The sequence below is a fragment of the Xenopus tropicalis genome, chromosome 9 (genome assembly GCF_000004195.4).
Source record: "Xenopus tropicalis strain Nigerian chromosome 9, UCB_Xtro_10.0, whole genome shotgun sequence".
In the NCBI taxonomy this organism is placed as follows: Eukaryota; Metazoa; Chordata; class Amphibia; order Anura; family Pipidae; genus Xenopus; species Xenopus tropicalis.
The window spans coordinates 86,220,155-86,281,102 of NC_030685.2; the positions used below are offsets into that span (position 1 = coordinate 86,220,155).

At 47.5% G+C, this 60,948-nt stretch overlaps 2 protein-coding genes across 4 annotated transcripts in view; one reads left to right on the top strand and one right to left on the bottom strand.

The window, feature by feature from the left end:
- The window catches only part of igfbp5 (insulin like growth factor binding protein 5), a 20,247-nt gene extending 10,208 nt beyond the window's left edge, over positions 1–10,039 (top strand). For 2 of the 3 annotated variants that reach the window (XM_031892647.1, XM_012970400.3), the window contains 3 exons: positions 3,890–4,086; positions 5,046–5,165; positions 5,308–10,039. In XM_031892647.1, coding sequence (XP_031748507.1) covers positions 3,890–4,086; positions 5,046–5,165; positions 5,308–5,439 — 449 coding nt within the window. In that variant the 3' untranslated portion in view covers positions 5,440–10,039. The remainder of the gene's footprint in view (positions 1–3,889; positions 4,087–5,045; positions 5,166–5,307) is intronic. The other variant, NM_001016042.2, reaches the window with a different exon arrangement.
- Positions 10,040–31,112: 21,073 nt separating this feature from the next.
- On the bottom strand, positions 31,113–60,748 carry igfbp2 (insulin like growth factor binding protein 2). Its single transcript, NM_001100237.1, is given in 4 exon segments — positions 31,113–31,602; positions 33,201–33,341; positions 34,483–34,676; positions 60,066–60,748. Coding segments are annotated over 4 exon segments (855 nt in total). The 5' UTR covers positions 60,424–60,748; the 3' UTR covers positions 31,113–31,440.
- Positions 60,749–60,948: the final 200 nt, after the last annotated feature.

The following is a 60,948-nucleotide window of genomic DNA, read 5'->3' on the forward strand; positions in this document are numbered from 1 at the left end:
CCCACGGGGAACCAATAATAATTATAGATTCAGCTCCTAATATTCTCATTAGACAAATATTTACACAAAAGTAGGAGTATGGCGCATTGAAAGGGCTGGCACAGCAAATGGAGCCAAATCCTTCATCAGGGATAGTTACCCTTTAAAAAACAGGGGGCCGGTGGAGGAATAAGGATAGAAGTAGCTATTGGGGGGCTAGGGGAGCAGCGCAGGGTGGCATGGGTGGCATGGGTGGCAATGACATGACCAGAGTGGGGTCAGAGCTGCCGGGGGAGACGGCGCTGCCAAGTGGCGGAGGTGGGAGAGACGGGAGCAGAACATGGCTAATGCCTCTGGATTAACCTCCAGCAGAAATAATCACAGTGCGGTGTCACCGGAGCCGAGATATAAGGTCATTCCGGGACAGTCATATTCATAGTGTGACATTAACTCCCTGCAGCCCAGTACTGCTCTCGGCATAGTAATCTCGGTCTCTTCGCTCTTGAAATGGTGTAGTACGTGTGTTGCAGGAGTCGGAACTGGCAGTGCAGGGAATATAAACAGACAGATACTGCTTTCACTAGCCATTCACAAATGTGGCTGCATGGCTTGGACTGGGGGCATCTCGAAGGCCTCACTCGCCAACTGGAGGATCATTGGAGGGTTCATTTGTTCATAGCTATGAGCATCTCGGCAGGTTTTATTGGCCAGTGATCTGAATGGTAAAGGGGAACTTAAACAACCATTCCAATAAGAATAGCCCCCTGAATGTGGGGAAACCCTAGGGGATAGCCTTCCTACCATGGGGGATAGCCTACCTACCATGGGGGATAGCCTTCCTACCATGGGGGATAGCCTTCCTACCATGGGGGATAGCCTTCCTACCATGGGGGATAGCCTTCCTACCATGGGGGATAGCCTTCCTACCATGGGGGATAGCCTTCCTACCATGGGGGATAGCCTTCCTACCATGGGGGATAGCCTTCCTACCATGGGGGATAGCCTTCCTACCATGGGGGATAGCCTTCCTACCATGGGGGATAGCCTTCCTACCATGGGGGATAGCCTACCTACCATGGGGGATAGCCTACCTACCATGGGGGATAGCCTTCCTACCATGGGGGATAGCCTTCCTACCATGGGGGATAGCCTTCCTACCATGGGGGATAGCCTTCCTACCATGGGGGATAGCCTTCCTACCATGGGGGATAGCCTTCCTACCATGGGGGATAGCCTTCCTACCATGGGGGATAGCCTTCCTACCATGGGGGATAGCCTTCTTACCATGGGGGATAGCCTTCTTACCATGGGGGATAGCCTTCCTACCATGGGGGATAGCCTCCCTACCATGGGGAATAGCCTTCTTACTATGGGGATAGATGTCATGCTGCTCGTCACAGGCAGTGACGGGGAACCATGTAGCCCTGCCCTATGGGGAGGAGGTCGGCTGACTCAGCAGGAGTGAGGGTTGGCTCGACCTGACCCGTAACTCTGTAACCGTGACCTGCACAGCTGTTAGTGGGGTCCCAAGGGGATCACTGCAGGATCCTTAAGGCATTTTACTGTTTAATTCTAATGGATTACAATGGAATCAATGTTCTTTACATGGTAAGCAAAATGCCTGCGCTTGTCCTTTAAACAAGAGAATGAAATAGAAGAATAAATGCCAGCTGGTGTTCATTTGCGGTGCTCTACTGCCCCCATCTGGCCTCTCACTGTTTCTCCATAGGGATCAGATCTGCTGCCCTTGGTAGAGTTTACAGCATGGGGAAACATCTGACTGTGCATTTAAACATATTTTGTTTTTCTTTATGATGGAAACACTTTAACAAATCCAAATGAGTGACGTCTGACCTTCTGTTCAAATTTGAGGATAAATCCATGTTATACATAGCAGGCCGGTCCCCTTTACTTTGCCGAATCCTGTCATTGCACGCTGTGGGGACTAAATATATCACATTACTCCCTGAAAAAAAATCTCATTATTTTCAGAGGAATAATGCTCACCGCCCTTGTCATGTTTTCACATGCTTGGATCATTCCCAGAATCCTTTGCAGTGGCACTGAGCTGGAACATGCTACACGGGGCACAATAGTGTGTGAGCTCCATTAGTTCTTTGTATATGGATATTAGCTCATGTCCTTGTCTGGGGGGGGGGGGCAGGGCCCCCGTGTTCATTCAGTGAATAGCTTATTGTGTGCCCAGAACATTCCGTCTCTGTATATTTGTATTTATACATATGGGTAGGGGGTGCCATAGTGTTTCCCTTAGACAGTACAGTATGGGGGTACAGCTTATTGTGTGCCCAGAACATTCCCTCTCTGTATATTTGTATTTATACATATGGGTAGGAGGTGCCATAGTGTTTCCCTTAGACAGTACAGTATGGGGGTACAGCTTATTGTGTGCCCAGAACATTCCCTCTCTGTATATTTGTATTTATACATATGGGTAGGAGGTGCCATAGTGTTTCCCTTAGACAGTACAGTATGGGGGTACAGCTTATTGTGTGCCCAGAACATTCCTTCTCTGTATATTTGTATTTATACATATGGGTAGGGGGTGCCATAGTGTTTCCCTTAGACAGTACAGTATGGGGGTACAGCTTATTGTGTGCCCAGAACATTCCTTCTCTGTATATTTGTATTTATACATATGGGTAGGGGGTGCCATAGTGTTTCCCTTAGACAGTACAGTATGGGGGTACAGCTTATTGTGTGCCCAGAACATTCCTTCTCTGTATATTTGTATTTATACATATGGGTAGGGGGTGCCATAGTGTTTCCCTTAGACAGTACAGTATGGGGGTACAGCTTATTGTGTGCCCAGAACATTCCCTCTCTGTATATTTGTATTTATACATATGGGTAGGGGGTGCCATAGTGTTTCCCTTAGACAGTACAGTATGGGGGTACAGCTTATTGTGTGCCCAGAACATTCCTTCTCTGTATATTTGTATTTATACATATGGGTAGGGGGTGCCATAGTGTTTCCCTTAGACAGTACAGTATGGGGGTACAGCTTATTGTGTGCCCAGAACATTCCTTCTCTGTATATTTGTATTTATACATATGGGTAGGGGGTGCCATAGTGTTTCCCTTAGACAGTACAGTATGGGGGTACAGCTTATTGTGTGCCCAGAACATTCCTTCTCTGGATATTTGTATTTATACATATGGGTAGGGGGTGCCAAGTTTTTAGACAGCCCTATGAAAGAATATAAGCATTGTGACTGACAGCCAGTTAGACAGTATATACATATAGCCTATGTTGGAGCTGCCAGTGTTTCTATTAAGCTAAGAGACATCGGATCTCCGGGGTATGTGTTTAGGATCAGTGGCGGAACAGTGGGGGGACACTATGTGCATTGAAGGACAATAGAAAGTAGAAATTTTATCCTCCCAGTAAAGGGCACAGAGTTCATTCTGGAAACTGGAGAAAATCTTGGGAATAACAAAGGCCTGCAGAAATCCCAAAAACCGTAGGCTTAGGATCAAATGGGTCGGAGATTATAAAGTCAGTGGCAATGACAGATTGTCTGGAACCAGGTGCTTCTTGTCTGTCATCAGATTCTGTCTCTCGGCAATTGCTCTGTTGCCTTAGGAGTGTTTCAAGGGATAATCCCATCTCCAAATTTCCATTTCAGAATCCTCGTTGCATTTTATTTGCACTTCGAAATAATTCCTGACAGTTCTAAAAAAAATAGTTTATAAATCTAGACATTTTGTTTTGCCTTCCTAAGCTTCCTTATGTCGGTTACTCTGTTATTTCATTATTTAGAATCTTATCCATAAAGCAGGGGGCTATTTTTTCTGAAACCCAAGTGAAACTTTTGTTTTTAGAACCAAACAAATAATTTTTATTTATGATAACTGTGGTCTTATAATGATTCAACTTTTTCTTGTGCAGATTCAATCGAAGAACCGACCACCTCAGAAACAGACGATCTGTATCCGTCCAAGCACCGTGGAAAGATGAGGCTTACAGACCAAAAAGCCATAGCCCTTAATACTTTCCGCCAAAAGAAACAGTCTCAGTCCAGGATTGTGTCTGTGGAAAAAGTCCAGTCTCCCTCGACTCCGGAACACAGTATTGAGATTGACATGGTAAATGGCCTCCAGAAATGTGTATTTGGGTAAACTGATTTGTTATTAGTATGTATCCAGCTGGTAATAGCCTCTGGGAAGGGACTGGGACTGTGGGATAGCGGGTATAGTAGGGAGAGATGGTGCCTATAGTAACAGTGGGGGGATAATAGCCTCTGGGAAGGGACTGGGGCTGTGGGATAGCAGGTATAGTAGGGAGAGATGGTGCCTATAGTAGCAGTGGGGGGATAATAGCCTCTGGGAAGGGACTGTGGCTGTGGGATAGCAGGTATAGTAGGGAGAGATGGTGCCTATAGTAGCAGTGGGGGGATAATAGCCTCTGGGAAGGGACTGGGGCTGTGGGATAGCAGGTATAGTAGGGAGAGATGGTGCCTATAGTAGCAGTGGGGGGATAATAGCCTCTGGGAAGGGACTGGGGCTGTGGGATAGCAGGTATAGTAGGGAGAGATGGTGCCTATAGTAGCAGTGGGGGGATAATAGCCTCTGGGAAGGGACTGGGGCTGTGGGATAGCAGGTATAGTAGGGAGAGATGGTGCCTATAGTAGCAGTGGGAGGATAATAGCCTCTGGGAAGGGACTGGGGCTGTGGGATAGCAGGTATAGTAGGGAGAGATGGTGCCTATAGTAGCAGTGGGGGGATAATAGTCTCTGGGAAGGGACTGGGGCTGTGAGATAGCAGGTATAGTAGGGAGAGATGGTGCCTATAGTAGCAGTGGGGGGATAATAGCCTCTGGGAAGGGACTGGGGCTGTGGGATAGCAGGTATAGTAGGGAGAGATGGTGCCTATAGTAGCAGTGGGGGGATAATAGCCTCTGGGAAGGGACTGGGACTGTGGGATAGCAGGTATAGTAGGGAGAGATGGTGCCTATAGTAGCAGTGGGAGGATAATAGCCTCTGGGAATCGTTGTTGCCCTACCATTGGTTACCATTTTCTAACCGAGTTATTCCCTGGAATTTCAGGGCCCATGCCGTCGACAAGTGGAGACCCTCATGCAGGAGATGAAGCTGTCCCATCGCGTTTACCCAAGAGCTTTTTACCTTCCTAACTGTGACAGAAAGGGGTTTTTCAAAAGAAAACAGGTAAGAAGCTGAATTGTTGGAGAAAAGGGGATCATTCCAAAAAACGGTTTCATTCGTTCTAGTCTTTGATTCGTGGGTGGCAGGTTGCGTCTCTTGAACTTTGAAGTGCAAAATGTGATTGTTGTATTTCCTTTTCCTGCAGTGCAAACCTTCCCGAGGCCGCAAGCGTGGGCTTTGCTGGTGCGTTGATAAATACGGCTTGAAGCTGCCCGGGATCGATTACGTCAATGGGGACCTGCAATGCCACAGCTTTGATAGCAGCAACACAGAATGATCCCCTCTCCGTCTCCGTATTTGTTCGACCCTGAAGATGATCACTTGTGCTTTTTATTTTTCTTGGGTGTCCTAAAGGATAATCTCTTGTTTTTTATTTTTTACATTTGTTTTCTTCCTCATCTCATTGGCAAAAAATGGTGGAACATTCCACAAAAAAGAGAATATGACTATCCAAGGGCAAGAATGTTTTTGAATGAATTCTGGAGGACACAGAGAAATAATATTTGCTTCTGTAGGAATCAAGGAGAAAGTGTCGGCTCAGGAGACCCCTCAACCTAAACCCACCCACCAGAAATGCACTGTTTCCCATTTCTCTCTTATTTTTTGTAATAATTCTAAAATGCCTTTATAGCTGAGAGGGGGGGAAATTTTTATAAGCTTGGTTTTTGTTCCTTACTGTTCCTGCTCTGCTATCGACAGACAATGGTTTGGGCAAATAACATTTCAAGGAAAGGAATAGGTCATGATGTGGTTTGCTTGGCCTTGGGCATAAGAGCCCGCGAAGTGGTCATTACGAACCCATTCAGGAGACCTGAGTGGATGTGGTTTGGCTGTTTAAAAAAAAAAAACCCAAACGAAGGGTTAGACACAAAAGAGGCAACGGACCTCTTTGCAGTTGGGATGGTTAAGGTTATTTTGGAGGCTCCCAAGGAGTGGAGCAGGTTCCCCGTGACCATAATAAGCAAAGAGAAGCTACAATACGAGCAAACGATGTGCGACGAGTCAGCTAATGATAATTAGTCTTCACGTATTGACCTTAGATTTAAGCTTTCCTTTAATGTTAGCAGTCGGTGATTGGCTATGGGTGCAGGGGACACCCGCGCATAGTATACACAGGCAGAAAGTTAAGCTTCTGTATCGCATTTTTGTGACTTGTCACGTTAGAAGTAGTGGCATCTATTTTGGTGACTGTACCCTGCCCCGTGGCATCTGGGGTTTCCTATAATATACCCAGTGACTTTGTTGGTTGCGAGATTTAATACAAATTAAATATTTAAATTAGTTGCCAGCCCTAGCACTCAGAAAGGAATCTTTCCCAATTGCTTTATCCCAAAGCAGTAAGCTCTATGTCTTATTTGCTGAAAAGCTGTGACTTAGCTTTTTTTGTTTTGTTTTTTTGATATTGCTTATTTACCATCATTTTACACATTGATTCTATTGAAATATTAATGTGACCCATTGCTGACCCTCTTATTGTTGCTGGATCTTGCCTTGCATTACATTTCAGTTTATGAACAGCTTCTCCAAAGCTAAAGGGGGATCCTCTCAACTGCAGTCCCTGGGTGGTGGGGGCGGGAGGTGACTCCATCAGATCTATGACTGTTCCCCATTGTGCTTGGTGCTGTTATCAACTTTATGACGTTTCAATGATTTTGTTGAAAAATATAAGCTACAAAAAAGGAAAAAATGGAATGCATATACTTTTTGGAAGGGATGTAAGGCGGCCGCCATGTTGCTGGTACCCATTGATGGCCCATTGTGGCACAAACAGCGAGATGACTCAAGCTTTGCCCGAAGGCTTCAGATACCACTCCTGATTTTTGAGTCTTACAAACCCCTTGCATTAGCTTCTTTGTATAGTCACGCTGAACTTCAGTAGGTCATGTTTTTGGATAAACGAGGAAATGGACGGATCCCTTCTTGACAAAGAGTCTGGGGGAAAAAAAAACATATATCAGACACCATAACAATGTATGCAGACAAATCCCCCTCGGAATTCTTCGGGGGCAGTTGGTTGACTCTTCGTGGCATCCAAACTAACAAAGCCAGGAAACGCAAATGGATTTGGTGATTACAAGCCTTGGTTATTCTATTGCAAATCAATGGTTCAGCGGAATGTTCCTTTTTTTTTTTTTTTAAACTCAAGTTCAGGACTTTAGAAGACCAACGGTGTGCAATAGGCCTGGAAGACGTTTTCTATAATCATTGGTTTTCACAGTGGACTAGAGAAGTTACCACTGCATCTGGATGCAGGACTGTGGACTCTTCTCCAATGAAGTGCGTTGAACGATGGATGGCATTATCTCCGTAGCTGCCTTTAATCTTCATACTGGAGACTAAAAATAAAAGCACGACAATGAGTTAACGTGGACTTAGCTGAATGGACACTGCCGTATTAGTCCTGCCATACAGAACTCTTCTATGTTTCTCTTCGACTGGCAGGCGTTCTCAGCTAAAAACGGTTCCAATAGCTGGAGCCGCACAATGGTATCCTGTTGGCTTGGAACGGTAGAGAGACTTTTATTTTATTTTTTTTTAACACCCTTTTGTTTTAAGTGTTACTTTTGTTTTGTGTGGCCTGTACGACTTGCATACAAATGTGTCAAGTAAATGATTTCTTTTGTAAGGTACTGATTCATTAGAGGCCTCGCTCCAGCTAAGCGCACACTGTTTCCTAACACTTCAGGAAAGAAAATATTTGCTTTGACCCATTCCTTATACTGGAGATCCCAACCCTCTCTACTTTATATATCCTGTGTATCGCTATCAATTACATTCCCTCAACTCACTATGAGCTCATATTGTGGGCCCGGAACATTCCTTCTCCGTATCTATACAGGGAGCTTCCATATTGTTTCCTTTGTACACATCAGTAGCAAGGAAATCAATTTTAGCAGCTCGTATACCGATAAAGAATGCTCTTTGGTGCCACTCGATGCTCATCCATTTTGGTTAGACGAGAAATGCAAATGTACAGTTAAGGAAAGTTCTGTCCAGTCTATTCATTATTTTCTTTCTATGCGAGAAGATAAATGGAGCATGAGGGCCTGTTTAAGATGGGGCCTAGTTTCCCCTTTAAAGGCCACTGTTTGACTTTAAATGCAACAAGCAGGTGAAAGAAAATGTCTACACAAGAGCAGGTCAGATTTTGGCGTTATGGCAAAACCCATGTTTAGCGTTTATCGATAAGGTAGACTCTTTGGAAAGAAGGAAATGGAAGGGGGCCCCACTGCTAAAGTGGAGGGAAATAATGACCATATTTGTCTACTTTTGTCTAAAAATCCTAATATAATCACAGCAGGAAGGTGGTATCAAGAGATTGGCAGGAGTAGTAGCCTTTACAAGTCCTTAAGGTGAACTGTTGGGGTATTGTCCACCGTACCTTGATGTCCAAAAGTTCTCCCACTCTGTACTAGAAAGAGAAAGCACTGTGGTTTTCCATAAAAGAAAATTCTCTTTGTCTAGTGCAGGGATCCCCAACCTTTCTTACTCGTGAGCCACAGTCAAATGTAGAAAGGCTTGGAGAGCAACACAAGCACCATAAAAGTTCACGGAGGAGCCAAATAAGGGCTGTGATGGAGTGCATAGAGGCTCCCTAATAACCAATCAGCTTACAGGGGCTTTATTTGGTAGTAAGTCTTGTTTTTATTCAACCAAAACTTGCCCCCAAGTCAGGAATTCAAAAATAACTGCCTGGTTTGGGGGCACTGAGAGCAACATCCAAGGGGTTGGGGACATGTTGCCCCCGAGCCACTGGTTGGGGATCACTGGTCTAGTGTAAGCGAGTAACAAGCAGATTACCATTTGTCAATGGCTGACCAGGTGTCGGCAGCAGATTGACATTGTGCTCTACCACTGCCTTTGTTCTATACTTTATAGGACCAGGTTGTTGTGAGACGAAACTCAAAGGCAAACGTACTCTGTATGTTAATAGGAATTGGTCAAAGCAAATTCAGGCCTTGGAGAACAAACCTGTAGTTGTTCTGCTCCGGTCTCACGTCCTTTAGAAGCTTCTTCAGCAGAAAGAACGTCTCCGACGAAGGAGATTTCATTTACTGGAAAAGCCGTCGCCTCTTATTTTCTTTCCTAGTGGGGGGAAACGGTGCCCAATTAAACCTACATATAAGCATCTAAAATATAACGTGCTCGTTAGCATTATTTTCCTACAAATGTCTATTGTGCTGATGGAGGGAACGCACAGAGCTGGGGGAAAAAATATTTGTGAAAGCAATTTTTTTGCTCAAACAGCAGTATCACCTGTTTTTGTTTTTATTTTATTTTTTTCTCATCATGATAATTTTTTTTAACCACTACATCAGGAGTAATTTTTGCACTATTTTTATTTTATTTTTTTTAATAATCTCCTTTCACATTTCCTCTGCCAGTGGACGAAGTCTAGAACCGGTTCACCGTACACTTTCCAAAGCACTCTTACAGTTACGCGCCACGGTTTTGTGCTCCAACCACCAGCATTCACAGTTGTAATAACGACCTTTTTTTTGCTCTCATGTAACCCGCACCTCTGTTATACAGACTGTTGTAGCGCATTAGTAGCCGAATCACCATTACACTACATCCGTACATCATATTAGCCGGTATACAAAACAACTTAATAACAGAATTTAAAGAAAATTTAAAAAAAAAAAAAAAGAAAAAAAAAACAATTTTGTGGAAACTACACACAACTGAAATTGTAATTGCTGTTTTATATTTTGTACTTAATAAAAAGGAAAAAAAAAAATAATCTCACATTTTATTACAAAAAAGTGAAGATTGCTGTATACTATTTATTCATCTTATAATTTATGTTACTCTTTGATCTTTGTCTGTTTGTCCTGACAAAGCATTTATTTAATAAAGTTATGTATTCAAAGGTTTTTTTTATAAGCAGTGATTTTAAATGGAATTTAACTTTATATGCAACTCGAGTGTTTTAGTTCCTGAATGGGTTTCCCTCGTCCCTGGCTGACATGATAATTATGGTACAGTCACTTATTTGTGTGTGTCTCCTACTCCCATCTTAGTTCTCCCCAATTCCCTGTTCTCCCCCCTACTCTATTTCTTAGCTTTTCCTCCTTTGTCTCTCTTCTCCCTGAACCCCCCTTCTCCTTTTCTCATCCCCTCTCCTTTCCTTTTCTATTCCCCTCCCAACTGTTTGGCCTTACTCCCCCACATTCTCCCTCTTCTATATTTCTCCCCCCATTTGTCTCTCTACTCCCGAAACCCCTTTCCCTTCCCCTCTCTCCTTCTGTCTCTCATCCCCTCTCATTTCCTTTTCTATTCCCCTCCCAACTGTTTGGCCTTACTCCCCGAACCCCCTTTCCCTTCCCCTCTCTCCTTCTGTCTCTCATTCCTTCTCCTTTCCTTTTATGCCCCCCCAACTGTTTGGCCTTACTCCCCCCCCATCCTCCCTCTTCTCTCCCCTTTTATATATCTCTTCTTCTCCCCATTTCTCTCTACTCCCTGAACCCCCTTCTCCTCTCTCCTTCTGTCTCTCATCCCCTCTTCTATTCTCCTCCCAACTGTTTGGCCTTACTCCGCCCCCATCCTCCCTCTTCTCTCCCCTTCTATATTTCCCCTCTCCCCTATTTGTCTCTCTACTCCCCGAACCCCCTCTCCCTTCTCCCCTCTCCTTCTGTCTCTCATCCCCTTTCCTTTTCTATTCCCCCCCCCCAACTGTTTGGCCTTACTCCCCCCCCATCCTCCCTCTTCTCCCCCCTTCTATATTTCCCCTCTCCCCCCATTTGTCTCTCTACTCCCCGAACCCCCTTCCCCTCTCTCCTTCTGTCTCTCATCCCCTCTCCTTTCCTTTTCTATTCCCCCCCCCCCCCCCCCCCAACTGTTTGGCCTTACTCCCCCCCCATCCTCCCTCTTCTCTCCCCTTCTATATTTCTCCTCTCCTTCCCATTTGTCTTTCTACTCTCCGAACCCCCTTTCCTTCTCTCTACCTTTGTCTCTTATCCCCTCTCATCTCATTTTGTATTCCCCACTGTTTAGCCGTACATACTCCATCTTTTCATCCCCTCATTAATTTCCTTAGCAGTTGTTTGTCTTTCTCTTGTCATCCCTGTATTCTCCCACTGGTTACACCCCTTCCCAGGCTTGCCTTTAGAATGCCTATATAGCTCCCCCAGAAGCAGGGCAAGACGGGTAACCACGGGTAAGACGTTTAATTTGGCCTTGCCCAGGGGCACACCCCCATGACTGGACACTGAGTGAAAGCCTAGCAATGGGCTGGGGTAAGGAGGGAGCCAGAGGGCTGCACGGGAAGTTATGCCAAATGGACTGGGTGGCTGTTCGGCCCACTGACACCTGCATTCACTGGGAAATGTTTTGGTATTTGGCTCTGAAGGGCGGGAGGATTGTTGTCATGGTTGGTCCTCCAGTAAATCCATTTTTTAGTCAGAAGAGCTGACCTGACTATTTAACCCAGTTTGCAGGGGCATCAGGTAATTGGACACTCCCCCCTCGCTCAAGAGATCAGAAGAGGTGGCGCCATTAGCAGGACACAGTGTGAGTTTTTATGACCTCCTGTGTGTATGGACTGAACCAATAATAAATGACCATAATTCCTTATAATAGATGATATAAAATTCACTGGTTATGTTTTTTCCCCCCACTGGTATAACTGGGTTGTAAGGTTTATGTTATAGTGTGATCTCCGCCTCATCTATGATGGTCGTGATGGCAACTCCTAAGGGGGAGATTTATCAACAATCGAGTTTGATTTTTTTATACGATTTTAGTTTTTAACTCGAATTAACAACTCGAACGTCTGGTACTTACTAGGTGCAAACAACTTGAAAACTGGAATGTAACCATTCGCCATCGAAAAGCTTCTATAGAAGTCAATAGGAGGTGTCCCAGGCAAAGTCACGCCGTATTTCCAAACTCAAGTTTTGGGAATTTGTTAGCTTTAGAGAGACAACTTCACAAACTCGAAAATTGTTAAATAGGCCCATAAGTCAGCCCTATGTGGGCTTTCACTCCCCCACACGGAATGGCTCTTATCAGTTTATACATGAGCCAGGGCTTAGAGCAGGGGCAGGGCAGCCCAGGTGTGAGCTCTTTACACACGGCTCTTTACCCAACTGCCACCTCCATAATGCCGGCACGGAATGTGACCAATGAATATGGTCTGAAACCGTCATGCCCGGGATCATTAAGACTCATAGGGGAATATTTATTTTAGAGTTCACCACAGGGGATCTTCCCTGTTAAGGAAATAGTAATGGTTGAGATGATGAATTTTGAAAACCTCATGCCCAAAGCATTCTGGATAAAAAATACCATACCTGAACTCTAATAAATTCCTCTCTCTACATACTATACTTCCTGCCGGAAATCCATCAGATAGAGTGAGGGAAAGAGCCCTGTGAGGTAACCAGGAAGTACTTACAGCCAATGAGAGAGTGAGGGAGAGGGCCCTGTGAGGTAACCAGGAAGTACTTACAGCCAATGAGAGAGTGAGGGAAAGAGCCCTGTGAGGTAACCAGGAAGTACTTACAGCCAATGAGAGAGTGAGGGAAAGAGCCCTGTGAGGTAACCAGAAAGTACTTACAGCCAATGAGAGAGTGAGGGAAATGGCCCTGTGAGGTAACCAGGAAGTACTTACAGCCAATGAGAGAGTGAGGGAAATGGCCCTGTGAGGTAACCAGGAAGTACTTACAGCCAATGAGATAGTGAAGGAAATGGCCCAGTGAGGTAACCAGGAAGTACTTACAGCCAATGAGAGAGTGAGGGAAATGGCCCTGTGAGGTAACCAGGAAGTACTTACAGCCAATGAGAGAGTGAGGGAAATGGCCCAGTGAGGTAACCAGGAAGTACTTACAGCCAATGAGAGAGTGAGGGAAATGGCCCTCTGAGGTAACCAGGAAGTACTTACAGCCAATGAGAGAGTGAGGGAAATGGCCCAGTGAGGTAACCAGGAAGTACTTACAGCCAATGAGAGAGTGAGGGAAATGGCCCTGTGAGGTAACCAGGAAGTACTTACAGCCAATGAGAGAGTGAGGGAAATGGCCCAGTGAGGTAACCAGGAAGTACTTACAGCCAATGAGATAGTGAGGGAAATGGCCCTGTGAGGTAACCAGGAAGTACTTACAGCCAATGAAAGAGTGAGGGAAATGGCCCAGTGAGGTAACCAGGAAGTACTTACAGCCAATGAGAGAGTGAGGGAAATGGCCCAGTGAGGTAACCAGGAAGTACTTACAGCCAATGAGAGAGTGAGGGAAATGGCCCAGTGAGGTAACCAGGAAGTACTAACAGCCAATGAGAGAGTGAGGGAAATGGCCCCAGTGAGGTAACCAGGAAGTACTTACAGCCAATGAGAGAGTGAGGGAGAGGGCCCTGTGAGGTAACCAGGAAGTACTTACAGCCAATGAGAGAGTGAGGGAAAGGGCCCTGTGAGGTAACCAGGAAGTACTTACAGCCAATGAGAGAGTGAGGGAAAGGGCCCAGTGAGGTAACCAGGAAGTACTTACAGCCAATGAGAGAGTGAGGGAAATGGCCCAGTGAGGTAACCAGGAAGTACTTACAGCCAATGAGAGAGTGAGGGAAATGGCCCTGTGAGGTAACCAGGAAGTACTTACAGCCAATGAGAGAGTGAGGGAAATGGCCCAGTGAGGTAACCAGGAAGTACTTACAGCCAATGAGAGAGTGAGGGAAATGGCCCAGTGAGGTAACCAGGAAGTACTTACAGCCAATGAGAGAGTGAGGGAAATGGCCCTGTGAGGTAACCAGGAAGTACTTACAGCCAATGAGAGAGTGAGGGAAATGGCCCTGTGAGGTAACAAGGAAGTACTTACAGCCAATGAGAGAGTGAGGGAAATGGCCCAGTGAGGTAACCAGGAAGTACTTACAGCCAATGAGAGAGTGAGGGAAAGGGCCCAGTGAGGTAACCAGGAAGTACTTACAGCCAATGAGAGAGTGAGGGAAAGGGCCCTGAGAGGTAACCAGGAAGTACTTACAGCCAATGAGAGAGTGAGGGAAATGGCCCAGTGAGGTAACCAGGAAGTACTTACAGCCAATGAGAGAGTGAGGGAGAGGGCCCTGTGAGGTAACCAGGAAGTACTTACAGCCAATGAGAGAGTGAGGGAAAGGGCCCAGTGAGGTAACCAGGAAGTACTTACAGCCAATGAGAGAGTGAGGGAAAGGGCCCTGAGAGGTAACCAGGAAGTACTTACAGCCAATGAGAGAGTGAGGGAAATGGCCCAGTGAGGTAACTAGGAAGTACTTACAGCCAATGAGAGAGTGAGGGAGAGGGCCCTGTGAGGTAACCAGGAAGTACTTACAGCCAATGAGAGAGTGAGGGAAAGGGCCCAGTGAGGTAACCAGGAAGTACTTACAGCCAATGAGAGAGTGAGGGAAATGGCCCTGTGAGGTAACCAGGAAGTACTTACAGCCAATGAGAGAGTGAGGGAAATGGCCCTGTGAGGTAACCAGGAAGTACTTACAGCCAATGAGAGAGTGAGGGAAATGGCCCAGTGAGGTAACCAGGAAGTACTTACAGCCAATGAGAGAGTGAGGGAAATGGCCCTGTGAGGTAACCAGGAAGTACTTACAGCCAATGAGAGAGTGAGGGAAATGGCCCAGTGAGGTAACCAGGAAGTACTTACAGCCAATGAGAGAGTGAGGGAAATGGCCCAGTGAGGTAACCAGGAAGTACTTACAGCCAATGAGAGAGTGAGGGAAATGGCCCAGTGAGGTAACCAGGAAGTACTTACAGCCAATGAGAGAGTGAGGGAAATGGCCCTGTGAGGTAACCAGGAAGTACTTACAGCCAATGAGAGAGTGAGGGAAATGGCCCTGTGAGGTAACCAGGAAGTACTTACAGCCAATGAGAGAGTGAGGGAAATGGCCCAGTGAGGTAACCAGGAAGTACTTACAGCCAATGAGAGAGTGAGGGAAATGGCCCTGTGAGGTAACCAGGAAGTACTTACAGCCAATGAGAGAGTGAGGGAAATGGCCCAGTGAGGTAACCAGGAAGTACTTACAGCCAATGAGAGAGTGAGGGAAATGGCCCAGTGAGGTAACCAGGAAGTACTTACAGCCAATGAGAGAGTGAGGGAAATGGCCCTGTGAGGTAACCAGGAAGTACTTACAGCCAATGAGAGAGTGAGGGAAATGGCCCAGTGAGGTAACCAGGAAGTACTTACAGCCAATGAGAGAGTGAGGGAAATGGCCCAGTGAGGTAACCAGGAAGTACTTACAGCCAATGAGAGAGTGAGGGAAATGGCCCAGTGAGGTAACCAGGAAGTACTTACAGCCAATGAGAGAGTGAGGGAAATGGCCCTGTGAGGTAACCAGGAAGTACTTACAGCCAATGAGAGAGTGAGGGAAATGGCCCAGTGAGGTAACCAGGAAGTACTTACAGCCAATGAGAGAGTGAGGGAAATGGCCCAGTGAGGTAACCAGGAAGTACTTACAGCCAATGAGAGAGTGAGGGAAATGGCCCAGTGAGGTAACCAGGAAGTACTTACAGCCAATGAGAGAGTGAGGGAAATGGCCCAGTGAGGTAACCAGGAAGTACTTACAGCCAATGAGAGAGTGAGGGAAATGGCCCAGTGAGGTAACCAGGAAGTACTTACAGCCAATGAGAGAGTGAGGGAAATGGCCCAGTGAGGTAACCAGGAAGTACTTACAGCCAATGAGAGAGTGAGGGAAATGGCCCAGTGAGGTAACCAGGAAGTACTTACAGCCAATGAGAGAGTGAGGGAAATGGCCCAGTGAGGTAACCAGGAAGTACTTACAGCCAATGAGAGAGTGAGGGAAATGGCCCTGAGAGGTAACCAGGAAGTACTTACAGCCAATGAGAGAGTGAGGGAAATGGCCCAGTGAGGTAACCAGGAAGTACTTACAGCCAATGAGAGAGTGAGGGAAATGGCCCAGTGAGGTAACCAGGAAGTACTTACAGCCAATGAGAGAGTGAGGGAAATGGCCCTGAGAGGTAACCAGGAAGTACTTACAGCCAATGAGAGAGTGAGGGAAATGGCCCTGAGAGGTAACCAGGAAGTACTTACAGCCAATGAGAGAGTGAGGGAAATGGCCCTGAGAGGTAACCAGGAAGTACTTACAGCCAATGAGAGAGTGAGGGAAATGGCCCTGAGAGGTAACCAGGAAGTACTTACAGCCAATGAGAGAGTGAGGGAAATGGCCCTGAGAGGTAACCAGGAAGTACTTACAGCCAATGAGAGAGTGAGGGAAATGGCCCTGAGAGGTAACCAGGAAGTACTTACAGCCAATGAGAGAGTGAGGGAAATGGCCCTGTGAGGTAACCAGGAAGTACTTACAGCCAATGAGAGAGTGAGGGAAATGGCCCAGTGAGGTAACCAGGAAGTACTTACAGCCAATGAGAGAGTGAGGAAAATGGCCCAGTGAGGTAACCAGGAAGTACTTACAGCCAATGAGAGAGTGAGGGAAATGGCCCAGTGAGGTAACCAGGAAGTACTTACAGCCAATGAGAGAGTGAGGGAAATGGCCCAGTGAGGTAACCAGGAAGTACTTACAGCCAATGAGAGAGTGAGGGAAATGGCCCTGAGAGGTAACCAGGAAGTACTTACAGCCAATGAGAGAGTGAGGGAAATGGCCCAGTGAGGTAACCAGGAAGTACTTACAGCCAATGAGAGAGTGAGGGAAATGGCCCAGTGAGGTAACCAGGAAGTACTTACAGCCAATGAGAGAGTGAGGGAAATGGCCCAGTGAGGTAACCAGGAAGTACTTACAGCCAATGAGAGAGTGAGGGAAATGGCCCAGTGAGGTAACCAGGAAGTACTTACAGCCAATGAGAGAGTGAGGGAAATGGCCCAGTGAGGTAACCAGGAAGTACTTACAGCCAATGAGAGAGTGAGGGAAATGGCCCTGAGAGGTAACCAGGAAGTACTTACAGCCAATGAGAGAGTGAGGGAAATGGCCCTGAGAGGTAACCAGGAAGTACTTACAGCCATGAGAGAGTGAGGGAAATGGCCAGTGAGGTAACCAGGAAGTACTTACAGCCAATGAGAGAGTGAGGGAAATGGCCCAGTGAGGTAACCAGGAAGTACTTACAGCCAATGAGAGAGTGAGGGGAAATGGCCCTGAGAGGTAACCAGGAAGTACTTACAGCCAATGAGAGAGTGAGGGAAATGGCCCAGTGAGGTAACCAGGAAGTACTTACAGCCAATGAGAGAGTGAGGGAAATGGCCCAGTGAGGTAACCAGGAAGTACTTACAGCCAATGAGAGAGTGAGGGAATGGCCCAGTGAGGTAACCAGGAAGTACTTACAGCCAATGAGAGAGTGAGGGAAATGGCCTGAGAGGTAACCAGGAAGTACTTACAGCCAATGAGAGAGTGAGGGAAATGGCCCAGTGAGGTAACCAGGAAGTACTTACAGCCAATGAGAGAGTGAGGGAATGGCCCAGTGAGGTAACCAGGAAGTACTTACAGCATGAGGTAACAGGAAGTTACAGCCAATGAGAGAGTGAGGGAAAATGGCCCATGTGAGGTAACCAGGAAGTACTTACAGCCAATGAGAGAGTGAGGGAAATGGCCCTGAGAGGTAACCAGGAAGTACTTACAGCCAATGAGAGAGTGAGGGAAATGGCCCTGAGAGGTAACCAGGAAGTACTTACAGCCAATGAGAGAGTGAGGGAAATGGCCCAGTGAGGTAACCAGGAAGTACTTACAGCCAATGAGAGAGTGAGGGAAATGGCCCTGAGAGGTAACCAGGAAGTACTTACAGCCAATGAGAGAGTGAGGGAAATGGCCCTGAGAGGTAACCAGGAAGTACTTACAGCCAATGAGAGAGTGAGGGAAATGGCCCAGTGAGGTAACCAGGAAGTACTTACAGCCCAATGAGAGAGTGAGGGAAATGGCCCTGAGAGGTAACCAGGAAGTACTTACAGCCAATGAGAGAGTGAGGGAAATGGCCCTGTGAGGTAACCAGGAAGTACTTACAGCCAATGAGAGAGTGAGGGAAGAGCCCTGTGAGGTAACCAGGAAGTACTTACAGCCAATGAGAGAGTGAGGGAAATGGCCCTGAGAGGTAACCAGGAAGTACTTACAGCCAATGAGAGAGTGAGGGAAATGGCCCTGAGAGGTAACCAGGAAGTACTTACAGCCAATGAGAGAGTGAGGGAAATGGCCCAGTGAGGTAACCAGGAAGTACTTACAGCCAATGAGAGAGTGAGGGAAATGGCCCAGTGAGGTAACCAGGAAGTACTTACAGCCAATGAGAGAGTGAGGGAAATGGCCCAGTGAAGGTAACCAGGAAGTACTTACAGGCCAATGAGAGAGTGAGGGAAATGGCCCTGTGAGGTAACCAGGAAGTACTTACAGCCAATGAGAGAGGAGTGAAGGGGAAATGGCCCAGTGAGGGTAACCAGGAAGTACTTACAGCCAATGAGAGAGTGAGGGGAAATGGCCCAGTGAGGTAACCAGGAAGTACTTACAGCCAATGAGAGAGTGAGGGAAATGGCCCAGTGAGGTAACCAGGAAGTACTTACAGCCAATGAGAGAGTGAGGGAAATGGCCCAGTGAGGTAACCAGGAAGTACTTACAGCCAATGAGAGAGTGAGGGAAATGGCCCCAGTGAGGTAACCAGGAAGTACTTACAGCCAATGAGAGAGTGAGGGAAATGGCCCTGTGAGGTAACCAGGAAGTACTTACAGCCAATGAGAGAGTGAGGGAAATGGCCCAGTGAGGTAACCAGGAAGTACTTACAGCCAATGAGAGAGTGAGGGAAATGGCCCAGTGAGGTAACCAGGAAGTACTTACAGCCAATGAGAGAGTGAGGGAAATGGCCCTGAGAGGTAACCAGGAAGTACTTACAGCCAATGAGAGAGTGAGGGAAATGGCCCAGTGAGGTAACCAGGAAGTACTTACAGCCAATGAGAGAGTGAGGGAAATGGCCCAGTGAGGTAACCAGGAAGTACTTACAGCCAATGAGAGAGTGAGGGAAATGGCCCTGAGAGGTAACCAGGAAGTACTTACAGCCAATGAGAGAGTGAGGGAAATGGCCCTGAGAGGTAACCAGGAAGTACTTACAGGCAATGAGAGAGTGAGGGAAATGGCCCTGAGAGGTAACCAGGAAGTACTTACAGCCAATGAGAGAGTGAGGGAAATGGCCCTGAGAGGTAACCAGGAAGTACTTACAGCCAATGAGAGAGTGAGGGAAATGGCCCTGAGAGGTAACCAGGAAGTACTTACAGCCAATGAGAGAGTGAGGGAAATGGCCCTGAGAGGTAACCAGGAAGTACTTACAGCCAATGAGAGAGTGAGGGAAATGGCCCTGTGAGGTAACCAGGAAGTACTTACAGCCAATGAGAGAGTGAGGGAAATGGCCCAGTGAGGTAACCAGGAAGTACTTACAGCCAATGAGAGAGTGAGGAAAATGGCCCAGTGAGGTAACCAGGACCAGGAAGTACTTACAGCCAATGAGAGAGTGAGGGAAATGGCCCAGTGAGGTAACCAGGAAGTACTTACAGCCAATGAGAGAGTGAGGGAAATGGCCCAGTGAGGTAACCAGGAAGTACTTACAGCCAATGAGAGAGTGAGGGAAATGGCCCTGAGAGGTAACCAGGAAGTACTTACAGCCAATGAGAGAGTGAGGGAAATGGCCCAGTGAGTAACCAGGAAGTACTTACAGCCAATGAGAGAGTGAGGGAAATGGCCCAGTGAGGTAACCAGGGAAGTACTTACAGCCAATGAGAGAGTGAGGGAAATGGCCCAGTGAGGTAACCAGGAAGTACTTACAGCCAATGAGAGAGTGAGGGAAATGGCCCAGTGAGGTAACCAGGAAGTACTTACAGCCAATGAGAGAGTGAGGGGAAATGGCCCAGTGAGGTAACCAGGAAGTACTTACAGCAATGGAGGTGAGGAAATGGCCCTGAGAGGTAACCAGGAAGTACTTACAGCCAATGAGAGAGTGAGGGAAATGGCCCTGAGAGGTAACCAGGAAGTACTTACAGCCAATGAGAGAGTGAGGGAAATGGCCCAGTGAGGTAACCAGGAAGTAACTTACAGCCAATGAGAGAGTGAGGGAAATGGCCCAGTGAGGTAACCAGGAAGTACTTACAGCCAATGAGAGAGTGAGGGAAATGGCCCTGAGAGGTAACCAGGAAGTTACTTACAGCCAATGAGAGAGTGAGGGAAATGGCCCAGTGAGGTAACCAGGAAGTACTTACAGCCAATGAGGAGTGAGGGAAATGGCCCAGTGAGGTAACCAGGAAGTACTTACAGCCAATGAGAGAGTGAGGGAAATGGCCCTGAGAGGTAACCAGGAAGTACTTACAGCCAATGAGAGAGTGAGGGAAATGGCCCAGTGAGGTAACCAGGAAGTACTTACAGCCAATGAGAGAGTGAGGGAAATGGCCCAGTGAGGTAACCAGGAAGTACTTACAGCCAATGAGAGAGTGAGGGAAATGGCCCAGTGAGGTAACCAGGAAGTACTTACAGCCAATGAGAGAGTGAGGGAAATGGCCCTGAGAGGTAACCAGGAAGTACTTACAGCCAATGAGAGAGTGAGGGAAATGGCCCAGTGAGGTAACCAGGAAGTACTTACAGCCAATGAGAGAGTGAGGGAAATGGCCCAGTGAGGTAACCAGGAAGTACTTACAGCCAATGAGAGAGTGAGGGAAATGGCCCAGTGAGGTAACCAGGAAGTACTTACAGCCAATGAGAGAGTGAGGGAAATGGCCCAGTGAGGTAACCAGGAAGTACTTACAGCCAATGAGAGAGTGAGGGAAATGGCCCAGTGAGGTAACCAGGAAGTACTTACAGCCAATGAGAGAGTGAGGGAAATGGCCCTGAGAGGTAACCAGGAAGTACTTACAGCCAATGAGAGAGTGAGGGGAAATGGCCCTGAGAGGTAACCAGGAGTACTTACAGCCAATGAGAGAGTGAGGGAAATGGCCCAGTGAGGGTAACCAGGAAGTACTTACAGCCAATGAGAGAGTGAGGGAAATGGCCCTGAGAGGTAACCAGGAAGTACTTACAGCCAATGAGAGAGTGAGGGAAAATGGGCCCTGAGAGGTAACCAGGAAGTACTTACAGCCAATGAGAGAGTGAGGGAAATGGCCCAGTGAGGTAACCAGGAAGTACTTACAGCCAATGAGAGAGTGAGGGAAATGGCCCAGTGAGGTAACCAGGAAGTACTTACAGCCAATGAGAGAGTGAGGGAAATGGCCCTGAGAGGTAACCAGGAAGTACTTACAGCCAATGAGAGAGTGAGGGAAATGGCCCTGTGAGGTAACCAGGAAGTACTTACAGCCAATGAGAGAGTGAGGGAAAGAGCCCTGTGAGGTAACCAGGAAGTACTTACAGCCAATGAGAGAGTGAGGGAAAGAGCCCTGTGAGGTAACCAGGAAGTACTTACAGCCAATGAGGCAGGTCAGTAATTCTCTTATATAAAGGTTGTGTACGTTTTGCTGTTTATCTGGGAGAGAATAGTAATTGTTATTACTTTGCTAAATGCCCCTGCTTTGAGTTTTTTCCTTCAGAGAATCCTCATATAAATCAACAGTGGCCGTGAGTATAAGGCAAAATGTCCCCCTCATATTACTGTTACAGGAACCAAATAATTAATTTTAAGCCCCACAATTAATAAATAAACTGACCCCAAATTACATCAGAAATGTGTGTGCAGAGCCAGGGCCTTAGGCCTATATGTTACCCCAATGTTTCTATATATCTGTAACCTTGTTATGGGCTAAGGGGGCCCAGCCTGAAGGCCAGTTAGGGGGGGATTTGGGGTGAGTGCTTATTTGTGCCCTGGGTACCCCTGGAACTATAGCAGGGTGACTGTTACCCCAATGTTTCTATATATCTGTAACCTTGTTATGGGCTAAGGGGGCCCAGCCTGAAGGCCAGTTAGGGGGGGATTTGGGGTGAGTGCTTATTTGTGCCCTGGGTACCCCTGGAACTATAGCGGGGTGACTGTTACCCCAATGTTTCTATATATCTGTAACCTTGTTATGAGCTAAGGGGGCCCAGCCTGAAGGCCAGTTAGGGGGGGATTTGGGGTGAGTGCTTATTTGTGCCCTGGGTACCCCTGGAACTATAGCGGGGTGACTGTTACCCCAATGTTTCTATATATCTGTAACCATGTTATGGGCTAAGGGGGCCCAGCCTGAAGGCCAGTTAGGGGGGGATTTGGGGTGAGTGCTTATTTGTGCCCTGGGTACCCCTGGAACTATAGCGGGGTGACTGTTACCCCAATGTTTCTATATATCTGTAACCTAGTTATGGGCTAAGGGGGCCCAGCCTGAAGGCCAGTTAGGGGGGATTTGGGGTGAGTGCTTATTTGTGCCCTGGGTACCCCTGGAACTATAGCAGGGTGACTGTTACCCCAATGTTTCTATATATCTGTAACCTTGTTATGGGCTAAGGGGGCCCAGCCTGAAGGCCAGTTAGGGGGGGATTTGGGGTGAGTGCTTATTTGTGCCCTGGGTACCCCTGGAACTATAGCGGGGTGACTGTTACCCCAATGTTTCTATATATCTGTAACCTTGTTATGGGCTAAGGGGGCCCAGCCTGAAGGCCAGTTAGGGGGGGATTTGGGGTGAGTGCTTATTTGTGCCCTGGGTACCCCTGGAACTATAGCAGGGTGACTGTTACCCCAATGTTTCTATATATCTGTAACCTTGTTATGGGCTAAGGGGGCCCAGCCTGAAGGCCATTTAGGGGGGATTTGGGGTGAGTGCTTATTTGTGCCCTGGGTACCCCTGGAACTATAGCGGGGTGACTGTTACCCCAATGTTTCTATATATCTGTAACCTTGTTATGGGCTAAGGGGGCCCAGCCTGAAGGCCAGTTAGGGGGGATTTGGGGTGAGTGCTTATTTGTGCCCTGGGTACCCTGGGAAGTAAACCTTCAGAATAGCCTGAATTACCTACAAGTTGCCACTAGATGTCCTCACAGAGTAGAAATAATGGGAGTATATACTGTATATTGTAACACAGTTGGGTCCTTCTCATTTCCTCCCACTTGATGTCAGTGTAACCTAATTAAACATAACTGATTTTTCAAAGTGACCATAAATTGATTTAGTGGGACGAGTTCTGCGCTGTTTTGCCTTAAGCACAGTCTCCTGCAAACTTCTCTCTGATTTGGGCTGCCCTTATGGAAATATAGTCAATATATTACAATATTATCTGCTTTCTCTAATCCTCAGAAGGGTGAGATTCTCCTTGCACCTTTTTTACATTAAAATCTCCTTATATGTGTAATATAGCAGCGGTGAGAAGGAGTAGAATGTAGGGAAGGCGATGATCCCATTCATAATTCCTCTCCTTTAAGTCAATGTAGAACGTTGTACAGACAGCGACATTGCTCTACACTTCCCATTGCCCAACGGACGCCCTTCAGTTTTACCTTTCACTTTTCACACATATAATGGCTGAATGGATAACCAGTTATGCATTAAGATGCATATTGCATAGCTCTAGGGAAACCAGTGTAGTCTGCAGCATGCATTGGCAGGCATTGATAATAGCCCTACTGTAATTGGCAGATGTCTGTGCAACTTTAAATGGTTAATAGGATTGCTATAAGTGTAGTGAGTAGAGTGCAATTAAATCACCATGTTTTTTTCCCACAATGCAGCATAATATGTGTGGCTGTAAATGACCCTTGCACAGCTTTGGCTCATCTCTACATTAATTGCCCTTAATTAATTTAATTTTTGCTCAGTGTGTCTGTGTGTAACCCCCCCCCCCCCCCCCTATCCCTTGGGCAGAGATGGTAGCAACTCTGAACCAAGTATTACAGGAATATATTTAAGGGTCAAACCAGTCTGCAGCCAACCAGAACATTCTCAGGGCCAGGCTAAGCTGTAGCCAATCATAACACTGAGGTTGGGGCTGTTTCGGCTGCTTTACTGCCCCATACGATATTACCCTATAGGGGTGGTTCACCTTCAGGTTAAATTTAGTACAGGTATAGGACCCATTATCCAATAAGGGGTAATTATATCTTAGTTGGGATCAAGTACAGGTACTGTTTTATTATTACAGAGAAAAGGGAATCATTTAACCATGAAATAAACCCAATAGGGCTGTTCTGCCCCAATAAGGGGTAATTATATCTTAGTTGGGATCAAGTACAGGTACTGTTTTATTATTACAGAGAAAAGGGAATCATTTAACCATGAAATAAACCCAATAGGGCTGTTCTGCCCCAATAAGGGGTAATTATATCTTAGTTGGGATCAAGTACAGGTACTGTTTTATTATTACAGAGAAAAGGGAATCATTTAACCATTAAATAAACCCAATAGGGCTGTTCTGCCCCCAATAAGGGGTAATTATATCTTAGTTGGGATCAAGTACAGGTACTGTTTTATTATTACAGAGAAAAGGGAATCATTTAACCATTAAATAAACCCAATAGGACTGTTCTGCCCCCAATACGGGGTAATTATATCTTAGTTGGGATCAAGTACAGGTACTGTTTTATTATTACAGAGAAAAGGGAATCATTTAACCATTAAATAAACCCAATAGGGCTGTTCTGCCCCCAATAAGGGGTAATTATATCTTAGTTGGGATCAAGTACAGGTACTGTTTTATTATTACAGAGAAAAGGGAATCATTTAACCATTAAATAAACCCAATAGGGCTGTTCTGCCCCAATAAGGGGTAATTATATCTTAGTTGGATCAAGTACAGGTACTGTTTTATTATTACAGAGAAGGACTTTCCATTATTCAGAGCTTTCTGGATAATGGGTTTCCAAATAAGGGATCCCATACCTGTATGTTATGGAATGGCCTATTTTTAGCAACTTTTCAGTTGGTCTTAAGTTTTTATTTTTTTCAAGTTTTGAAATGGGTTCACCTTTGAGTTACCTTTTAGTATGATGTAGAAAGTGATATTCTGAGTCAGTTTGCAATTGGCCTTAAGTTTTTATTATCTGTAGTTTTTTTTTTTTTTAGTTATTTCACTAAATTTCACTATTTTTGTTCAGCAGCTCTGCAGTTTGGGGTTTCGGCAGCTATCTGGTTGCTAGGGTCCAAATTACCTTAGCAACCAGGTAGCAGTTTGAATAACAATAAAATTGTAGCATCACAATGGTTTTAAATAATAAAAAATGAAGACCAATTGCAAATTGTGTCAGAATAGCATTCCCTACATCATGCTAAAAGTTCTTAGTGAATCAGTGGTTTCCTGCTTCAACTCCCAGCGTCCCACATAGTCAACTGAATGAATTCCCACAACTCCCAGCTTCCCATATAGTCAACTGAAGGAATCCCCACAACTCCCAGCGTCCCATATAGTCAACTGAAGGAATCCCCACAACTCCCAGCGTCCCATATAGTCAACTGAAGGAATCCCCACAACTCCCAGCATCCCATATAGTCAACTGAAGGAATCCCCACAACTCCCAGCGTCCCATATAGTCAACTGAAGGAATCCCCACAACTCCCAGCGTTCCATATAGTCAACTGAACGAATCCCCACAACTCCCAGCGTCCCATATAGTCAACTGAAGGAATCCCCACAACTCCCAGCATCCCATATAGTCAACTGAACGAATCCCTACAACTCCCAGCGTCCCATATAGTCAACTGAAGGAATCCCCACAACTCCCAGCGTCCCATATAGTCAACTGAACGAATCCCCACAACTCCCAGCGTCCCATATAGTCAACTGAAGGAATCCCCACAACTCCCAGCATCCCATATAGTCAACTGAAGGAATCCCCACAACTCCCAGCGTCCCATATAGTCAACTGAAGGAATCCCCACAACTCCCAGCATCCCATATAGTCAACTGAACGAATCCCCACAACTCCCAGCGTCCCACATAGTCAACTGAACGAATCCCCACAACTCCCAGCATCCCATATAGTCAACTGAACGAATCCCCACAACTCCCAGCGTCCCATATAGTCAACTGAACGAATCCCCACAACTCCCAGCGTCCCATATAGTCAACTGAACGAATCCCCACAACTCCCAGTGTCCCATATAGTCAACTGAACGAATCCCCACAACTCCCAGCGTCCCATATAGTCAACTGAAGGAATCCCCACAACTCCCAGCGTCCCATATAGTCAACTGAACGAATCCCCACAACTCCCAGCGTCCCATATAGTCAACTGAAGGAATCCCCACAACTCCCAGCGTCCCATATAGTCAACTGAACGAATCCCCACAACTCCCAGCGTCCCATATAGTCAACTGAAGGAATCCCCACAACTCCCAGCGTCCCATATAGTCAACTGAAGGAATCCCCACAACTCCCAGCGTCCCATATAGTCAACTGAAGGAATCCCCACAACTCCCAGCGTCCCATATAGTCAACTGAAGGAATCCCCACAACTCCCAGCGTCCCATATAGTCAACTGAAGGAATCCCCACAACTCCCAGCGTCCCATATAGTCAACTGAAGGAATCCCCACAACTCCCAGCGTCCCATATAGTCAACTGAACGAATCCCCACAACTCCCAGCTTCCCATATAGTCAACTGAAGGAATCCCCACAACTCCCAGCATCCCACATAGTCAACTGAACGAATCCCCACAACTCCCAGCGTCCCATATAGTCAACTGAACGAATCCCCACAACTCCCAGCGTCCCATATAGTCAACTGAAGGAATCCCCACAACTCCCAGCGTCCCATATAGTCAACTGAAGGAATCCCCACAACTCCCAGCGTCCCATATAGTCAACTGAACGAATCCCCACAACTCCCAGCGTCCCATATAGTCAACTGAACGAATCCCCACAACTCCCAGCGTCCCATATAGTCAACTGAACGAATCCCCACAACTCCCAGCGTCCCATATAGTCAACTGAAGGAATCCCCACAACTCCCAGCGTCCCACATAGTCAACTGAACGAATCCCCACAACTCCCAGCATCCCATATAGTCAACTGAACGAATCCCCACAACTCCCAGCGTCCCATATAGTCAACTGAACGAATCCCCACAACTCCCAGCATCCCATATAGTCAACTGAAGGAATCCCCACAACTCCCAGCGTCCCATATAGTCAACTGAACGAATCCCCACAACTCCCAGCGTCCCATATAGTCAACTGAAGGAATCCCCACAACTCCCAGCGTCCCATATAGTCAACTGAAGGAATCCCCACAACTCCCAGCGTCCCATATAGTCAACTGAATGAATCCCCACAACTCCCAGCGTCCCATATAGTCAACTGAACGAATCCCCACAACTCCCAGCGTCCCATATAGTCAACTGAACGAATCCCCACAACTCCCAGCGTCCCATATAGTCAACTGAACGAATCCCCACAACTCCCAGCGTCCCATATAGTCAACTGAACGAATCCCCACAACTCCCAGCGTCCCATATAGTCAACTGAAGGAATCCCCACAACTCCCAGCGTCCCATATAGTCAACTGAAGGAATCCCCACAACTCCCAGCGTCCCATATAGTCAACTGAAGGAATCCCCACAACTCCCAGCGTCCCATATAGTCAACTGAACGAATCCCCACAACTCCCAGCGTCCCATATAGTCAACTGAAGGAATCCCCACAACTCCCAGCGTCCCATATAGTCAACTGAAGGAATCCCCACAACTCCCAGCGTCCCATATAGTCAACTGAAGGAATCCCCACAACTCCCAGCGTCCCATATAGTCAACTGAACGAATCCCCACAACTCCCAGCGTCCCATATAGTCAACTGAAGGAATCCCCACAACTCCCAGCGTCCCATATAGTCAACTGAACGAATCCCCACAACTCCCAGCGTCCCATATAGTCAACTGAACGAATCCCCACAACTCCCAGCGTCCCATATAGTCAACTGAACGAATCCCCACAACTCCCAGCGTCCCATATAGTCAACTGAACGAATCCCCACAACTCCCAGCGTCCCATATAGTCAACCGAACGAATCCCCACAACTCCCAGCGCCCACGTCTGTCCCACTCCCCATAAAGATGCTTTACACTTGTCTTGAGATTTATTGACTTTATAGCAGGATACACAGTGTAATTATACATTGCTGCACAGCGCATTACAGTCAGAACCATCGTATTTACACCGCTTTTATCCCAAACTCTTATCCAACAATGGCTGCTTATAATCAGGCCGGGAGTTCTTGTCCCAATACATGTATTTGTTTGGTTATTACATATAGGTGCCCCCATGTTTTAGTTACCCACCTCGTCCCTTTAAAATTGGACACTTATAAAATCCACTTCTTCTGTGTCTAATTAGAAATATAGGCTCTGCAGACTACACTGGTCTCTGTGCAGTGAAGCAGCACGCCTGTAAATGATTTGCTAATTTGCCATCATGGTTTTTAGTCCAGACAATGTTTATTTCCTTGCGTTGGCTTTAGGCCAGGCTTGGATCTGTTCCCCACCTCTGTCGGTCTCATATGGAACATCCCTGACTGAGCAGAACCGGTTCTGCTTTGCTCTGTTGCTAATGAGCTGCTGCTGATAGTCTGACACCTAGTGGCCACTTTTCAGAATGCGCCACACATAACCATTCAAGAAAACCAGAGATCTGAATGGGAATAATTAAAAAAACACAAAGTATCCTGCAGACAAATAGAAGATAATCATAGAAAAAGCTCAGGAGGGTGAAAGGCAAAGAAGGGGCGTGGTCCTCAAGTGGCTTTTAAACTACAACTCCCAGCATTCACTGAAAACCTATGTTGTTTTTGTACAGTAACCTAATTGGCCAGAGGTTTAATACTGATTTTTTAAAATAAGGGGCACTTTATATCTGGCTTTGGTAACTAACAGCCCTAAAGACTAACTGCTACAACTCCCAGAACCCTGAATACTGTTGTGAATTGCCTAAATAGTAAATCTGCTGCAAGCCAACCCCATACAAAGTAGCCATCTTATATTGATGCTGAATGGCTAATTAGCAATTCATTTAGAACCGGGCTGCATTCAAACATCCAAGCCTGTCCCACCCCATAGCATCCCTCAGCACAACAATAACCACATTTAGCTCTGCTCAAATAGGAAACACTACTTTCTACATAAACATTCCTTCTCTGTATATTTGTATTTATACATATGGGTAGGGGGTGCCATAGTGTTTCCCTTAGACAGTACAGTATGGGGGTACAGCTTATTGTGTGCCCAGAACATTCCTTCTCTGTATATTTGTATTTATACATATGGGTAGGGGGTGCCATAGTGTTTCCCTTAGACAGTACAGTATGGGGGTACAGCTTATTGTGTGCCCAGAACATTCCTTCTCTGTATATTTGTATTTATACATATGGGTAGGGGGTGCCATAGTGTTTCCCTTAGACAGTACAGTATAGGGGTACAGCTTATTGTGTGCCCAGAACATTCCCTCTCTGTATATTTGTATTTATACATATGGGTAGGGGGTGCCATAGTGTTTCCCTTAGACAGTACAGTATGGGGGTACAGCTTATTGTGTGCCCAGAACATTCCTTCTCTGTATATTTGTATTTATACATATGGGTAGGAGGTGCCATAGTGTTTCCCTTAGACAGTACAGTATAGGGGTACAGCTTATTGTGTGCCCAGAACATTCCCTCTCTGTATATTTGTATTTATACATATGGGTATGAGGCGCCATATTGAGGTTACAGAGGTGCCCTATGAGGGTACAGCTTATTATGTGCACACTCTATGTATAGCATTTATACAGCACCCCTAGTGGTCCTTCTGTATAGCAGTAAATATGGCAGTTCCCACTTATATGCATATATTTATAGGGGAAATCCGTTGCTTCCTTAATTTAATATTGTCTACGGTAATAGAAGTGAGACCCCACTTACATATAATAGAGATTTTTCATTAATGGCCCATAATTCCTTCAGCTCCGTGTTGCCTGTAACTGCAGCCAGTAAATAAACCCAAACACACAGAAAGAGATGAATTGAAGTTGCCCTTTAACCTTCCCAGTTTCCCAGCATGCATTTTTTATCAAGATCAAAGTATTGAAGATCCTAATTTGCACCAAAATTGGGTAATAAATAGGGTTAGAGAACTCCGCCCCCCTTAGAACTGACTATTTAGAGACTTCTGATTGGGAGGGAGAATGGGTTGTGGTTGTGGAGGAATGGGTTGTGGTTGTGGAGGAATGGGTTGTGGTTGTGGAGGAATGGGTTGTGGTTCTGGAGGAATGGGTTGTGGAGGAATGGGTTGTGGAGGAATGGGTTGTGGAGGAATGGGTTGTGGTTGTGGAGGAATGGGTTGTGGAGGAATGGGTTGTGGTTGTGGAGGAATGGGTTGTGGTTCTGGAGGAATGGGTTGTGGTTCTGGAGGAATGGGTTGTGGAGGAATGGGTTGTGGTTGTGGAGGAATGGGTAGTGGAGGAATGGGTTGTGGTTCTGGAGGAATGGGTTGTGGAGGAATAGGTTGTGGTTCTGGAGGAATAGGTTGTGATTCTGGAGGAATGGGTTGTGGTTGTGGAGGAATGGGTTGTGGTTGTGCAGGAATGGGTTGTGGAGGAATAGGTTGTGGTTCTGGAGGAATGGGTTGTGGAGGAATGGGTTGTGGTTGTGGAGGAATGGGTTGTGGTTGTGGAGGAATGGGTTGTGGTTGTGGAGGAATGGGTTGTGGTTGTGGAGGAATGGGTTGTGGAGGAATGGGTTGTGGTTGTGGAGGAATGGGTTGTGGTTGTGGAGGAATGGGTTGCGGTTGTGGAGGAATGGGTTGCGGTTGTGGAGGAATGGGTTGCGGTTGTGGAGGAATGGGTTGCGGTTGTGGAGGAATGGGTTGCGGTTGTGGAGGAATAGGTTGCGGTTGTGGAGGAATGGGTTGCGGTTGTGGAGGAATGGGTTGCGGTTGTGGAGGAATGGGTTGCGGTTGTGGAGGAATGGGTTGCGGTTGTGGAGGAATGGGTTGCGGTTGTGGAGGAATGGGTTGCGGTTGTGGAGGAATGGGTTGCGGTTGTGGAGGAATGGGTTGTGGTTGTGGAGGAATGGGTTGTGGTTCTGGTTCCTACAGAGTGAAACAGGCTAGGAGACGCAGCAGAGACAGCCTGCAGCCTAGGGGAGTTGATATATTTGGGTGTTTATTTCCCCTTGGGGCTGGTTATTTGGTTTATTTGTAATGTCCATCCTGATTGGCTAATGAAACAGGGACGCTCTGACTGGCTGGCTCTGACTTATTCTCCCAAATCCTCTGTTCCCTCGTTATCCAACCGCCGGGATATGCGTTTTTCTCTTTGGTAAATGGAAAGCCCGCTGAGGATTTCGGCTAATACATCGAGCAGCCAATTCCCACTTTCAGAGCCGCAGCAACAATGGTGATTGTTTGATCCAATGTGCATGAAACAAAGATTGTGATATTGGCCGGCGGCGGGCAGGGATTGGACTGCGGTGCTACGGGGCCCGCTGAGTATGTGCCCGGCCCTCCTCCGGGCTCGTGTAATACAAGTGGCATTCGGGGTCCCCTCGGATAGTGGGTGATCCAGGTAGCGCCTTCCCAGTGATGGGATTCACACACCAGCATTCCCCGCGCTGCCCATTCACCGACATCTTACACTGTAACGGGAAACAGATATACATTAGGGGGTCTTATGGTATCTCTCTGTACAGGCTATGGGCAAACTTAGGGGGCTGTTCCTGCTGAATTGTGCTTAGTACAGGGGAATCCCTATGTGCCATAGTTTTATGGTATCTCTCTGTACAGGCTATGAGCAAACTTAGGGGGCTGTTCCTGCTGAATTGTGCTTAGTACAGGGGAATCCCTATGTGCCATAGGTTCATGGTATCTCTCTGTACAGGCTATGGGCAAACTTAGGGGGCTGTTCCTGCTGAATTGTGCTTAGTACAGGGGAATCCCTATGTGCCATAGTTTTATGGTATATCTCTGTACAGGCTATGGGCAAACTTAGGGGGCTGTTCCTGCTGAATTGTGCTTAGTACAGGGGAATCCCTATGTGCCATAGTTTTATGGTATCTCTCTGTACAGGCTATGAGCAAACTTAGGGGGCTGTTCCTGCTGAATTGTGCTTAGTACAGGGGGATCCCTATGTGCCATAGTTTTATGGTATCTCTCTGTACAGGCTATGAGCAAACTTAGGGGGCTGTTCCTGCTGAATTGTGCTTAGTACAGGGGAATCCCTATGTGCCATAGTGTTATGGTATCTCTCTGTACAGGCTATGAGCAAACTTAGGGGGCTGTTCCTGCTGAATTGTGCTTAGTACAGGGGAATCCCTATGTGCCATAGTTTTATGGTGTCTCTCTGTACAGGTTATGGGCAAACTTAGGGGGCTGTTCCTGCTGAATTGTGCTTAGTACAGGGGAATCCCTATGTGCCATAGTATTATGGTATGTCTCTGTACAGGCTATGAGCAAACTTAGGAGGCTGTTCCTGCTGAATTGTGCTTAGTACAGGGGAATCCCTATGTGCCATAGTATTATGGTATGTCTCTGTACAGGCTATGAGCAAACTTAGGAGGCTGTTCCTGCTGAATTGTGCTTAGTACAGGGGAATCCCTATGTGCCATAGTATTATGGTATGTCTCTGTACAGGCTATGAGCAAACTTAGGAGGCTGTTCCTGCTGAATTGTGCTTAGTACAGGGGAATCCCTATGTGCCATAGTATTATGGTATCTCTCTGTACAGGCTATGGGGGCTGTTCTTACTCACTGGGCAGTGGAATTGTTACTCACGACACTGTTTCTCGGGAAATCATAAAATCCTCGGTTGAGTAACAAACACCATGAAAGCGCCTTCCTTGGAACCAGGTAGAATATTTGGCAATGACTTAAAGGGGATTCCAAGTGATGAAGCAGCACAGGAAGGCGCGGTGAGAAAAAACAATAATTACCCATAATTACCCTGGCCTGGGGCAACGATTACACACTCGCTGGTTTGGTAACTGGTTATGCAATGGCTTCAGTGCAGATAAAGTACAGTAAGTACAGGAGGGTTCCCTGGAGTTGTAGCAAAGATGTTGTTTTAAAGGGCAAGTAAAGTGCAAAATCTTTACCCTTAGTCTGTCCCACAGTCTGTGCAGCAAAAAGGGACTGGTAGTTTGCAGCCTCACAGATGTGCTTTCCAGCTGACAGTCAGGACAGCAAGAGCGCCCACTAGTGGCCACTGCACCCACCCTATTCTTTCATTTCTATTTACCTGTTTGAGATTAAAGAAGCCGTTCTTGTCACAGTTGGGAATGTGAAGGGCATAAAGGTGCTCGAGGGGCCCCCGGTCATCAGGGAGGTGCATTCCCGAGATCCGCTCCAGAACCTGGTCCAACTGCAACTGGCAGAGGCTCTGCAACCAAACCAAAGCAAGGACTCAGTACATCACATACACCCTCTACTTAATCCCAGTGAAGGTTTCTCCAGGCTGCAGTGTTTCAGCCAGAGCTCAACCCACCCAATCTAATTCACTTGCTGAGGTGTTGGAGCTGGAACTAGTCCGGTTTTGACCCGAACAATCTCCTCTTCAGAAGGGCTGTCCGGGTCAAAACCTCCTGTCTGGTTTTCCAAACCAGCAGGACTCACTTTGATTGACGGGGCGACGGCACAGCCCCGCCTCTTCCCCGCCCCCATGGCATCATGACCCAACCCCCTGCCCAGTGACAAACGCCGGCAGAGGTGGCAACACTAGCTAGAAGACTATTGGCCTGCAGAGTGGTCAGCAATTCAATATATATATAGCCCATATACACATGTACAAAGGGCAACTTTTCTGCCCCCCCTGGCCCCTTATCCAGACTGCTCGGGACCTGGGGTTTTCCGGATAAGGGATCTTTCCGTAATTTGGATCTCCATAATTTAAGTCTGCTAGAATTCATTTAAATATTGCATAAACCCAATAGGGCTGTTCTGCCCCCAATAAGGGGTAATTATATCTTAGTTGGGATCAAGTACAGGTACTGTTTTATTATTACAGAGAAAAGGGAATCATTTAACCATTAAATAAACCCAATAGGGCTGTTCTGCCCCAATAAGGGGTAATTATATCTTAGTTGGGATCAAGTACAGGTACTGTTTTATTATTACAGAGAAAAGGGAATCATTTAACCATTAAATAAACCCAATAGGGCTGTTCTGCCCCAATAAGGGGTAATTATATCTTAGTTGGGATCAAGTACAGGTACTGTTTTATTATTACAGAGAAAAGGGAATCATTTAACCATTAAATAAACCCAATAGGGCTGTTCTGCCCCAATAAGGGGTAATTATATCTTAGTTGGGATCAAGTACAGGTACTGTTTTATTATTACAGAGAAAGAGGGAATCATTTTTAAAAATTAGAATTATTTGTCTATGGGGGATGGCCTTTCCGTAAATTGGATCTTTCAGGATAACAGGTTTCCAGATAAGGGATCCCATACCTGTACTTGTTATAAGGGATTATTGTGCAGACATGGCCCCCCAGTCACTGCCCTATATACAGAGTAACCAACCCTGGCCGGTCTCTTCTTGTCTTCACTTTTGTTGCTCTTCGACCGCTGCTGCTCATTGGCTCTCTCCCTGGTCACGGCGATCTCTTTCATCTCTTTTTTGGAGGGTTTCCTCGGCGCGGCCTCCCCGGCAACCGCCGGCCCAGCTTCTAACTTGTTATCAACAAGCATGTTGTCCGAGCGTTCCTCCGGCAGCTCTGCAGGGGCGGGACAGAGAGTCGCTGATATCAAACAATTATTTCTTTCACTCATTTTGCATTTCATTTCCCTATAGGACTAAACTGTAAATGTTATCCTTATAAACAGTGCTTAGTGATGTCATCAGTCCTAGTGATGTCATTTCTGTCACGTGGCTCACTAAAACTCATATATTATAATAAATAAAGTAAAGTGGGTTCGGCACGATTTCCACACAAGATTTCTGGATTACAGACGGGTTCAGGCTGAGCTCTTCCTTACGCTCTTACCAACCTACTAAACCAAAAGCAAAATAACTGAAACCATAACACAAAAAATGAAGACCAATTGCATATGACCTCAGAATAGCAATGCCTACATCCTGCTAAAGGTGAACCACCCCTATACAGGTATAGGACCCGTTTTCCAGAATGCTTGGGACCAAGGGTATTCCGGATAAGGGGTCTTTCCGTAATTTGGATCTCCATACCTTAAGTCTACTAAAAAATCAATAAACCATTTATTAAACCCAATAGGGCTGTTCTGCCCCAATAAGGGGTAATTATATCTTAGTTGGGATCAAGTACAGGTACTGTTTTATTATTACAGAGAAAAGGGAATCATTTAACCATGAAATAAACCCAATAGGGCTGTTCTGCCCCCAATAAGGGGTAATTATATCTTAGTTGGGATCAAGTACAGGTACTGTTTTATTATTACAGAGAAAAGGGAATCATTTAACCATTAAATAAACCCAATAGGACTGTTCTGCCCCAATAAGGGGTAATTATATCTTAGTTGGGATCAAGTACAGGTACTGTTTTATTATTACAGAGAAAAGGGAATCATTTAACCATTAAATAAACCCAATAGGGCTGTTCTGCCCCAATAAGGGGTAATTATATCTTAGTTGGGATCAAGTACAGGTACTGTTTTATTATTACAGAGAAAAGGGAATCATTTAACCATGAAATAAACCCAATAGGGCTGTTCTGCCCCCAATAAGGGGTAATTATATCTTAGTTGGGATCAAGTACAGGTACTGTTTTATTATTACAGAGAAAAGGGAATCATTTAACCATGAAATAAACCCAATAGGACTGTTCTGCCCCCAATAAGGGGTAATTATATCTTAGTTGGGATCAAGTACAGGTACTGTTTTATTATTACAGAGAAAAGGGAATCATTTAACCATGAAATAAACCCAATAGGACTGTTCTGCCCCCAATAAGGGGTAATTATATCTTAGTTGGGATCAAGTACAGGTACTGTTTTATTATTACAGAGAAAAGGGAATCATTTAACCATTAAATAAACCCAATATTACAGAGAAAAATGAATCAGTTTTAAAATTCTGAATTATTTGATTAAAATGGAGTCTATGGGAGACGGGCTTTCCGTAATTCGGAGCTTTCTGGATAATGGGTTTCCGGATAAGGGATCCCATACCTGTACAATTTTTTAATAAACTGACCATTATGAACAGCTACAAAACCACAGGTTGTGGATATAAAATTCTGACAAATTCACAGGTTGATCCGATTCATTATGAATCTCTGCGCCGCTCCGCCTGATGTATAATAATAATAATAAATAGCGTAACAGCGGGTCAGCGTAGGTGACAGACAGTCCAACAGAATTCTGCTCCTATTACTCATTAGCATTGTGACACCAAGAGGGGCAACGGCTGCCAAGCGCTCAGTACCCCAGTCTGCGAGAGCCCCCGCGCCAATGTAAGCACTCGGCTCCCCAAGGAACTTATGGGACTTGTCTGACGCTCCATCCTATAGCCACGGCGGCGCGGGTAAAGGTTTTCGCAATGTCTCTGGCTGTGTGACTGCCGGTCCCCCCTCCCTGTGCGGATTTTCACACTATTTTCCCTCTCCCCCACAACTTATTATTATTGCACAACTGTGTCTGCCGCAACCCATACACTTCACTTTCTACTACAATGTGTGTGTGTATATATAGTGTGTGTAAAGTACCAAATTATCAAGCTATTATGCTACTATAGGCACCATCTCTCCCTACTATACCTGCTATCCCACAGCCCCAGTCCCTTCCCAGAGGCTATTATCCCCCCACTGCTACTATAGGCACCATCTCTCCCTACTATACCTGCTATCCCACAGCCCCAGTCCCTTCCCAGAGGCTATTATCCCCCCACTGCTACTATAGGCACCATCTCTCCCTACTATACCTGCTATCCCACAGCCCCAGTCCCTTCCCAGAGGCTATTATCCCCCCACTGCTACTATATGCACCATCTCTCCCTACTATACCTGCAATCCCACAGCCCCAGTCCCTTCCCAGAGGCTATTATCCCCCCACTGCTACTATAGGCACCATCTCTCCCTACTATACCTGCAATCCCACAGCCCCAGTCCCTTCCCAGAGGCTATTATCCCCCCACTGCTACTATAGGCACCATCTCTCCCTACTATACCTGCTATCCCACAGCCCCAGTCCCTTCCCAGAGGCTATTATCCCACTGCTACTATAGGCACCATCTCTCCCTACTATACCTGCTATCCCACAGCCCCAGTCCCTTCCCAGAGGCTATTATCCCACTGCTACTATAGGCACCATCTCTCCCTACTATACCTGCTATCCCACAGCCCCAGTCCCTTCCCAGAGGCTATTATCCCCCCACTGCTACTATAGGCACCATCTCTCCCTACTATACCTGCTATCCCACAGCCCCAGTCCCTTCCCAGAGGCTATTATCCCACTGCTACTATAGGCACCATCTCTCCCTACTATACCTGCTATCCCACAGCCCCAGTCCCTTCCCAGAGGCTATTATCCCACTGCTACTATAGGCACCATCTCTCCCTACTATACCTGCTATCCCACAGCCCCAGTCCCTTCCCAGAGGCTATTATCCCCCCACTGCTACTATAGGCACCATCTCTCCCTACTATACCTGCTATCCCACAGCCCCAGTCCCTTCCCAGAGGCTATTATACAGTATATGTATAAGGCTTATGATAAAGGATTGCCATTTGATGTGTTGCAGGTTCCTGTTCCGATTCCCATGCATTATATTTATACCATGATATTAGGCGCTGGCAGCGACACTGTTTCTTGACTCCCGGGACCCCGTTTCGCTCCGTCTCCTATTCAGCTCTGCAGAGCATTTCGTGTGTTTCTAAAGGAACAGTTAATCGCTGCTCAGCACCACTGAGCCCCATGGATTATCTGCTGTTGATTTAGCGATTACAGGGGATGGCAGCCATCCACAACCAGCAGCACGTTTAAAACATTCTTGTGCAAATGTTTATTGGGCAAAAAAACTGACAATTCGAAATCAAAAGTCCCACTTGGTGCCTGCAAGTCATCTGAAAAGAAAGCAGGAATGCAGGCACGCAGCGTCTTGTCGGGGGACCTCCTGTCTGTTTTACATTTGAAACTATTCTAAAGCCCCCCCCCCCACCCCGCCGCCAAGATTCAGAGATTTACCTTGATTCACATTTACACAATATTTACATTTATCCAAGTTGCCATTTTTGATGTTGACATTTTACAAAATAAAACTATAAAAAAATGGGGGGGGGCAGCTATACGGTATTAAGCAGTGAGGAAGGTGTGATATTCTGCACAGAAGGGGCCCCTTTGTAATCATTGTAATCTGTTTTTCCCATGGGGCTAGCCATATTCTTCATTTCCCAGGGTGCCACAGCCATGTGACCTGTGCTCTGATAAACTTCACTCACACTTTACTGCTGCGCTGCAAGTTGGAGTGATATCCCCCCCCCTCACCCCCAGCAGCCGATCAGCAGAACAATGGGAAGGGAGCAAGATAGCAGCTCCCAGTAGGTATCAGAATAGCACTCAATAGTAAGAAATCCAAGTCCGGCTTGGGACTCCTCCAGTTACATGGGAGTAGGAGAAACAGTAGGTTAGCTGAAAGCAGTTCTAATGTGTAGCGCTGGCTGAAAGCTCAGACTCAGGCACACTTTACTGCTGCGCTGCAAGTTGGAGTGATCTCCCCCCCTCACCCCCCCAGCAGCCGATCAGCAGAACAATGGGAAGGGAGCAAGATAGCAGCTCCCAGTAGGTATCAGAATAGCACTCAATAGTAAGAAATCCAAGTCCGGCTTGGGACTCCTCCAGTTACATGGGAGTAGGAGAAACAATAGGTTAGCTGAAAGCAGTTCTAATGTGTAGCGCTGGCTCCTTGGCACATTTGCACATGGCCGGGCAGTGATCTTTCGGCTTCAATTTGGCATCTGTGCACGCGCGTGACGTCACTTTTGGAAGCGAGGCCCAGCGGGTCACTTCCCAGTATAGCCACAGATTTTCTGCACTATCCCCCGGCTACTAATACTTTCAAGTTGGCAACTCTGCTTCTGTAAGCAGCAAAAGCAACTAGGGGTGCACCAAATCCAGGATTCAGCTATTTTTGGGCGAATCCAAGTGCCTGGCCAAACTGAATCCTTTGTGGCTTAAGTTTAAGATGCCCCCCCAAACCTACAATGCGAAATTCCAAACAGCATTTTAATGGGGTGCCCCGGACAGAGATGTGTTGGCAAGGAGCAAGCACAAGTCCTTGACGGAGATCTGATTCCAACACTGAGTAACCCTTTGCCCCCCGTTACAAGCTGGGATACGGGGATGAGGGGCAGCAGAGCCCCACTGAGAGCCCCGCAGGCAGAGCGCGGTGTCGCCAGATGCGGTCTGTCAGCGACATTATGTACATTGGCACAGGCCGCTCGGCTCATACAATAACAAAAACGGAGAATTTCTCCCGGATTCGCTTTCCTTGTGCAAAAGAGCTGGATTGCTTATTCTGGCACCGAGTCGCTCTTCTAAACGTTTCCCACACTCTCTGGGGGATTTCCTCACTCGCTGAGGGGCTGCTCTGTCTTCTGTCTCCCGTCCAAAATGTCACAAAGTGTCAATAACTGAAAGCAAATACCTTCCCTCCTTTACCAATTTGCTGCATTTCAAAGTTGGCTCCGAAGGCTGAAAAACAATTTCATGCCTAACAGCGTCTTAATAGCTTCGCAGCGGCCCAAGCAAGGTCAAGGCTCGTACCCAACATCTCTCTCTCATTAAAGGCTTACTTTATTCAAATAATGGTGCTCAAAAATAAGGTGTAATATTATGTAATGCCGTGAAGTTACTGCTTCCTTTCCTTGCTTTATGGCAAGGATTCCAGCGATTAACTCAAGATCACAGTACAAGTGTCAAATACATACAGAAGGACTAACATTATAGAAATAATGCGTCAGTACATAGAATATTGTGTATATGCAAAATATTACTTGCTTGGTGGGGGGGGGCTATTTGGCACTAGCATGATTTCCCAATGTAATGGCTTATAGGCCAACCTCAACCTTCTGTTCTGTATAGCATACCCTAGGTTACAGGGGTGAAGACTGATGCCTGAGAGGTCAGAATTGACTGTTGATGGATGATGAATAATAGTTAGGGCATAACGATGGATAGTTTGGTGATAAAGTCTTTTGGATGAGCAATGAGGCCTGAGCAATGGGGCACAAGGACTTGTTCAAGGTGGGGACTCATGGTTGAGGAGTGAGGACTCATGGTTGAGGAGTGTGGTCTAATGATTATAGATTAATGGTTAGGGAATGTGGTCTTATGGTTAAGGGATGACAACTGAGGGGGTGAGGACTCACGGTTGAGAGGTGAGGAGGATTTTGATCCAATAGAGGAGGACTATGATAGAGTGTAGATTGATGGTTAAGGACTGAAAATTGAGGGGGTGAGGATTGATGGTTAATTAGTGAGGGCTTATGGTTGAGGAGAGTGGTCTGATGGTTAAGGACTAAAGGTTAGGTAGTGTGGTCTAATTGTCGAGTACTAAAAATTGAGGAGTTGAGGACCATGGTTGAGGGCTGATGGTTTGGAAGTGTGGTCTGATGGTTGAGGACTGAAAACTGAGGGGGTCAGGACTGATGGGTGAGGGGCAAGGACTCATGGTTGAAGAGTATGGTCTGATGGTTGAAAACTGATAGCTGTGGAATGTGGTCCAATGGCTGAGGACTGAAAATTGTGCTGGGGGGGTTGAGGACTGAAGACTGAAGGTTGAGGGTTTAAAACTGATGGTTGAGAACGTAAGGTTGAGGGGTCAAGAATGATGGCCATCGAGCAGCACTGATAACTGACTGGACTGAGGCATGGGGGCTGATTGCTTAGTAAGAATAATTAGTAAGTGTTGTGGGACTGACAGTGATGATTACTAAAGGTCCCCATACACGGGTCGATAGTAGCTGCCAAAATGGGTCCATTAACCTGATTCGTCAGCTTATCGGCCCGTGTAGGGTCAGGAACAAGGGGCATGCCGACCGATATCTGGCCTGAAATTGGCCAGATATCGATCGGCCAGGTTAGAAAATTCAGTCGGCTCGTTGATGTGGTCCCCGAACTAACTGCCCCTGTATGTGCCCGACCCGACTCCCATTGTAGGTCCCCCAAGGATACTGTCAGATACACAATACACACACAGACTTTATGGTTATCCTACTGAAATTTTCAAACCCATTGGATCGTCGATAACTCAGAGTTTTGTAGGATTATATTGGTGCATGTATGGCCAGCTTAAGCGCTGATGAGGGCTAAGGACTGATAGTCGAGGTCTAAGGACTGATAGTCGAGGTCTAAAGACTGATAGTCGAGGGCTGAGGACTGATAGTCGAGGGCTGAGGACTGATAGTCGAGGGCTGAGGACTGATAGTCGAGGGCTGAGGACTGATAGTCGAGGGCTGAGGACTGATAGTCGAGGGCTGAGGACTGATAGTCGAGGGCTAAGGACTGATAGTCGAGGGCTAAGGACTGATAGTCGAGGTCTAAAGACTGATAGTCGAGGTCTAAAGACTGATAGTCGAGGGCTGAGGACTGATAGTCGAGGGCTGAGGACTGATAGTCGAGGGCTGAGGACTGATAGTCGAGGGCTGAGGACTGATAGTCGAGGGCTGAGGACTGATAGTCGAGGGCTGAGGACTGATAGTCGAGGGCTGAGGACTGATAGTCGAGGGCTGAGGACTGATAGTCGAGGGCTGAGGACTGATAGTCGAGGGCTGAGGACTGATAGTCGAGGGCTGAGGACTGATAGTCGAGGGCTGAGGACTGATAGTTGAGGGCTGAGGACTGATAGTCGAGGGCTGAGGACTGATAGTCGAGGGCTGAGGACTGATAGTCGAGTAACGGTAGAGGGGTATAGACTAATAGTCAAGGGTAAAGAATTAAGGTTGAGAGATGTAATACATAAAGTGCATATTTACTTTTTCTTTAATATGAAATCAGTGCAACTAGTGCAATTGGTGCAATTAAATCTGACCAATCGCAATGGGACCTTCAGCCTTTCACCTGTATCCCGCTGGCATTCCCCAGTGTGTGAAGATCACTAGCAAATGGAACTATAAAAATACAGAATTCTTCCCCAGTAAAAAAAAAAAAAGCACAAACACGCGCAGTATGTACATTGTGCTGTGCCTTGGGGAAATGAAAAGGAAACCATTATATCCATGGCTGAGTGCTTACTCCACATACCAAACTCGCAGTTTAAAGGCAATATAAACCTTAGATTGAACCTGAGCACATCTGCACTGGTCTAATGTGAAAAAAATACATGATATAAAGGGGGATTGTGTGTTTAATGTAGGGGCAGGGGGCTTGGCTGGCCAGTTTGGGTTGCAATATTATTAGTAGACAGAGCATTATGATAGAGCAGGAGCCCCCTCTACTGGCCAAACAAAACCACTGCAGCTTAAAAGGTACAACAGGCTGTGAGTACAAGGTTAGTAGCCACTACTCCAAGGTGTGTTTGTAACACATAGATTGCTTTACAGCTTTTCCCATACTCCAGTGGCTCAACATTAACCATATGTTTATTTTGCCACAGGCTCCTTTCTGAGAAGCAACTGGTTAAAACCACCTAACCTAAAGAATCGGGGAAAATCCACAAATGAAATATATATATTATTAGCAAGGATATTATTTGGCACAGAGACTGCTGCTAGGGTGTGGTGCCAGCACTCTATGCCCTGCGCTAAACCTGACACAGCACTACCCGTAACGGCAATGAGACCGCTGAGAGATCCTATGGGCAAAATAATCATTTCTTGTTTTCCACCACTTGGCAGCAATACAGCAAATTAACATTCAGCTGACTTGGCAGTTGCAAAGCATGAGCTTAAGGCGTGCACACACCTAATCACTAACCTGTGGCTCCCTCCCAAGCCAAATAAATACTTATATATATGAGAAAGCACATTTGCTTGACTCCTGCGAATCTACAGAGCATTAGCGGGAACTCTGGCTCCATCCCTGGGCTTCATTTATTATCCCTTGGTTAACTCCGCCCACTGTTTGATCAGAGGCGGAGTCTGTCATTAACAGGTGAATGTTTAATTGAGTTGTGAGTGACTCTAACGGTCCCCATACACCTACGGGTGGGGGATATCGGGAGAATCCAGGTAATTTGATCGTTTGGCCCCAGGGCCAAATTGAATTATGATGACGGGTATAGGTAAAGTCGGTCCGGGGGCCGCATCGGCTCATTGATGCGGCCCCCGGACCGACTTTACCTATAGCTGTCATTATAATTCGATCGTTTGGCCCCAGGGTTCTCCTGATATCGCCCGACTAGATTTTCTAACCTGCCCAATCGAGATCTGCCCGATTTCAGGCCAGATATCGGTCAGGCATGCCCGTTGGTAGTGCCCATACACGGGCTACAAAAGCAGTAATCGGTGAAATCTAAATGAACCTATTGCATGCAATCATGTCCTGATTAAGATGTGGCCCCTATGGTGGGTAAACCCAGGACCCGACATTAGCTGCTGGCTCAATAACCTCATTGGACCATCTATGGCACCAAAACCAGAGCCTGCCTGAAGGCTATCTGACTGGGGACTGGGCAGCTATGTTATAGAAGATTTGAAAATCCCATCGGGCATTGCAGGGTCGGACTGGGTTGCCGGAACACTGGGGAAAAACCCAGTGGGCCCTGGCCCCAGCGGCCCAGACCCAACCCTTGCTGGCACTCCCCCAACCAACCATTCCTCCCCTGACACATTAAACTTATGCACGCTCAGGGGAGGATGTGGTTGGGGGGCTCAGCAGGGGCCCCTGCGGAGGGTTAGGGAGGCTCAGGGGGGATTAGGGAGGCTCAGGGGGGGTTAGGGAGGCTCAGGGGGGGTTAGGGAGGTTCAGCGGGGCCCTTGCAAGGGGGGTTTAGGGGATGCGGCCGGCGGGGGCACCTGCAGGGCCCCTGGGGAGGTAGCCCCGTAGGGCCCTGCACCCTCCAGTCCGACCCTGGGGCATTGCCTGCTGATAAGGTCCTCACCTGTAATGATCCAAGACTGGGATAAACAAACAGCATTTTGATTAATATTTGTGATCTATGTTCTTGGACACACCTCAAAACACGCACTTAGCAACTTTTCAATTGGTCTTCATTATTTGTTATAGTTTTTGAATTATTTGCCTTCTTCTTCCAACACTCTGCAGTTTTTAAACGGGGGGTCACTGACCCCGGCAACCAAAAACCTATTGCTCTGTGAAGCTCCAGTTTTATTGTTATTGTTACTATTTGTAACTTTCTTTTCTATTCCTGTCCTCTCCTATTGATATACCAGCCTCTCATCCAAACAACTCCCTGGTTGCTAAGGTAACATGGACCCTAGCAATCAAATAACTGCTGAAACTCCAGACTGGAGAGCTCCTGAACTGAAAATGAAATAACTAAAAAACTACAAAAATGAAGACCAATTGCAAACTGTCTCAGAATATTACTCTCTACATCATGCTAAAAGTTAACTCAAAGTTGAACTACTCTGTGCTGGGCCCCCCTGCAAAAAATCTTCAGAGGGGCCCAACACAGAGTAGCAAACTCACCCAGCCCCCCCGCCCTGACCTGCCGCCCCTCAGTTCTGCTCGCCCCCCACTCACACCTGCTCCCCGCCCACTATCCTACCTTGGAGCAGGTGTGGAGTGGAGATTTACCTGCTAAATGGAGGAAGCAGACCCCGCGGTCTGGGCCCCCCTCCCCAACGACCGCTGACAGTGTCTGTGTAAGAAATATACACTTTTATGGGTTTGTGCTGCCGCTGTGGGGCAATTACATCTTGTAAAACATGTCTGCGTTCTGCTCACGGAATCCTGCGTGTGTTGTACAGCGCCGGGACCCCTGCAGGTCACACCAGGGTTGGGGGGGGGGAGTACTGGAAATTCTGGGAAATATCCAGTTTGTATCACGCCAGCTACAATATATGAATTTGTTGACCAATCACGTTGCAGGGAGGTGCAGGCGATAGCAGGGAGCCCCGCCCATACAGCCTGCCCTATGGCAGTAAGTCTTGTTAGAGCCCAGCAGGACTGGGTATAGGTTTAGGGTTACCCCCCAGCCAGTGGGGCCGGGGCCACAAGTACTAATTTGTAATACCCTACAAACCCTCCCTTCCCTGAGCCTCTCTCAGAGCTTCCAACCCCAACGCTTAGGTTCCCAGGATGGGGGGGATACCCGAAAGCAACATCAATTGCAGACAATAGAACAAATATGGGGGGGTTGATAGCTCTGCTCTCTGATAAAGTATTGCAGTCCCGCCTATACCCTACCCATTTCCTCACCCACTGTGCCCATTTCTCCACCCATTCTTCCCATTTTCCCACCCACTGTGCCCATTTCCCCACCCATTTTTCCCATTTCCCCACCTACTCCGCCCATTTCTCCACCCACTGTGCCCATTTCCCCACCCATTCTTCCCATTTCCCCACCTACTCCACCCATTTCCCCACCCATTCTTCCCATTTCCCCACCCACTGTGCCCATTCTCCACCCATTCTTCCCATTTTCCCACCCACTGTGCCCATTTCCCCACCTACTCCGCCCATTTCTCCACCCACTGTGCCCATTTCCCCACCTACTCCACCCATTTCCCCACCCACTGTGCCCATTCTCCACCCATTCTTCCCATTTCCCCACCTACTCCACCCATTTCCCCACCCACTGTGCCCATTTCCCCACCCATTTTTCCCATTTCCCCACCTACTCCGCCCATTTCTCCACCCACTGTGCCCATTTCCCCACCTACTCCGCCCATTTCTCCACCCACTGTGCCCATTTCCCCACCCATTCTTCCCATTTCCCCACCTACGCCACCCATTTCCCCACCCATTCTTCCCATTTCCCCACCCACTGTGCCCATTCTCCACCCATTCTTCCCATTTCCCCACCTACTCCACCCATTTCCCCGCCCACTCTGCCCATTTCCCCACCATGTGACATCATCACCCCCCCCCATGTTACACCCCGCCTACTTCCCCAACCCAAAGGGCAGTATTACAATAAAAACTAGAGAGGTACATTTCCTGAAGAAAATGTGAGTGGTGCTTGCCGTGGCAAAACTCGTGTTACCCATTAACCTCCCACCCCTCAGAAAAGTCATAGCACACCCATTCACGAATAAGCCTAACGGTTTGACACCTCATTCATGGGTCTACGACAAATGGTGCGGGTCAAAGTTGGTCTCAATGTTAAGTCTATGGGCGGATAATTGCCCCCTGCTGGGGCAATTACATCCCCAAAATCCCCATTATAAGTCAATGGGGCAAATTTGGGGACCTCTCTTGCCCCGGGGGTAAAACCTATACCCTTGTGCGGGGTATCTTCTGACACAGGTTGCAAACCTCTTCAAATGTGGTAAATTTCACGTTTCTAAAAAATTTCCTTTCTGCGCTACAATCTGTCAAAGTTGGCCCTAATGTTAAGTCAATGGGATTTTTGGGCCGGTTAATTCCCCCCTGCGGGGGCAATTAACCGCCCACCCCTTAGAAAAGTCATAGCACCCCATTCCCGAATAGGCCGCATGATTTGACACCTCACTCATGGGTCTACGACAAACGGTGCGGGACTTTTGTACGGAAGAATAATAAGAAGAAGAAAAATAAGCCTGTGAGATAAGAATAGTGCTTTGCTTCCCAAGCCCCATTCGCTCATAAAGGTCACCTGACCTGCGCTATTTTCTATAAGCGGTCTAGCACAGGTGTGTGGGGTTGTAGTGAATGACCCCCTCAAATCACCAACAGCTTTAAAGGGGACCTGTCACCCTAAGAAATACACTAAATAATCAATATAAATCTTGTTTCCTTCACTCGTGGGATTACCCAATCACAGCCAACAGGCAGCCGCCATTATGTTAGCAAGGAAAGCTTTGTATCACCTTGTATGTGGCAGAATGGGGGGCCTGATGCAGTTGCCCATGTAAGTTAGATGTTGAGGAGGGAGGGGGAAGTGAGTGCTGAATGGAAAGTGAAAGTATAAAAATGAGTTTGGGTTTCAAGTTTAATTTGAGAAGGGCTTTAGTTATAGAGCTTTTTATGTCTGGGTGACAGGTCCCTTTTAAATTGTTCTCCTTAAATCTGTTAGACTGTAAGTTCTTGGGGGCAGGGCCCTCTTATTCTCCCTTGTTCATCTTCTAAGCCACGTTTATTAGGTACCCGGATGCTTTTTTCTTTCTTTATAACTTGTTGCATAACTTTTTGGCACAATATAAATACATTATGATGATCGTTCGCAAAAAATAAAATAGCAAAACTAGGGAGGAGTGCTGTCCCGGGCGCATCTACGTGCCCTTTCAGCCCCCCCCCCCCCCCGTGTCAGGGGAGAGAGGCGAGGGCGCAGGTACTAATTACAGGTGGAACCATTTCCCGGCTTCGGCTGTTGGGACACGTCCCGTCAAATCTTCCCCCGAGGGATTGGAATCCCTTTGGCAAACAAAGCAGAATAGATCTCTCTCTCTGAGAGGCATCACCCAGGTGAGAGTGCCCGTGGGCACACAATAGGCTGACAGCACAATGACTAACGCCAAGGAGCTCCGCCCATTTCAGTGAGGACCCAGTGAACCGAGACGTTGTTATAATTAGAGAAAACACCGCTAATGTGAAACCTTAGATGTTGTGGCCTTACACTTCAAAAGTAAAGGAACAGCCAGTCTTTCATTTATTTTAATTTGGCCTATTAATTTGTATTGCAATCCAGCACCGGGCTTGGTAAGATAAAGGTGTGTGCCCAGAACATTCCATCTCTGTATATTTGTATTTATACATATGGGTAGGGGGTGCCATAGTGTTTCCCTTAGACAGTACAGTATGGGGGTACAGCTTATTGTGTGCCCAGAACATTCCTTCTCTGTATATTTGTATTTATACATATGGGTAGGGGGTGCCATAGTGTTTCCGTTAGACAGTACAGTATGGGGGTACAGCTTATTGTGTGCCCAGAACATTCCTTCTCTGTATATTTGTATTTATACATATGGGTAGGGGGTGCCATAGTGTTTCCCTTAGACAGTACAGTATGGGGGTACAGCTTATTGTGTGCCCAGAACATTCCTTCTCTGTATATTTGTATTTATACATATGGGTAGGGGGTGCCATAGTGTTTCCCTTAGACAGTACAGTATGGGGGTACAGCTTATTGTGTGCCCAGAACATTCCTTCTCTGTATATTTGTATTTATACATATGGGTAGGAGGTGCCATAGTGTTTCCCTTAGACAGTACAGTATGGGGGTACAGCTTATTGTGTGCCCAGAACATTCCTTCTCTGTATATTTGTATTTATACATATGGGTAGGGGGTGCCATAGTGTTTCCCTTAGACAGTACAGTATGGGGGTACAGCTTATTGTGTGCCCAGAACATTCCTTCTCTGTATATTTGTATTTATACATATGGGTAGGGGGTGCCATAGTGTTTCCCTTAGACAGTACAGTATGGGGGTACAGCTTATTGTGTGCCCAGAACATTCCTTCTCTGTATATTTGTATTTATACATATGGGTAGGGGGTGCCATAGTGTTGCCCTTAGACAGTACAGTATGGGGGTACAGCTTATTGTGTGCCCAGAACATTCCTTCTCTATATATTTGTATTTATACATATGGGTAGGGGGTGCCATAGTGTTTCCCTTAGACAGTACAGTATGGGGGTACAGCTTATTGTGTGCCCAGAACATTCCTTCTCTGTATATTTGTATTTATACATATGGGTAGGGGGTGCCATAGTGTTTCCCTTAGACAGTACAGTATGGGGGTACAGCTTATTGTGTGCCCAGAACATTCCTTCTCTGTATATTTGTATTTATACATATGGGTAGGAGGTGCCATAGTGTTTCCCTTAGACAGTACAGTATGGGGGTACAGCTTATTGTGTGCCCAGAACATTCCTTCTCTGTATATTTGTATTTATACATATGGGAGGGAGGTGCCATAGTGTTTCCCTTAGACAGTACAGTATGGGGGTACAGCTTATTGTGTGCCCAGAACATTCCTTCTCTGTATATTTGTATTTATACATATGAGTAGGAGGTGCCATAGTGTTTACAATATTGGTATATGAAGGCATTGCTGTTTGCACAAATGAGTGAGACCTCCCTTATTTCTTTCCCCAAGGATTCTAAGAAACCATCACTTCTATTAATAACTAGTCGGGGTGCCCTTTGATCAAGTCTAAGGGTGACTGGGGAAGCAAGGAAGCAAAATAAAAGGTTATACCCCCGCTAAGGGCTTAAAATTTAGCTCAGTCGGCCTCGCTCCCTGGAGGTAAATAGTTCGCCCTGGTTAATGAATTGAGAATATTTTCATTTAGGCAGCGTGGCCCCTGGGGACATTCCTGCTGACACAAACAAACAGTCACTTAGTGCTCCGTTTCATTCCTCCTCCTGCAGTGGAACTGCACCCACACGTGGGGAGGGCACACAGACCAGGGTGCAGGCAGTTGTTATCAGGGACTGGCTACTGAGGTCTGCTTGGAAGCCCATGTAGGCCGCGGCAGTAAACTTCTGTACTGTCTAAAGGAAACACTATGGCACCGCCTACCCATATGTATAAATACAAATATACAGAGAAGGAATGTTCTGGGCACACAATAAGCTGTACCCCCATACTGTACTGTCTAAGGGACACACTATGGCACCTCCCTCCCATATGTATAAATACAAATATACAGAGAGGGAATGTTCTGGGCACACAATAAGCTGTACCCCCATACTATACTGTCTAAGGGAAACACTATGGCACCCCCTACCCATATGTATAAATACAAATATACAGAGAAGGAATGTTCTGGGCACACAATAAGCTATACCCCCATACTGTACTGTCTAAGGGAAACACTATGGCACCCCCTACCCATATGTATAAATACAAATATACAGAGAAGGAATGTTCTGGGCACACAATAAGCTGTACCCCCATACTGTACTGTCTAAGGGAAACACTATGGCACCCCCTACCCATATGTATAAATACAAATATACAGAGAAGGAATGTTCTGGGCACACAATAAGCTGTACCCCCATACTGTACTGCCTAAGGACTAACAGAAACATTTCTGTGAAAGCTAAACGTTATTTGTTTCTCCCTATACAGCTAAGTCTAAAAAATAATTAAGCCTATTTTTTTGCACAGAAATCAATTTTTGCTGGAATTTGCTCGTCTTGTTGCCTCCGGCCTTTTGGTTCTGCCCCGGGCACAGTTAATGTTCAATGTTCAGCTATGTTAGCACCCAAAAAGCTAATAAAACATAAGGTCACTAGAGGTAATGTTAACCCGACTGCTTGTGCTGCAGGCGTTTTACTGACCAAAAAGCGACTAAATCAGGACAAGGACTTCAGTTACAGTGAGAGGCGTCAGGGGAGGCTCCCAGCTTTTGCCTTGTACTCTGTTCCCTTTGCTAAGAGAGAACATAGAGCGGCAGTGTGGCTGTCACGGTGCCACTCACAGGGGCATTTAGGTGGGTGCAAAGGTGCTGCCCCGTGTAGGGGCCGGTATTTTCCCTGCCTGCCTGGGTACCCGAGCCTCGTGCTATAGAATCAGGCCCAGATCTGCTCCATTGGCAACTGCGGCAAACCAGTGTGTCTGGCCTGGGATGGGCACCTGTTGGCTCTGGCCATGGAGAAAGTGATGTCACAAAGGAAAAGCACCAGATTATTTATTTGGATCTATTGTTAGTCAATTCCTGCAGATCAGACATGGGATCTCCTTTATTAACAATCAGTGATGTCCAACAGTCCAACCAACACATGGTCCTAGGGCAGAACTGTCAAATCTCCGGGATTTTTCAGCAGTCTCCCTGGTTACATAATAGATAGTAATCATATGTTAAGGAACAAGGACACCATCTCTCCCTACTATACCTGCTATCCCACAGCCCCAGTCCCTTCCCAGAGGCTATTATCCCCCCACTGCTACTATAGGCACCATCTCTCCCTACTATACCTGCTATCCCACAGCCCCAGTCCCTTCCCAGAGGCTATTATCCCCCCACTGCTACTATAGGCACCATCTCTCCCTACTATACCTGCTATCCCACAGCCCCAGTCCCTTCCCAGAGGCTATTATCCCCCCACTGCTACTATAGGCACCATCTCTCCCTACTATACCTGCTATCCCACAGCCCCAGTCCCTTCCCAGAGACTATTATCCCCCCACTGCTACTATAGGCACCATCTCTCCCTACTATACCTGCTATCCCACAGCCCCAGTCCCTTCCCAGAGGCTATTATCCCCCCACTGCTACTATAGGCACCATCTCTCCCTACTATACCTGCTATCCCACAGCCCCAGTCCCTTCCCAGAGACTATTATCCCCCACTGCTACTATAGGCACCATCTCTCCCTACTATACCTGCTATCCCACAGCCCCAGTCCCTTCCCAGAGGCTATTATCCCCCCACTGCTACTATAGGCCCCATCTCTCCCTACTATACCTGCTATCCCACAGCCCCAGTCCCTTCCCAGAGGCTATTATCCCCCCACTGTTACTATAGGCCCCATCTCTCCCTACTATACCTGCTGTCCCACAGCCCCAGTCCCTTCCCAGAGGCTATTATCCCCCCACTGCTACTATAGGCACCATCTCTCCCTACTATACCTGCTATCCCACAGCCCCAGTCCCTTCCCAGAGGCTATTATCCCCCCACTGCTACTATAGGCACCATCTCTCCCTACTATACCTGCTATCCCACAGCCCCAGTCCCTTCCCAGAGGCTATTATCCCCCCACTGCTACTATAGGCACCATCTCTCCCTACTATACCTGCTATCCCACAGCCCCAGTCCCTTCCCAGAGGCTATTATCCCACTGCTACTATAGGCACCATCTCTCCCTACTATACCTGCTATCCCACAGCCCCAGTCCCTTCCCAGAGGCTATTATCCCCCACTGCTACTATAGGCACCATCTCTCCCTACTATACCTGCTATCCCACAGCCCCAGTCCCTTCCCAGAGGCTATTATCCCCCCACTGCTACTATAATCACCATCTCTCCCTACTATACCTGCTATCCCACAGCCCCAGTCCCTTCCCAGAGGCTATTATCCCCCCACTGCTACTATAGGCACCATCTCTCCCTACTATACCTGCTATCCCACAGCCCCAGTCCCTTCCCAGAGGCTATTATCCCCCCACTGCTACTATAGGCACCATCTCTCCCTACTATACCTGCTATCCCACGGCCCCAGTCCCTTCCCAGAGGCTATTATCCCCCCACTGCTACTATAGGCACCATCTCTCCCTGTATATCTCAGGGGGTAGTTAATTACATGGGCTGCTCCATAAGAAGTTAATAAATCCCAGACTGTGCAACCTGTCAGGAATGCTAGCATCTAAACCTTTTATTAATACATAGGGGGTTTGATCTGAAAACCTCTTACTAATTTAGAATGGGGGCCCTTTGTTCTTCTGAGCTGGGAGCCGTCCGGCCTTCAGCCCCAGTAACTGTGCGAAAACAATTAATAATACATTGTGGCGTCTGAAATGAATGCACGCTGACACCAGTAATCTCCTTGTGGTTAGTCGGAGCTCGCAGCGGCACGGGGGACATTACTGAAACCTTTTGCCGAGATTTCTGCGGTTCACATTTAATTGTCCGGGAGAAATGACTGCTCCCCAGGCGCATGGTTACAACTGGAACTCGGGGCAGGACATTAGTTTATGTAAACAGGGTGTATTTTGGGATTGGCAAGCGCTCTGTGGAGTTCTCAGCGCAATTAGCTGAATAACCCTTTTACCTTTGGAAGAGAAAATCTGTTTGGAATGCGTTTTCTTGCTCTCTGTTCTGTTAAAGGGATTGTTTCTATACAAGCGAGCTGCGCAGGGGCCTCATTCTGTAACAGCGCCATAAACAAGCATAGAACAGTACAGGACTGATCTTAACATATAGACAGGCCATTTACTGATAGCAATAGACTGCTCAAACACTGTCAATATAACCAATCCCAATCAGGAGCAATTTTGGTTCTGTTTAGAACAGAAAGTGATTGGACATTCGCTGCTTGTTTCTCAGTTGAACAGACAGTTAGTAGAAGCCCTGTGTGATACTTTCAATAAGTGACTAATCGCTGAATCAGGAGATGGTTAGGGGGAATAGGGGGGAACAAAGATGGAGGAAGGAGTGAAGGATTGTCAAGGTACGGAAGATAGGGAAGGAGAATAGAAGGTGGTAGGGCAAAGAGAGTTTAGACCAAGGTTGCCAAACGAGCGGATCATCTCCCCATGTGCCCACCTAAGCCCAAATAATTAAATTTAAATGCTGGGTATATGGGCCATGGGATCAAGAACCGCATCAACGAGCCAATGTGATCACTGATCTGATGGAAAAATAGGCCAGATATTGGTTGAGTAGGCTCACTGGGGGTGCCCTTACACAGGCATCCCACAGGCTGAAATCTGCCCGTTTATGGCACCTTAAGAAGGGAGAACAAAGCACAAAAATTCAGTAAGGAGCTGGAGAGAAGACACAAAGATCTGTGAAGAAGCCAATAAATAGGAGGCAGAGAGGGCACAGAGATGTGGGAAGGAGGCAGAGAGAGCACAGAGATGCGGGAAGGAGGCAGAGAGGGCACAGAGATGCGGGAAGGAGGCAGAGAGGGCACAGAGATGTAGGAAGGAGGCAGAGAGGGCACAGAGATGCAGGAAGGAGGCAGAGAGGGCACAGAGATGCGGGAAGGAGGCAGAGAGGGCACAGAGATGCGGGAAGGAGGCAGAGAGGGCACAGAGATGTAGGAAGGAGGCAGAGAGGGCACAGAGATGTGGGAAGGAGGCAGAGAGAGCACAGAGATGCGGGAAGGAGGCAGAGAGGGCACAGAGATGCGGGAAGGAGGCAGAGAGGGCACAGAGATGTAGGAAGGAGGCAGAGAGGGCACAGAGATGCGGGAAGGAGGCAGAGAGAGCACAGAGATGCGGGAAGGAGGCAGAGAGGGCACAGAGATGTGGGAAGGAGGCAGAGAGGGCACAGAGATGTGGGAAGGAGGCAGAGAGGGCACAGATATGTGGGAAGGAGGCAGAGAGGGCACAGATATGTGGGAAGTAGGCAGAGAGAGCACAGAGATGCGGGAAGGAGGCAGAGAGGGCACAGAGATGTGGGAAGGAGGCAGAGAGGGCACAGAGATGTGGGAAGGAGGCAGAGAGGGCACAGAGATGCGGGAAGGAGGCAGAGAGGGCACAGAGATGCAGGAAGGAGGCAGAGAGGGCACAGAGATGTAGGAAGGAGGCAGAGAGGGCACAGAGATGTGGTAAGGGGCAGAGAGGGCACAGAGCTGCAGGAAGGAGGCAGAGAGGGCACAGAGATGCAGGAAGGAGGCAGAGAGGGCACAGAGATGCGGGAAGGAGGCAGAGAGGGCACAGAGATGCGGGAAGGAGGCAGAGAGGGCACAGAGATGCGGAAAGGAGGCAGAGAGGGCACAGAGATGCGGGAAGGAGGCAGAGAGGGCACAGAGATGCGGGAAGGAGGCAGAGAGGGCACAGAGATGCGGGAAGGAGGCAGAGAGGGTACAGAGATGCAGGAAGGAGGCAGAGAGGGCACAGAGATGCGGGAAGGAGGCAGAGAGGGCACAGAGATGCGGGAAGGAGGCAGAGAGGGCACAGAGATGCGGGGAAGGAGGCAGAGAGGGCACAGAGATGCGGGAAGGAGGCAGAGAGGGCACAGAGATGCGGGAAGGAGGCAGAGAGGGCACAGAGATGCGGGAAGGAGGCAGAGAGGGCACAGAGATGCGGGAAGGAGGCAGAGAGGGCACAGAGATGCGGGAAGGAGGCAGAGAGGGCACAGAGATGCGGGAAGGAGGCAGAGAGGGCACAGGGATGTGGGAAGGTGGCAGAGACGGCACAGAGATGTAGGAAGGAGGCAGAGAGGGCACAGAGATGCGGGAAGGAGGCAGAGAGAGCACAGAGATGAAGAAAGGAGGCAGAGAGGGCACAGAGATGTGGGAAGGAGGCAGAGAGGGCACAGAGATGTGGGAAGGAGGCAGAGAGGGCACAGAGATGTGGGAAGGAGGCAGAGAGGGCACAGAGATGTGGGAAGGAGGCAGAGAGGTCACAGGGATGTGGGAAGATGGCAGAGAGGGCACAGAGATGTGGGAAGGAGGCAGAAAGGGCACAGAGATGTGGGAAGGAGGCAGAGAGGGCACAGAGATGTGGGAAGGAGGCAGAAAGGGCACAGAGATGTGGGAAGGAGGCAGAGAGGGCACAGAGATGTGGGAAGGAGGCAGAGAGGGCACAGAGATGTGGGAAGGAGGCAGAGAGGGCACAGGGATGTGGGAAGATGGCAGAGAGGGCACAGAGATGTGGGAAGGAGGCAGAAAGGGCACAGAGATGTGGGAAGGAGGCAGAGAGGGCACAGAGATGTGGGAAGGAGGCAGAAAGGGCACAGAGATGTGGGAAGGAGGCAGAGAGGGCACAGAGATGTGGGAAGGAGGCAGAGAGGGCACAGAGATGTGGGAAGGAGGCAGAGAGGGCACAGAGATGTGGGAAGGAGGCAGAGAGGGCACAGGGATGTGGGAAGATGGCAGAGAGGGCACAGAGATGTGGGAAGGAGGCAGAGAGGGCACAGAGATGTGGGAAGGAGGCAGAGAGGGCACAGGGATGTGGGAAGATGGCAGAGAGGGCACAGAGATGTGGGAAGGAGGCAGAAAGGGCATAAAATAACATAATTCTATATTCATTGCTGTAATATTTTTGTGTGTGGCCACTATTGTGCCAAACATATTCCCCCCCCCCCCCGGCTTTCTATCTGGGCAGAAGGTGCTGGGTAGTCAGGGAGTTAATGTATATAAATAAAGGAAATTTACACAACTTTTCTACTATTTTACACAGACCTGTAGCAATAAATTAGCCAATCACAATGATAAAACAGGGCAATATAACAACCCCTTTCTGCTTTCCCATATGCTCTGTAGGGGGCGGAGCCATATTATAGGGACCCCCAACCACATTTCTGTAGCCAATGAAAAGTGACCAACAGGGTGTTTTAATGGTGAGCAGCAAAATGCAATGGGCTCAATCTTCATAGCAGGCGACAATTAGCCTCAGGGTCGGAATGGACTGGAGAGAAAACCCATTGGGCCCCGCTGACCCAGACCCAATCTCTGCCCGCCCTCCCTTGATTGCAGCAAAAGTAAGTATAAGTTGCACACGCAGCGGGTGGGGAAAGGGGCTGGTGGTGGGTAAGAGGGTGGGTGGTGGGGGGCCCTAGTGGTGGCCTCAGAGGGGCCTCACACACCCCAGTCCAACCCTGATTAGCCTTATTTCTCTTGGTTACTAATGGTATTGGCACCAATGGCAAAATTCCCAACATCCATTGGACAGCATGATTAACATCCACTATCAAATGACATAACTATTGTGTGCCGGGCCCCCCTGCAAAAAAATCTTCTGAGGGGCTCATAGATTCCTACCAGGTCCCCACAACCCCCCACTCCTGCCCCCGCTGGCATCTTTTCACCCACCTGTGTCTTCCCTCCCCATTTGCAATTAGAAAAGCGGCTGCAGAGGAGGGAGTTTAACTGCCATAGAGGCAGCAGACCCTGAGGTCCGGGCCCTCCTCCCGCAGCCATGGGGTCTGCTTCCTCTATAGTTATGGCCCTGGCACTATCTGTGTAGAGTCTATATGTTTTTCCACTGCTCTCCACTGACTGTGAGTGACGTAATCCTGCACTTAATGGCCAACCCCAAATCCTTGTGCACTTTTACCCTCCAATTGGTGCCTGTGTTACCCACCCACTTAGATTGTAAGCTCTAGGGGGCAGAGACCTCCTTCCTACTGTGTCTCATACCACATGGCGCTCGATCTGTGTATTTATACTTATTAATTGTATTTATTATAATACATGTACATTGATTGTACAGCGCTGCGTATTCTTGTAGTTACACATACATCAGCAATCTCAGTGATATATATAGAAACAACTGACTTTGGTTTGGCTGCTTTGCAAAAAGTTGCAAAAAAATCCTGTTTTTATCTCCTTACTCGCTGCAAGCAGGAGAGACTGCTCGAGCATACAAAGGTGTGCGCCCCAGACAAGCAATTATACCCCCAGCCACAGAGCCCAGTCTGTCTCTGTAATCTCCCATCCTCTCTGTCTCTCATAATTACGCTTAGTCCCTGCGTGTCGGACAAGGAGAGAAATAGGAATTCTGACCACGCACAATTCAAAATTCTACAGAGAAGAGATTCAGCAATGGGAATCTAATTCCCCGCACCATGCAAGCTGGGCAGCCATATAGGGGTCTCAGTGATATTTATTTTCAGCCATTTTTTATGGTGCATGAAGATAAAGGTGTACAAAAAAAGTGCATTTTCATTGGTTTATATAAATGACAGGCAATGCAGAAAGGTATCGGGGGGTTCTGATGGCTTAAAAAGGCAGAGGAGAAGCATTACCAGTGCCTAAAGGTGCCCATTCAGGAGCTGATTGGAGTCCTTTAAAGCAATTCAGCAGCTTATCTGGCCCTGTATGGGCACCCCCAACTGCCTACCCGACCCACCTTGGCCTAAAATTGTCCAAATTGCGATCGGACAGGTTTGAGTTTCCCTCGGATCAGGGACTGCGCTGGCTCGTTGATACAGTCCTCGGTCTGATGGAGCCTTTGCCCCCAATTTTAAAATGATCATTTGGCCCTAGGGTCAAACAATCAAATTAGCCCAATATCACCCACCTTGAGTGGGCAGGGCAGGCAGGGATATGTTGAATCCAGGATTCGATTCAGGATTAGGACTTTTTCATTAGGAATCCATGTGCCTGGCCAAACCGTATCCAAATCTTTAAAATCACGTGACTTTTCATCACAATAAACACAAAAGTTGAATATTTTTGGCCACACACTACATCTTTCACAAAGGATTCGGGGTTCGGCCGGATCCCAAAATTGTGATTCAGTGCATCCCTAATATTGGGAGAAGATCCACTCTTTTCAAGCGGATTGTTGCGTGTATGGCCGCCTTTAGACCTTAAGGGCAGGGGTACACAGGGGGAGATTAGTCGCCCCTCAAGGCAACTTCGGGCGACTGCGAGACATCGCAGCAATGTGTTTGCCATCCCACCGGCGATTTACTTTCTAGCCAGTGGGATGGCATTGCGGGGAGATTAGTCGCTCGCTACAACGAAAGTTTGTCGCGGGGCGACTAATCTCCCCATGTACCCGTGCCCTAAAGGAACAAGTACAAAGTAAAACAATAGAGATTCTGGGGGGGCACTGAGCTGTCTATAGTGGGGGGCCAGCATGGGCGGAGCTAGAGGCAGCAGTGCAATATTTGGTGCATTATCCATACCCATACACCATCCATGTTCCTCAGCTGCACCTAACTTCCATGGCTTTTATCTATTTTATCTAAATTGGCCCCCTAGACTCAGGACCCCGATGAAGTTGCTGCCCCTGAAATCTTTGTATCTACATCTATTGTTCATCACTAGTCAGCCATTTTGTGGGTTCTACCCAGCAGTAGTTTAGCACTTACACCCTCTTGTAATGAGCACCCGTACAGGACCCACCTCACCCCACATAATCTATGGGAGTCAGCAGGTATCTGACTCGGTACACAAGGAATCACATCCGCATTTTATTGAATCACGACGAGATCACAATTAAATAGATCCTTATAGTTTCGTATTTTCCCAATGCTTTACAGCTGCCCCTATCTGCCCCCTCCCTAGGGACAGTTCTACCAGACCCTCCCTATGCTGTGTGGGGCAAGTGATGCACTCTATACATACAGGGTTACATACAGAATGAGCCGTCTCACAAACACGCTCACGTGGCTGCTATAGATTCCATTTCCCAGGGTCACTGTTGAGCAGAAGCCTTTGATACAGAGATGCCGTCCCACAATAAATTTGTGCAGCCACGCAGGGAGCACGTGGGGGTCCCAATCTGCCTCCATCCAGAAAAACAGCGTGAAATATTCACTTTGGGAAACTCAGCAAATCCGGCACTGTAATAATGCATTCGCTGTGTTTCATTTCAGCAGTTTTATTTAGCCCTGAACTATACAACCCTCCAGCTGAAGGGACTGGGGCTGTGTCATAGCAGGTATAGTAGGGAGAGATGGTGCCTATAGTAGCAGTGGGGGGATAATAGCCTCTGGGAAGGGACTGGGGCTGTGGGATAGCAGGTATAGTAGGGAGAGATGGTGCCTATAGTAGCAGTGGGGGGATAATAGCCTCTGGGAAGGGACTGGGGCTGTGGGATAGCAGGTATAGTAGGGAGAGATGGTGCCTATAGTAGCAGTGGGGGATAATAGCCTCTGGGAAGGGACTGGGGCTGTGGGATAGCAGGTATAGTAGGGAGAGATGGTGCCTATAGTAGCAGTGGGGGGATAATAGCCTCTGGGAAGGGACTGGGGCTGTGGGATAGCAGGTATAGTAGGGAGAGATGGTGCCTATAGTAGCAGTGGGGGGATAATAGCCTCTGGGAAGGGACTGGGCCCAACAATACATAATAGGTTATTTTCACCAGTTAAACATATAATGACAAATAAGCCCCATTGAATCCACCTCCCTCTGTTATATAAATCAGAACGTGTATTTATGTTGCTTAGAGTTTACAAAGTCCCCATTAAGTCCCCAAATTAACCACCTGTGGGGGGGGGGGCAGAATTTGTTATAATGAGCCCTGAGCCCAGCGCATCACTATCCCGCTGTCTGTATAGGGCTCCCTGATAATGATCCCACAGCCAGGGAACAGCAAGGGACAAACAGTGCTATTAATATTACATTACATTACATTAACATTTATTTATAAAGCGCCAACATATTCCGCAGCGTTGTACAATAAGTATAATTATATGTACAAATAAGGCAAATACCATTGCACATCTGTAATGAATGTAAATTGCAAAGTTGCTTAGAATCATGTTTTTTATTAGGCAAAAATATATATTTTGACTTGTCCTTTAATACATGGCCTTTGGCTTATCATGGATCTGGTAACCCCAAAGAGAGCTAACTGTGATTGGATTGCTGCAGCCCTGTGCTCTGTAGATTGTAAGCTCTTGGGGAATAATAGGGTTGACATGTGAGATGTGCAGGATTGTAATATCTCCTTACTGCCCTGGGGTTAGTTGCCAGTACAAGTTACCCTCCCATAGCACCCCACTTTGTGCTTACCGGTACCCCGCTCCTGGCTGCTCCCATACTCCGTGTCTCTCCGCTTGCCGCAGGTTCCCAGCCCCAGTACCAGTGCCTGCAGGGGCAGCTCCGAGCCGGGGTGGGGGTAACAGCGCAGCCCCCCGGCACAGCGAGCAGTATACACCCCGCACGACTCTCCCTCCAGCCGGGCACACACCGGGCAGCAGCCGCACCCAGGGGCCCGGACCAGCTCGGCACAGGGGGGTCGGGGAGCGCTGCCGGGACAGGTGGCCAGTCGCTCAGGGGAACATGGGGGGCAGCGGAACAGCACCTCGGCCGGGGCAGGTGTGCAAAGTACCCCCAACAGCAACCCCAACAGGTACCGGCTGAGCCCCATTGGGCAGGTAGGTGGGCAGGTAGGTGCCAGGTGCCCCTCTCCCTAGTCTGTGAGTCGCACAATCTGCCCTGGATTACCCCCAGCCACAGCCTGTATACCTGCCCCTGTCTATTCCAATACAGAAACTACCCTTGCCTGTGTGCCCTCTGTCCGGCTGTCTCTCCCAGTCAGTTTGCCCTGTGCCTGTCTATTTGCACTCTGGCTGTCTCTCCCCACCCCTTCTCCTTCTCTGCCTGTCTCTGGCAGTCTCTTTCTCTCCTTCTGCCCTACTGTATCTGCCTGTGCCCGACTGTCTCTTTCTTTAAAGCTATTGTGATTCCTGCCGTCTCACTTCTGTGTCTGTCTCTCTCTCTGTACCTTTTATTTCTGCTCCCAACTCTGCCCCCCTCCCTGTGCTTCTCCTCCCCTCTCTGCCCTCCCTCCCTCCCCACTCTTCCACTTTCATCTCCAAAGGGTCCCTGCTCTTCTAACAGAACCGAGTCCAGAATATAATGTACCCTCTAGGGAGGGGGCAAATCTGTCCTG